Consider the following 72,089-nt stretch of genomic DNA (forward strand, 5'->3'; position numbering starts at 1 on the left):
CGTGAGAGCCGACATACAAAACGCTAGGATAAACCATGGGTTATCATACTCGCTTCATTGAAGCAAGACTTCATCCTTGAAATCTAGTCTGTTTTTACCGTGTCTCACTAAGCCGGATTATTATCACTTTATATTACCATCGTATGAGTTTTTTCATGTATAACACTATTTTCCGGCTCATAAAAAAGTGCTCGGATTATAAAGACATAATACTGTCACGGACAGTCCACAGTCATGGAGAAACCTCACGGGCTGAGTTACAATAACACGCCCCATATTGATTCAAGCAACCAGATATTACGCAAACATCAACCAAAGTCAAAACAGACTGAAAGCTATCTCACGCATATACATATGGATTAAAGGCGAGTTAATAAAGACTTTCAGACATAAATCCCTTGTCATCATGACAAAATCAAGAGTTTGACAAAGTGCACAAAAGCATGGCACACCTGAAATTGCTATTGGCTTAGAAGATATTACAAGGCACTTTAGGCCCGATTTTTTCGTAACCCGACCTTCACGTCTTCTCGGTTAAGCTTTTGTTTTGGTTTTGAGCATGAGATGACCTCGGCTTGTCCTCTGCTCAAGTTCCTGGGTCTACAATCTGGAGGTCGTCCAAGTTCCAGTTATAGTGTGTCAAGGCCTCAAATATGGCTTCTTCATTCAAAATAGGGGACATATCAACATCAGGGGTGAATTATTGCTTACGGTGCTGTGGAGTAAGACTAACCGATTTAAAAAGGGTGGATGAACTCTAGCATTGTTTGAGTCATAGGCTGGATGATAGCTTTGCAATGACATGTCATTCACAAGCTGACTAGCAAATAACGGAGCCGCTTTGACACTAATCCCAACACCTTTAGCGCTGGAAGCCCCCCAGTCATGTCTGTTGGGTCAAGCTTCGCTGAGTAAGACAAAGCTCAACTCAAGGAATACATGGTTCCAGCTCGAGGGGCTGATAACTTGAGTTCCCCAATTTTCCTTGGGGTCGTAGAGAGGAATGTCAACACATCTTTTATGAGATTAACGGGCTCTTTGTTCCGGTGACAGCTTTGATTCTCCATAGGCTTCCTGTGTAAAGCTGCTTTGTCAATGCGTATATTGCCTTGAGCTTTAGTAAGCAATTATCCTAAAGATTGCACGTATGGCAGCCTGCAAAAAATTCAAATGCATGAGTCGCCATGCAATTTGTTTTCATCAATGAGTATTAGGCGTATTGACAAAAAAAGTTTCTCTGGATACTCACTCATGTCTTGAGTGATGTGGTCAATATGCGTTTTTAACCCACATAGCTCTTCACAGACGACCTTTAGTCCATCATCGACATTTTTAGAACACTTGGTTACGCTGGCTTTCTCAGTTTCAAAGGATTTCCTTTCTACCTCAGAGCCTATCTTGATTTTTTTTCTACCTCTTTCAAGGATAGGCGATGTATTTCTTCAAGCTCCAATCGGGCTATTTGTCCCACCTCAACAACTTTTGTGAGATCTCTGACTTTTAACTCGGTGGCCTTCAAAGATTCCTACACAAATTGGATTAATTAAAAGTCGAAGGAAGGACAATATTGTGACTATGACAAGGAAGATTATAAACAAGTCCCAAGCAGATTGCCCGACTTGTGTCAAGAATATGCTATAAGGAAGGAAAAAATTGGCCCTAGTTGATAACAAAGGGTGGCAACTTGGTGGAAGATGATTCTCTTGATGAAGGGGGTGATTCCTAGTAATTTGAATCAGCAGGATTGAGAGGTCGTTTGAAAAGATCAGCATGGGGATAAGACGGAGCTGGACTATGAGCCACCTCATCTTGTAGGTTGCAAGAAGTTGACTTGTTGGGCAAGACGGTTACAAGAGTACCAGAGCTATTCCGAGTCTGGCACCTTGAGGCATGTTGGGTCTTCTTCAAAATAAAATATGGATCCAAATAGGCATCTGGGTCATAAAAACTTACTTTCCAAGTGACTCACCTTATTCTTCTTGAAGACAAGGATTCTGAGCCAGAGGAATTCAAAATTACATCAGGATTGTGGGGCCGACTTGTAGCAGCATCACCCTCGTAGCAAAAACGTTAGAAAATTCAATACAGAAACTGCTAAGGAAATCAAATATTACCTCGATAAAAGCACCAACTAATGGATACTCACCCCTAAATGACGACTCAGCTACTATCGCCTTGTTCTTTTTCTTATTGGGGCGGATTTAGGCTTGCTAGCTGGGACTTTCCTATTGTTCTTCCAAAATGAAGAAGACTCCTCCAAGCTTTGGTTGATATGAGTAATAGCGCAAAGTATTTGAAATTTCAAAAGATTTTACAAAGATGATCAAAAGATGGTTGGCTAGTTTCTTACTGGAGGAGCCGGGTTGAGGGCATTGAAGGGCTTCACGCCAATTTGATCATAAACTGCTTGAGTTTCCCCCAGCAGTTTCTTCACAATCTTATTTATGTCAACTTTTGCCAAAACCATCTTACTATATCTTTGTGGATCATCCATACAGCTGGAATAGTTACACATCAAGTTATTTTGGTGGCTCAATGGGAGGATCATCCAAGATACCCAGCACCGTGTCAAGTCCACTCTAGTTAAACCCCGAGACTGTAGAGGTGCCAATTTTGCAAATACAAAAGCAAACTTATCACGCTCTTCTTGAGAAGCCCGGCCAGGAACTTCAAAGTCCATAGGAAGGCAGTTTGATTTATAACCTGGCAGGGGGTACTCGTTCACGTGGGCAGTGTTCCGACAATAAAACCAAGTTTTAGCTGACCCTTTGGGGTAACTTGGTAGTAGAGCAGAAGGAAAGCCGCCATATCTACGTCTCTGAAGTGAAATTCCACCTAGCTCTTGGCTAGGACCATCTGTGCACTCAGTTTGGCGGTTCAAATAGAAGAACTCTAGGAAAAGTGGCACAGTGGGTTCCATTTGCAAATACAAATCACATAAGACTTGAAATTTGCGCAGGTTTGATATGGAGTTAGGGGCTAATTCTTGCGGATGAAGGTGAAGGAAGTTGAGTGCATCTCGTAAGAACTTTCACCCTGGAGGAGAAAAGCCTTTGAAAAGCTGATCTATGAAAACTACAGCTTCTCCTTTGTTCGGGCTCGGGTGTGCATCTCCTTGAGGAGCCCGCCAGCCAATTGCCTCTTTGGAAGGCAAAAAACCTTGGTCTTCAAAATCATTGAGTACCTCTTCCAAAACTTGTGAAGGCACCCAATTATAGATGGAAGTCTTTGACATAATGAACACCTAGAGACAATCAATGGAGTTACAAGAACACACATGTTATAATCAAGGATAAAACAGTACAAATGTTTATAGCAGAAGATACTCCCCCAAAGATAAGTCGATACCCAACAATTGATAATATCTTCATATGACGGGTTATGGTCATACGGACAAGCCGGTAATTATAAAGGCACCTTACACCAAGTGGAAAGTTTTTGATTTTTCAAAGTGCAGGACAAACACGTTCCCACCAAATTAGTTGTGATCATGGATCTGAAAAAGGTTCAGAAAAAGAAGCTGTTGCTAAACCTAAAGCATGAAGGTGGTAGTTGTCTGTGTCACGTGTTCCTAAAAGGGATCTGAGCATATTACATCTAAAATAGAACCGCTACTTGCAACGCTTCGTTTTTACAAGAAAGGGATATTAGAAACATGCAGGAAGCGAAAGTGGCGATGAACAGGCGGGAACGGTTCGGTTTCTTTGACGAAGTTCAAACAAATCGAGTCAAGATCTAAAGGTAAATAGTGATGACATACCTCACCGGTTGCCAGAGGCACCAAAAGTGCTAGGAGGAATCTCGGAGGAGATGGAGTGTTGCTGCAAGCCAGAGGCGTTCGCCGGAGAAGGCAGGTGAGAAGCAACTGTGGCGCGGCTAGACTTCAGGCCAGAGCAAGAATAAGAAGATAAGGTGACGTGAAAGGTGAAAATAGGGGCCCTCCACAGATATTTACAAAGAAATACCCGAAGTGGCGTCTCCTAGGCATGGGAACAAAGGATCCGTAATAAGTTTTGGAGAAGGTGACGCCTCGATTCTCGGAATAAAGATATGTATAGAGGTTTGTTGTGATATCACCACGTTTGCCCTAAAATACGGCGGATGAAATCATAGGAAGACGCTGCAGGGAAAATCACAAAGTCTGAGAGTGACATAAGTTGGCAATTTAAGAAACTGAGAAGACATAAATACAAGGAAAAAGCTAAGCCTTATGGAAGAAAGGATGATTGACATGAACAAGGTCAAATCGACCTGGGCCTAATGTCGGGGATATGACCCTGTAGTATATCCCGTTGTCTGGGCCGGGTTAGACCATGGGCAGCTTAGGAAGCGTATACTCGCTGGGTCATAGAGATGACATAAAGGCAAGCAAGAAGGCTTATCAAGTGAGCCGCCTAGCGGCCGAGTACCTAAAGATGACGGCTCTAGGCCCATGAGGTGGAAGACGCAATTAGATTTTCTAACATGGGAAACAAGACAAGGTAGAGTTGTAATAGGTCACGTGCGTTTATTGACCCGGACTCTGTTGTAAACTCGAGGCCACCACTTATATATAAAGCAGAGCCCTCGAGTTCAAAACATCAAGCAAGAAACTCTCGAGAGCTAGGTTAGCTATTTCACACCATTGTAATCGAGATCTCCAGCAATATAGACACCAAAGTAGGACTCATGCTTTTACATCCATTGGAGGGGCCAAACCTGGGTAAATATGTCACTCGTTCCGGATCAACCCCTTCGAGTCGCCACATAGCAGCGTTGGCCTCATACCTAAGTTCTACGATGAGAACATCTGCCATGACAAAACCATGACACACTGGGTTTTTGGCATGGTTCCGATTGGTGGTGCTATCGTATGTACACGTTGATGGAGACTTCAACCCATGGGGGGTAACGGCCGCGTGAGTCCATGGAGGGCTCCACCCACAAAGGGTCGACAAAGAATCAACCTTGTCTATGACACCATGGCTGACGTCCATGGAGGACTAGTCTCACTCAGGGTAGATCTTCATGAAGTAGGCGATCTCCTTACCCTTACCACCATCTTGGTTCAGCTCCACATGATTTGGAGGCTCTCCAGCAACACCTAACCAATCTAGGAGGCACCACTCTCCAAACATAATAGATGTTGTGTCGACGATGAACTCCTCGCTCTTCTGCTTCAAAAGATAGTTTCCTCAACACTCAAACACTCTCATATAGAATTTGTCTTGGTAAAATAGAAGGATTGAGTGGAAAGCAACTCGTGGAAGCTAGAAATCAAGGATATTGTGGAAGCAATGGAATCCCTTCATATCAACACATGAGTGTGTGGTTCTCTCCCAGAAAATGAATGGTGGAACTGTGTTTCTATTCCGAGACATCTCTTTAAGAGTATGTCGTGCTGGAGAGGTTGAGGGAGTCCGGGATTAAGGGGTCCACAGACAGTCGGGAAGTTGTTCACAGGCCGACCTAATGGGCCGCATTATTGAAGACCCGATAGCATAACGACCTTATAAACTAGTAGGAAGGCTCCGAAGACTAGCTTGTCATCAAAGTTCAGTAGGCTAGATCGGCACATCTGCCCCCAGCTGACGTCGATTGTATGTAACCCTAGGGACCCGTGGTATCTATATAAACCAGAGGGTTTCCTCCACATAGGCAAGTTGATTCATTAAGGGTTTAGCTCATACGATCTCGAGGTAGATCAACTCTGTAATCCTCATACACCATTAACACAATCAAGTAGGACATAGGGTTTTATCTCCTCGAGAGGGCCCGAACCTTGGTAAATACCGTCTCATTTGTCTCCTGCAACCCGTCGATCCAAGGTCTACAGTTCGAGACTGCCTACTCGAGATCCACCGGTTTTGACACCGACATTGGTGCTTTCAGCAAGAGTACCATTGTGGGATGGCTGGAAGGATTGATGGCCTGCTTAATCGTAAGAGATTGAATCGGCAACAAGTTCTCATGTTTAGCAGCTTCACGCTGCACGCCGACTCAACCAACGGCCTCGGCCAGGTTTGAGGCCTTGTCACTGACCAGGAGATAAGGTTCTAGAACCTCAAGTTCACCGACGACTCTCGGGGCAATCTTCTCCTCACTTAGATCATGGTTTCATCCGATGAGCTCCAAAATCCCAAAGCCCTGACTTCGGTCCTCTTGCCTAACCATGACCTTAGTTCCCTCTTCTAAGAGTTGGCTTCGAGCCCAGATCCGACCTCTGCGACTGGGCAACTGCAGACGGCCATTGGCGAACTCATAGCCCTCGTGGAAGATATGGAGGTCAGCTCCGAAAACCATCAAAAGATCAATCTGGATAGCCTCCCAATGTTAAACGAGACACTCGACCAGATCCAATCGTTGAAAATTGCACATGGCCCAGACCAGACATATACTCGGACTGGTCCAGATGCAGATTATGAGAACTTTTACGGCCCAACCACCGTCGAATAGTTAAGCGATGTGCTGGATTACGCCTCCGAGGAGGTCAAAGACATGGATTATGTGGCCGATGACACCGCCTTGGTAAATATCGGGCGATGGACTGCCACCTCCACCTACAACATCTACATGGTGGAGACACCCAACGACAAAGGCGATCACACCCCCGTACCACAAAATGATGATAACACTGAGGAGAAGCCATCAAAGGGCCAAAAGAAACGCAAACAATCCAAGGTGAACAAGGAAAGGGGACCATACAGGGAACCAGCGAGAATACAACCCAACAGTACACCGGTAACCTCGAAGCTCCTGAGCAACCACCAGAGGACCCAAACAAGCTAGAAGGCCAGTCCGATCTCGACGAGCGACGATTCAGACGATAGCAACTACCTCCCTCCTGACGACGTGGAGGACAGCTTGGCGGCCGAAGACTTCACAGTTTCTGAGGACCCTGAAGGTCAGGAACGATACAGAAAGTAGCTCATAGCTACCACCCACAGCATCCACGCGAAGCAACAACGACTTCAAGCAGAAGAAGACACCATCAACAATAGATGTACAAAAGTATTGGTAGCCGAAGAAGAATATGGCACCTAGTGGCCAGCTCAAAACAAAAGCTACCCACGCTGGCGCGTGCTGCCTGAGTTCGATGATGAGGCCCCAGAGCCCGTGTCCCCCATACGCACACAGTATGAGCATCACGATCGACCACCTCTAGGGCGCGATAGAGCAGCCAGAGAAGCCAATTATAGACCCGAGCCTCCCTGCAGGAAAGGAAATTAACATGTGCAGCCCAGGGCAAACAAGACCTACGTCACGACTTGGACAACAGAATAGGTCGCAATAGATCCATCTATGGATCCAGAAGGTACTCTCCCACTCGATGGGATGGAGACCGACCTAGGCTTACCCACAGCAACAGAGATCGGCAATCGTACCGGGAACAACCCATAGCCAATCTCCGGCAAAGTATAGCCCGGGTCAGACGCGCCTCTCACCGATTGTGATTCACACATGAGGTCATGCAACACCAATTCCTCGAAGGGTTTAAACCTGTAAACATAGAACAATATGATGGGACTACGGACCCCGCCGTGTGGATAGAAGATTTCCTTCCCCACATCCATATTGACAAGGGAGATGACCTCCACGCCATCAAGTGCCTACCCCTAAAGTTAAAAGGGCCAACACTGCACTGGTTAAATAGCTTGCCCAAAGATTCTACCGGAAGTTGGGACGAGCTTGAAGAAGCCTTCCTCTCTCATTTTCAAGGAACCTACGTCCGGCCAACGGACTCCTTCGACTTGCGCAATGTCGTCGAAAAGACGGGCGAGTCGTCTGGAGAATTCTAGAATAGATTCCTAACCAAGAAGAACCAGATAGTGGACTGTCCAGATTCCGAGGCAATAGCTTCATTGAGGCATAATATCCGACACGAGTTGCTCGCTCACCAGCCCGGCCGGGATAGGCCGAGAATAATGTCCGCTGTCACTTCCCTCATGACCCGCGTTTGTTCGGGCAAGGATAATTGGCTAGTTCGGCGTGGCCATAATGCGGACGACCCTGGTACCTCTGAAGTTCGGGATGGGAAAGACATGCCAAGGCGAAACAAGTGCGAACGTTCCCACTATAACGGTGACGCTGATGACACAACCATACATGCCGGCTTCCGCAGTTCAAAATCTGTACAGCGGAAGAAACCCTTCAAAGGTAACAGGGATGGACCGACTCCACTAGTTAAAATCATGGAAAGGCCCTGCGAGATCCATAGTACCCAAAGACAAGCCCGCCACCCACACCAACCGTAAATGTTGGGTGTTTAAACAGGTCGGCAAACTAGTAGTTTACGAACAAGGGCAGAGCAAACGAAGTGAGGATAATAGAGAGCCCCGTAGTCCGAACACTAGGGGCAGAAACAACCCCCCCCCAAAGACGGAAAGGAAGCGAGCCTTTTGGGAGGTATACGTCGTAGAGCCCATAGCCCCGAACTATAACCCATGGTTGGCTTGCCCGATCACCTTCAATTCTAGGGATCACCCTACCAGTATCCGTCACGGAGAATCGTGCGCCCTTGTCCTAGATCCCTTCATAGATGTGTATCACCTCATTAAAGTCCTTATGGATGGAGGAAGTAGCCTTAATCTGATTTACTCAGATACATCGAAAAAGATAGGCATTGTCACACCCTGTGTTTGACTCACCTGACTAAATTAACTTATCTCGAAATTTAGGACCAATTAAAATTTTTGTGAGTGCTTGTGATGCTTGATGTGATTGCTGCTTGTTTGATTGCTGGCTTGTGTTTGAATCCCAATGTTACTGCTACTCTCCAGACTCACCTCCTTGACCCAAAACCTTGCCTAATGATCATGCCATGTGTATAGGACCAGAAACTACTTTTACCAAACAATATGTTGACGAAAAAGCATTTCCTTGATTTAAGCTTTCAATAACCCATTAGTTGGGATTTGTACTACAAGTCCTCAAGTTAGGGAAGATATCTTGTACCAAATATTTTATATAAATCCCATTATCAAAATGGCTTCCCAAAACCACGATATTATTATATTAAAAGGTATTTTACTATTTTATTTAAATACCTTTCTCTCAGGCCAGAAATGGTCCCTTATGAAGGAGAGTTACTTTTATCGCTTTCAATTTTTTTGAGAAAATGTAGGTAAACACAGTGGACATATATATTCCATATATAAGAGTTTCAACACATGGTCATGTTCGAAATATTAGGCAAAACCCTTCAAAACCCTCCCTGCCTATTTCAAGCTTTTGGAGTATTTCTATAAGAATATTCACAATAAATTCTAGTAAAATTCACAAAATAAGCGACCGTCGATCACAAATAATCTTATATTTCCTCCAAGAAAAAGTACCAGATTTATCAATCTGCAGTTCCTTCTTTTTGTTACAAGATTGACCAAGTATCCACCTACATGCATACATATGATATGGAAGAACATCACACAAAACGGATTCACCAAATCCACAAAATCAAAAAGGCACCTCAACTTGATACTTTATTGTCAGAAAGTTTCCCTACCATGCGAGCTTATATGGGTCTGGATGCTCAATCACTACTAGTTTCAATGCATCAACTAAGGTTTGACTAACCAAATTTATTTCTCAATGACAATCAATCATCATGGCGCACATAATATCTCCAACCTTCACTATTGTGTAGATTTGAAACCAAGAAAGGGCACGAGAAGGACCATGCTCACTATGAGACATCTGACCATCAAAGGAATATTCCGTCCTCATAACGGTTGTAGAATATGTACCGACAAATTATAGAGAAAATTTGCATCGTAAGAAGCCACGTAATCTGATACCCACTAATGAGGGAATAACATCGAACATGCCAATTATTTGTCCTCATATGATGCAACAGACTCCTCCAATATCCACCATAAATTCTCCCAATTATGCCAATCTGTCGACCCAATGGAGCCAACGGTACCACGGCCCATTTTCCCTGGCCTGGGGGACAACGCAAGGGCCGACCCAAGAGAGACAACCGTGCCCGAGCTATTCCGGAAAGAGCACACAACATCAGCACTATTTTTTTTCAATTGGTGATGGCGTAGGCTAAATTGGTATGCCAGCTGCAAACGGCAAGAGTTGGTATGGCTTTTTTGGTCATGTCAAAAATCTGTTGGCCCGCCTGAACTTACCGTTCAGATTATATTCGTGGAGTTGAATATCCGTGCACGCCGTAGCTAAATAATTAGAGTGGGCATGCCAAATTAGTTCACGCCAGACATAATATTTCCACTTAAATATGTTTACATCATTATTTCTTTGAGTTATCATTTTGAGTATTTAATTATGTTTAGTCTTTCATTAACCTCAATTAATCTTTTTTTATTTTGGCTGTTATTAGCTATGGCGTTGCAGTTTAGGCCCACGCCAGCAACGACCCACCTTAGTCAACTACCACACCTTAGTAAGAGACCTAGTAGCCACCCTTTCATTTCAACCCCCCTCAACCAGCCGCCACATGTCACCGCCCGTCGTGCCCCTTCACCGACCAGCAAGGTTCAATACTCTCCGTCCTGTGCATCTCCTTCCTTGGCACTCGCACCTCCTATCTCCACGCATAATCCATATGTGGGATTCAACTATAAGATCATTTAGGATTGCTATGAGTAAAAAATTTAGTACATACATACAATGGATTGCTTTATGTGATGTAGAATCGAAATTTGATTCCATGGATTGCTTTGTGAAGAAATGTTAGTCATAATCCGATGGAAAATCTAATTTAGTAGTGTATTTTGAGTAGAAATATAATTTAGTAGTGTAGTCTCGAATGTCGGAGGAATAAATATAAAGAACACCTAGCGTAGCATTTTGAGTACGATTTATTTATTTATGTCTCCCTCCGTGGATTTTGTTTATTTTTGTATACATGTTACTTGTGCTTGTTCACTAGTCTAGAACCCAATTATATACTTAGTTTTCAATATGTTTCGTGCAGAATGGCGCAACCAGCACCATGTCAAGTGTGCTAGTCAAGGTGCGCAACCAACCTTGCAACTGCCACGTTGTTTGGCATTTACTTCTAGTCGTGTTTTGTTCCTTCATCGCTAACAAAATATACGACCCTTCTAATGGTGTGTTCTTTTTATTTTTATGTTATTTCCACTAATGCATTGTGTGTGTGTTTTTGGTTTTTCGTACACAGATCGTTCCTTGCAATGTGATATTGGATTTCAATGAGCTAAATGCTATAGACACCATCATCTTCGACTCTCCTGGGGACCCCTACACTATGGAGGTCAATAAGGGAAGGAACATAACCCAGATTGGAGAACATGAATGGGGTCATTTCATCACCCGCATGCAACTCAGTGGGGTTGAATTAATCAGCTTCTCATTCAGAAGAGAAACTCCAAGGCTAGTTGTTATCTATCTCAACTATGAGGAAGAAGATAATTACCCACTTGATGAAGCACCCTTTGCCCAAAGAATGACCAGGCTAAGCGAGGATGAAAAAGACACGCTCTGGGAAAAGCTTCTGTCATGTGATGCCTATGTCGGGATGTCAGTCATGACCCGATTAACATGGAAGATGGTTAACCACCATGTCATGATATGTTTCTTATTATTGTAGTAATGTGATATGCTTAAAATATACTCCCTCCGTCCCAAAATAAGTGACTCAAAAATGACATAACTTTGCACTAAGTTTAATACAAATTTAAGTCACTTTTGAGTCACTTATTTTGGGTCGGAGGGATTATATAGTACTGTGATCATCGTGTTTTTTTCAGAAATTACCTAAGAATGTATGTGTGAGATATAACATCAAGTTAGATGAAGAAGGCATTGCTGGACTACGCCTTACCACAAGGTAGTGGACACGGACGGGCGCACTATCTTCAGTTCGGCCGGGTGGAGGAACTTCCTCGCTGGCAAGAATCTCCGGGTTGCACACGCTGTCTTAGTCACTATCAGGAACACCTGATACATCTCAAACGTATCTATAATTTTTTATGGTTTCATGCTATTATCTTGTCAAACTTTGGATGTTTTGAATGCCTTTTATATCTTTTTGGGACTAAATTATTAAGTCAGTGCCAAGTGCTAGTTACTGTGTTTCCTTGTTTTTGACCATTTTTAGAGGAGGATTTTAAACAAAGTCCAAACGAAATGAAACTTCCAAAAAGTTTTTTTCCGAAACATAAGACGATCGGGGGACTTGAGAACCAAGGCAGAAGGTCACCAGGGACCCCACAAGCCCCCTAGCCACGGCCAGGGGGGCCTGCGCCTCCCAGGCTAGTGGGCTCCCTGGACCTCCTCTGCCCTAGGTCTTTCGCCTATATATTCCCTAAAATCCCAGAATAAATCAAGAAAGCCTCAAAAATACTTTTCCGCCACCGCAAGCTTCTGTCTCCGCAAGATCCCATCTGGGGCGCGTTCTTGTGCCCTGCCGGAGGGGGGATTCTGATACGGAGGGCTTCTTCATCAGCACCATGACCTCTCCGAAGATGCATGAGTAGTTCACCATAGACCTATGGGTCCATAGCTAGTAGCTAGATGGCTTCTTCTCTCTCTTGGATCTTCAATACAAACTTCTCCATGATCTTCATGGAGATCTATCCGATGTAATCTTCTTTTGCGGTGTGTTTGTCCAGATCCGATGAATTGTGGATTTATGATCAGATTATCTATGAATTTTATTTGAGTTTCTTCCGATCTCTTATATGCATGATTTCATATCCTTGTAATTCTCTTCGAGTTGTGGGTTTTGTTTGGCCAGCTTGATCTATGATTCTTGCAATGGGAGAAGTGCTTGGTTTTGGGTTCATACCGTGTGGTGACCTCACCCAGTAACAGAAGGGGTAGCGAGGCACGCATCGTGTTGTTGCCATCAAGGGTAAAAAGATGGGGTTTACATCAGTGGTTTGAGTTTATCCCTGTACATCATGTCATCTTGCTTAAGGCATTACTCTGTTCGTCATGAACTCAATACACTAGACATGTGTAGTGTCCGATTCGTACTCGTACTAGTATCCGAGTAGGTTGCTCGTACTAGTCCCTGCTTCTTTATATAGCCATGTAAAGCTTCCCTGTAAACTAGAACCGATAGAAGAAATAAAACAAGGCACGTCAAGAGCCTTCGGCAATAGATAGATCTTGTTCAAAGTTCCTCGTTCTGCTACCTCGATTTGATCGGAATCAACTAGAGTAGCTCCGGCAAGATGCGTATTATACGTTGTGGCTACGGTTGATCCATCAACTTTGGTGGCTGCTTGCTTGCTTGTTTGCATAGCCAGTTTTTCACGTACGTGTATTTTCTTTGGGTGATTTGATCCACGGTTCAAAGCCAACAACTGGTACCAAATTTAGTTCTCTTTAGCCTCCTTTTAGTATGTGATCACAACAAATTTAGTGTTGTGCATACTCTGATGACTTGTCCCCCAGCTGCCACATTTGTTCCTTATCGAGTTTGTACTGTGTTTCCCTTTATTTCCCTATTCATCCAAGAGATCAGTTGGGTAGCCAGTCTCTACTACTCCCCCTTCTTTGCCTCTATGACCCAACTCCTAGATTCATGCTACAACTTCCCCCCTTCTTCCTATTTGACCCAACTCCTAGATTCAACTCTGTGGAGTAGCTTTACCTCTGATAATATTACATAGAAATTAAGTTGGATTTGGAACAAAGGTAGAAAAATATCCACATGCGGTGACGTAGGGAGCTAGGGAAGTAGAGAAAGGCTAATGCCGAAGGAAGTTATACTTGTGTGACATCGGGATGGGGCTACCAGGACGGCGGAGGTCAGATCTGCCCAAAGTAAGGCAAGGAGGAGGAAAAGGTCTCAAGCCCTCCCAAGCCATTGCTGTGACGGAGAGAACGACATATACTGCAGATGAGGATGCGCCTCCAGCCGTGGGGCTCATCCCTCAGCATCGACGACCGCATGAAGGTTGCACCTTATCCCATTCCCCGACGGAGGGGATACGTACGGAATTGTGACCAGCGGTGAACACACACACACACACACACACACACACACACAGAGAGAGAGAGAGATAGAGTGAAGAGAGCAACCCTACTAAAGCTCGCGTTGAGGCTCCTACCTATATATATATAGTGGAGTGGTTTTCTTTTACGCTCCACTATAATCATTTAAATTTGTGTATACGTGACAATACAAAAAATAAATTCTCTACTAATGAACGAGTCAAGATACTCCACAGCATCCAGGTCGCACATGATTCGGTCGCACTTTGTAATTCACTTGTGGTCCCCGACACTCCATTCATTGAACAACCACACGATGGTGAATATATACCATATCCTACTAGTAGAGAAAACAAGCTCAAACTCTTTTGACTTTTGTGATATCGATGGTACTGTTTGACTGCACTGCATCAAGGCACTCAGTAGTTTGAATTTGACATAATGCTTGGCTTTTGCAGGTCACATCTAAATGGGGGAACACGATACATTTTGTTTAATAACCACCATATGAACACATGAGTAATGTACATTTCGAATCTCTAGCTTAAACTGTATTTGTTTTGAACATAAGGTAGAAATCAAAATTTTGAATTCATGATCTTAGAATTTGCAAAAAAATATAAAGGGGCATCGAACATTGTTTTGATTTCAAATTTACAACAATATATGCAGCCTTGAGAAAGAGTTGTCATAATTGATCTAAAACCCTAATTAGTATAACAAAAAATCCTATCAGATTACAAGAAGCCCTAAACTCATCGACCAAAGAACACGACATGAATCAACACAATAGCTCCATCGACTACGTCATGACAAGGATCAGAGCTCGAAAGGTAAACACAAAGAAGTGTTGATCGCTTTTGGTCGTTGTGTTACTAGAGCCCTCTTGACCTTTTTTATGACACCCGGTAAGTCTTCATGCACATGCTTGAGTGTTGTATTACAATATCTTCAATTCATTAACGGTAGTTCATATCTGGTTCTTATCCATATTCGAAAAATTGACCTTGCAAGCCAACATGAACAACAGACCAAATAACGGGGTTATGACCAAGAATATGCATTTTCATCTTATGCTTCCAACTAGCAAAGTTTGTACAATCAAAATATGGACCCACACGATGAAAATTTACTTCATTAGATGATATTCTCTCCTAGGTTGTGAAACCAATGCAATAAAGACCAAAGCTCTGATACCACTTGTAGGATCAAAAATATGTCTAGAGGGTGGGTGATTAGACTACTTGACCAATTAAAACTTATCCTTTTTCCAATTTTAGTTGTAGGAAAGTTTTAGCAATTCTATCATGTCAAGGAAGATCCTACACATGCATGTCTAAGAGTCGTGTAGTGGAAAACATAGACATTGCATATCTTTGTAAAGGTGAGATCAGAGAAATCGAACGCAATGACGGCACGGTGTAGGGGATATGACCGTGCGGTATAACCCGCCGTTTCGGCAGGGTTAGACCATTGGCGACTTCGGAAGCATATACTCGATGGGCCGTAGATATGATAAAAAGGCAAGAAAGAAGAGTTATCAAATGAGCCTCCTAGCGGCCCAGTTATTGAAGATGACGGCTCATGGCCCATGAGGTGGAAGACTAAGGAAGCTTTCCTAACTTGGGAAACAAGACAAGGTAGAATTCTAATAGGTTACGAGCGTTTATTGACCCAAACTCTGTTGTAAACTCGAGGCCTCCACCTATATATAAAGGGGAGCCCTCGAGTTGAAAATATCAAGCAAGAAACTCTCAAGAGCTAGGTTAGCTATTGTGCACCCTTTTAATCGAGATCTCCATCAATATAGACATCAAAGCAGGAAATAGGCTTTTACCTCCATTGGAGGGGCAAACTTGGGTAAATTCGTCTCTCATTCCTGATCAACCCCTTCGAGTCGCCACACAGCGGTTATGGCCTCACACCTAAGTTCTCTGATGAGAACATCTGCCGTGACAAAACCACGGCAGTTGGCGGCCACCGTGGGGATCTCGCGCGGTGGAGTTGAATTCCTGGAGGGAGCTCTTCGAGAGTATGGGAGCTACATGGCAGGTTGCATGACCAAGAGTCACCGTGCAAGCTCTACATCAATGATTCATGCTGGGGTCCCAACACCTAATCAATCGAGTACAGGACTGTGTCCCCTTTGGCAAGATCCATGTCTTCATCGGCAAGATCACTGAAACAATGCTCGATTCGGACATCTACACCAACATCATCGAGCCGGCTCGCCGCGTTCAACCCGGATGGCATAGGGCCGGCCAAAAATATGCCTAGGTGGAGAACACCAGATTTGTCCGTCCTCTCAAGGGTGGGAACATTGAAGTCCAAAGCAACAACAAGTGGAAGTTACCCGAAGGTGGGTCAGAATATGCGGTCAGTACCAACGCGAGTTTCAAAAACGAGCGTCGGAGCGATCATCATGGGAAGACTTATAAGGCGAAGAGGACATGCAACCATGAGGATGCGCTCAGAGCGCCTTGTCCCAATCATAGTACTCAGGGAAAGTCGGCCAATCATTCATGGGAAAATTTCTTTGTCATGCAGGATTTCCAAACGTGGGTTCTCGAGAACCGCCAAGGGGGACATCCCGGTCAGTATGTCCCGGGTGTGTCATCTGGGGATCTGAAACTGCCAAGTAGAGGTTAGTACCATTTCTTAACCACCAATACTGACAAACGAGACAACAAAGTCAGAAAGAGAGCTATCACCATGGCTGAGCTGGTGATTCCAGAGTATCTCTGTTGGTCTGAGCAGCCTATCACATGGAGCCGGGAGGATCACCCCCCCCCCAGGTTGACAACCCTGGGGATGTGTCCTTGGTCGTAGCACCCCGGGTGGGTGGTTATACCATCACAAAGGTCCTTATGGATGGATGAAGCAGCATCAACATATTGTATTATGACACCTTTGGGCGGATGAACTTCCTCGACAACAGCTTGGAAACTTCAATCATTTTTTTTCATGGCATCGCCCCTCGAAAGTCGGCATACCCAGTTGGGCAGATTAGGCTTGATGTGTCCTTTGGTGATGAGCATAACTACATAGTAGAGCCTTTAAACTTTGAAGTGGTGAAGATAGAGATGCCTCATCAAGATCCCTTCGGAAGGCTAGCCTATGCACACTTCATGTCTCGCCCTTGTTATGTCTACCTCAAGCTCAAGATGTCGGGTCCTAATGGCACTATAATGGTAAGAGGAGAAAGGAAGACGACTCAAGAGTGTGAGGAAGGGGACGCAGCCTACGCTGAGTCGGCCTGCGCCACCAAGGAGCTAAAGTTTTACACGGCTAATGTTGACCTGGCGAATATGCGTCCTCTCAAGAAGGCAACTATCGAGTCCTAAGAATCTCTCAAGTTCAATATAGTCAAAGATACCAAGCTGGTTGACTTCATTCGAGGCGACTCTTGGAAGCAGTTTACCATTGGGACCAGTCCAGACCGTAAATAGGAAAGCGCGCTCATCGAGTTCATCCGTGAGAATCGGTACTTCTTTGCATGGAAACCTTCTGATATGCCTGCGCTACCGAGGGAACTCGCTGAGCACCATCTTAACGTGGATCCAAAAATGAAATTAGTACAACAGTACCTCAATCGTTTTAATTAGGAGAGATGCAAGGCTATTGGACAAGAGGTTGCACGGCTCCTAGCTGTCGGGTTTATCGCCGAAGTTTTTCACCAAGAATGGCTCGCTAACCTGGTTCTTGTCTTGAACAAAAACGACACCTCGTGCACGTGTGTTTATTACATAGATCTCAACATATCTTGTCCCAAATATCCTTTTGCTCTCCCGCGTATCGACTAGATCATCAACTCTACGGTGGGTTGCTAGCACTAATGCTTCCTCGATGCATACTCAGTCTATAACCAAATCAAAATAGCTAAGGAGGATTAGGATAAGACGGCTTTCATAACTCCCTTTGGTGCCTTTTGGTATGTCCCTATGTCTTTCGGTCTTAAGAGCGCAGGGGCCACCTATGAGCAATGTGTGCGGAATTGCCTTCACTCGCAGATCGGGCGTAATTCTCACACTTATGTTGATGACATCATGGTGAAATCTTAGAACAAGGAGTTACTGTTGGACCACCTCAGGGAGACGGTTGATAACCTTCGAGTGTATCAGATGAAACTTAACACAGTGAAGTGTGTTTTTGGGGTCCCCGCGGGTAAGCTGCAGAGTTTCTTGGTCTCTGAACAAGGCATTGAAGCTAACCCGAACAAGATCAAGGCGGTGACTTTGTTGGGTAAGTCGGCTAATAAAAACCAGGTCCAACATGTGGGAGGCGGCATCGCAACATTAAGCCAGTTTATAAGCCGCCTGGGGAGAAGACAATCCCTCTCTATCAATTGCTGAAGAAGATAGACAGTTTTGTGGGGACTAACACAGTGAACGAAGCTTTTGAAGCCCTCGGAAGCAGTTGGCAGAGCTGTCCGTTTTAGCTGCCCCGACTGACAAAGAGCCCATACTCTTATACATCACCGCCAATTCGAAGGTGGTAAGTGTTGAAGTTGGTGTTGAGCGGAAGGACGCAGGAAAGGAATATATGGTTCAACGATCGGTCTATTTCGTCACCGAAGTCTTGACCTTATCTAAGAAGTAATCCACATTAGCAGAAACTGGTCTTTGGAGTCTTTATGGCAAGCCGAAAGTTAAAACACTACTTTCAGGAGCATTCAATCACTATGGTCTGTTCAGCACACATTCGTGATATCATACAAAATCAAGAGGCCACTAGTCGAATTGCTAAGTGGGCAATAAAGCTCGGCCCACATCAGGTGAAATACATGCCCCGAACAGCCATTAAGTCCCAAGCCTTGGTATATTTCATCAATGACTGGATAGTGCTACAAATTCCATAAGTTGCGAAAGATACCACGTACTGGACCTTGCACTTTGATGGGTCCAGACAATTAGAAGGATCCGGAGTTGGGTTGTCTTTACTTCTTCATGAGGTGACAAGTTGTCCTATGTTTTACAGCTCATGTTTCCCTTTACTAACAATGCAGCTGAGTATGAGGCCCTTTTACACGGACTAAGGATAGCTAAGGAAATGAACCTCAGCCAGGTCAGGTGCTTGGGCGACTCAGATTTGGTGGCACGACAAGTTTCACGGACTGCGATTCTAAAGATCCCTTGATGGCGGCATATCAACGAGCAGTTACTGATATGGCTGGTTACTTTCATGGCTATCAAGTCGATAACATGGATCGCTAGATCAATGAGGCGGAAGATGATTTATTGTGACTTGGTTCTCAGCGGAAGCCGATTCCTCCCAACTTCTTTTTGGATGTCCTTTACAACCCCTCGGTGAAATTACCATCTGAAGATGATATGGCTATTCCTGACTCAGAATCATAGCTGGTTGTGGTTGTTCGTGCTACCCATGAGTGGATGGTAACACATTTGTCTTATCTCACTGGAGGTGAACCCCCGGATGACGAAGTCTAGGCCTGCCAAATACTTCGGCGATCCAAGTCAATGACATTTATCAAGGGCGAGTTACATGAACGGAGCAGCACTGGTGTGTTTCAGCATTGTGTGTCCCGTGAGAAAGGGCAAGATATTATTAGTGAAATCCACGTTGGTGACTGTGGGCATCATGCTGGCTCAAGATCATTGGTGGCAAAGGCCTGGGAAGCCTCGTTTATCATCAGCAAAAACCTCAACAATGGTTCTTATTACCTCATCAATCTGCGACCTAATTGAAATACCTCCGAAGCAAAGACAACCCGGCCGTGGAACATTTGTCACCTGCGGCCTTATTATACTTAGAGCCACCGACTCATTTTTTTTTGTACCTCCCCCAATTTATGTACATAATTCTATAGTTTCGAACATAATAAAGCTAGCATCCCCAAATCTTGGGGCCTCTGTCATTTTTAGCCTACAAGTTAAGCATGAGTCTTTATTTTTCAAAACATGTTACTTGGGGGCTACCGGTCCAAACAAATGATCATCATCAATGGAATAAAGACGGCTTATGTAAACTCCAAATGTTTTTCAGTAGAAGCATTGTCTCCTCTATATCCTATGCTGGGCTTTTCTATTGATAATAGGTCACTTGGCGGCTTCCAACTCATCAAGTTGAGCTTTCCCATCCTCTTGATCTGGCAACGCAAAAAAATGGTTAAACCTGCATGTATGTTTGATGCTACTCTGATCGTGTGACTAGATGTACTCTTGGCTAGTCAATCCACTGTGAACCCTTAACCAGCAAGGTAAAAACATTGGCTGGTCACGTGAGAGTCGGCATACTCAACGCTAGGATAAACCATGGGTTATCATACCCGCTTCATTGAAGCAACACTTGATCCTTGAAATCCAGTCTGTTTTTACCGTGTCTCACTATGCCGGATTATTATTACTTTATATTACCATCATAGAGTTTTTTCATGTACAACACTATTTTCCGGCTTATAAAAAAGTGCTCGGGTTATAAAGACATAATATTGTCATGGACAGTCCGTAGTCATGGAGAAATCTTAGGGACTGAGTTACAATAACACGTCCCATATTGATTCAAGCAACCATATATTACACAAACATCAACCAAAGTCAAAACAGACTAAAAGGACTAAAAGCTATCTGACTCATATACATATGGATTAAAGGCAAGTTAATAAAGACTTTCAGACATAAATCCCTTGCCATCATGACAAAATCAAGAGTTTGACAAAGTGCACAAAAGCATGGCACACCTAAAATTGTTATTGGCATAGAAGATATTACAAGGTACTTTAGGCCCGAACAATGGAATCGAAGTTTTTCGTAGCCCGGCCTTCACGTCTTCTCGGTTAAGCTTTTGTTTTGGTCTTGAGCATGAGATGACTCCGCCTTGTCCTCTGAACAAGTTCCTGGGTCTACAATCTGGAGGTCATCCAAGTTCCACTTATAGTGGGTCAAGCCCTCAAATATGGATTCTTCATTCAAATTAGGGGACATATCAACATTAGGGGCGAATTATTGCTTATGATGCTGTGGACTAATACTAACCGATTTAAACAAGGGCGGATGAACTCTAGCATTGTTTGAGTCTTTGGCTGGATGATAGGTTTTCAATGACATGTCATTCACAAGATGACTAGCAAACAACCGAGCCGCTTTGACACTTATCCCAACACCTTTAGCGCTGGAAGCACCTCAGCCATGTCTGTTGGGTCAAGCTTCGCTGAGTAATACAAAGCTCAACTCAAGGAATACATGGCTCCAGCTCGATCGGCTGATGACTTGAGTTCTCCAATTTTCCTTGGGATCGTAGAGAGGAATGTCAACACATCTTTTATGATATTAACGGGCTCTTTGTTCCGGTGACAGCTTTGATTGTCCATAGGCTTCCTGTGTAAAGCTGCTTTGTCAATTCGTATATAGCCTTGAGCTTTAGTAAGCAATTGTCCTGAAGATTGCACATACGACAGCCTGCAAAAAATTCAAATGCATGAGTCGCCATGCAATTTGTTTTCATAAATGAGTATTAGGCGTATTGACAAAAAAAGTTTCTCAGGATACTCACTGATGTCTTGAGTCATGTGGTCAATATGCATTTTTAACCCACATAGCTCTTCACATACGACCTTTAGTCCATCATCGACATTTTTAGAACACTTGGTTAGGCTGGCTTTCTCAGTTTCGAAGGATTTCCTTTCTACCTCAGAGCCTATCTTGATTTTTTTTCTACCTGTTTCAAGGATAGGCGAACTATTTCTTCAAGCTCCAATCGGGCTATTTGTCCCACCTCAACAACTTTTGTGAGATCTCCGACTTTTAACTTGGTGGCCTTCAAAGATTTCTACACAAATTGGATTAATTATAAGTCGATGGAAGGACAATATTGTGACTATGACAAGGAAGATTATAAACAAGTCCCAAGCAGATTGCCCGACTTGTCTCAAGAATATGCTATAAGGAAGGAAAAAATTGGCCCTAGTTGATAACAAAGGGTGGCAACTTGGTGGAAGATGAGTCTCTTGATGAAGGGGGTGATTCCTAGTAATTTGAATCAGCAGGATTGAGAGGTTGTTTGAAAAGATCAGCGTGGGGATAAGACGGAGCTGGACTATGAGGCACCTCATCTTGTAGGTTGCAATAAGTTGACTTGTTGGGTAAGACCTCGTACCCTTTCTTGTAGTAGTCAGTCTACGATCTAATCCCTTTTGAAAGAGCTAGAGGAAGTAATGGGATATTTTAAGCCCATGCTAAATCCTTTAACCCTTTTGATATTGTGCTCAGTCCCTTTTGCAAACTCTATATCATGTCTCGACAAGCCTATAGCCCTCGTTTGAGCAAGATGCGTTCGGTTCGCGCCATTGACTACATCATATTCATATAGAAGGAGTCGAGAAAGAATCAATCACAAGCGGTCTTTAATGAAGGAAACCCCCAATCTGCGGAATTCGACTCGAATAGTTCGATCGAGCACTGGGCTCCTTGCCCTTAATGCTTATACTTATGGTGGGGCCCATGCTGAACGGCGCGTCAACGAGTCCTTCCAAACTACGCCACGGACCGAGCGTGGGGCTGTGGTGGGGCCCACTCTGAAGGGGGCCAGCCGGCCTACTACTTATGGGGGCCAGCCGGCCTGCTGATACCCTTTGGGGGTTAACGTGCTGTTAGAAGAGCGACTGATTGATACCTTCCCTGCCTTACCTATTTCTTCTTGCCTGCTTCTACCGGGGTTCATAGAACCAAGGTGATGCTACACTCTTGTCTTGAATGGAACTTTCTCTAACAGCATTCCCTCGTGTGATCTACCAAATAGATCCCCTCTTCCTGCCCACGAAACAAATAAAGCAAGCCGTTGCTGGCAAAAGAGTAGGCTTTTCTGAACCGGAGGGTAAGGTTTACTAATCATGCGAGGGCTGCACCCACAGTTGACTTTACTTTTATTGCCATATCGCTTTATGCCACGATCTGTGATGTGGCCATTCTACATATGGATTTCTCCTACCTTTTCCCCTGCATCATAGGGTCTCTCTGACTCTGTTTCTCTATTTCTTCTTTGGAATTGGGGGCTCTGGTCAGGGACGAACTTCGATCTTTTCTGCCTTTTTTTAGGATAAAGCGCTTGTTGCGCCTTTAACAGCTTCTGTTGGGGGAGAGACAGAAGCATCTGCTGGCTATTCATATCAATAGATTCTTTTTGCAAAAGATGAAGGTCCTGGAGTGCCTATATTCACAAGGAAAAGAGGCGAGGAGTATTTGTGGGACTTCAGACGCCCTGTATCTACCTGACCTAGCTTTATTGCTTTAAGCTACTGCAGGGAGGAGGGAACTACTAGTGCTGGTATGTATTATGAGCATTGAACGCTGCACAGAAAGTAAAGGGAAGGAGTTTTCAACATGCAGTTTAGGCAAAAGAAAAGTAGTGGAGGAAATGGATTGGATATGTGATCTATCGGAAATATGTTAATAATAAAAAGAAAAATAAAGAGGATCCTGTCTAAATCCATCCCCGATTCACTAATTTCGGGCGCATAAAAACAGAGTCAGATTCTCTGAGAAAACCACCTGCAAAAGCTCTGCCACGATTCCTTGTCTAATAATAAAGGCATTGGGATGAAGCGGTAAGTGGCACACATGACCTACCATCTGCGGGAATCTACTAACCACAGGGGCGTTAAGAGAACTCTTATTGGACTGGAAAGGGCTAGTGCACGTCGAATTTTTGAAAATGTTACGTGAGAGTGCTTATGGCTCACCTTCCTGCTTCCTATATTTTCCCGGATTCCACTAATAAGAAGCGCCCTCTTGCGGGAGAAAGTCGCCCATCATATCTATAGTATAGAAGAAGACCCCCAATCCCGCGGTGCCATCCATGTCGCGCGCTTGATTCCTTTCTGTTCAAAACCATATCCTTTCTTTGCCTATTAGACTACCAATTATATCTGTGATTTCGCTCTGGTCACTAGTATTTGTATTATCGAATATCTCCTTTTCACTACTAGTGTACGATTCTATGTGAGTTGTATGATCAATGAAGTAATTATTTGTATTGTATTCTGATTGCATTTCTCGGATGAAATATTTCTCAAGGTCAAGAAGTTTCTAATATCATTCATTTTATAGCTATCTTTAGTCCCTATGTAAAAATAAGAAGAATATTGTACTAGTAAAATGAAATTGAGAATCATTATTTCTTTTTTCTGTATCTTTTTTGTTTCGGGATTATGTCGAATGATGTCAATACCAATACCCGTGTTGTGGAGTAAGCCACCTCTAGCGTTGTTGCTGGCTAGATAAAGACACCCCTTTACGTATATAGCCAGTATTTAACCAGACCAATAAATGATGGTCGTTGATCGGTCCCTCTTTTTCAAGCTTATCTTTATAGACGGTTGGGTGTGAGGGGTACCTTTCTTTAGAACAAGTATTCGTGATACCGGTTTCCCTCCCTCGGTCTACAGCCAACTACTGGGCTGCGGATTCAGGGACAAGCAAATTGTGATGACAGTACCTGGAACCCGAAAAGGGTGACCCCCTTAGGGTCAATTAGTTCTCTTGTCTGATAAGATCTATGGGTTTCATAGGATCATTAGATGCGCGAGCGAGTAGGCATCGCATCTTATATCTCCTGTATATTAGATAAGATATAAGAGTTATTGAAACTAACATACTATATAGCGTCTTTCAAGTATACTATCTCCCCACTAACGACTATCTTTTTCAAGCATAGAGCAAAGTCCATGAATGATATACTTCCTGTAGCTGAATCATTGACTCTGATCGGAACCTGGCGACCCCAAAGGGAGAACAAGTTCAAAGAAAGAGATGTCCGAATGGTTAATAGCACGAGCTCTGCCCCATCTATTGAATTATTCAAACTGGAGAGTTAAGTATATTAAACATAGGGTATAAGTATCATAGCCTATACTCTATTAAGAAATATTTCCCATGAAGACATTCAAAGCGGGGAATAATCTTCATTCCTAAGAAAAGGGCCCTCCGCTTTTTGGGGCATGGGGAAAGAGGAATACCAATTAGAAGCCTGTTTCTCGAATAGATTATCCCTTGATTACAAATACATTCTAGATATAAACTTAAAAGTAAAGGCTTCGGGAAAGGTGGATTCGTTTAACGAGGACCTGCCTCCCTTCAGATGAGACCCCGGCGGAGTTCCATTACAGGACTCAAAACCCAAGAAAATGCATTCTAGGTCGATTTTATTTAGAACAATGGCATTGGATTCTCGGTCATCCAGATTTCTTGGTCATCTTGATCGGATCGGTATTCTTGCTCACAGCCATACCTTAAGTAAAAGACTGACTCTTCTAGTTGAGTTGAAACCTGAAAACCAAATTGGAAGTCTATGTTGTCCAAGTTCACAAATGGGTAACGGCCAAAATAAATGGAGAATCACGTACCCGCAAAAATGTCTTAACTGAAATGTATACCACAGGAAGCCTTGCTGATGCCACCTCTTGTGATGTGAGTAATCCTATCAAACACATCAGGATGTCCATAGTGAAAACGTACCCTGCCCAGAAAACCAAGTATGTAAGATATACAACTGTCATGCGGGCTGGCGCAAGAAGGCCACCAAGGAGGGGGGCCACGGCAGCAGCTTAAAGGGATAAGTATTCCTAGTTATCTTTTAGCAAGTTTCAATCTCTTAGAGATATTTCTTCATTCTCAAGTTAGTTTATTTCCTACAGTTTGTTAGTTTGGCTTAGCCCCCAAGTTGTACGCAGGCTATATAATGCCTAGCACTATCAATGAATAAAGCAAGCAAGATGATTTCCTCGGACGTGGCCCGCAATATCGTCGGCAATGTTATCTCCATCGGCCTCTTCCTCTCCCCTGTGTAAGCCGCCGCCTATAGGCGAAGGGACGAAAGCCCATTAGACCTGATGGGAAAAAGTATGCAAAAAGTACGTTAAGGTTACGAAGTCACTTAGCCTCGGCTCGGCTAAGGTTATGAAATTACAGAGTTGGTTTTTTTAAGTAATACTAAGGAAATGGAAAAACAGTTCAGAAAAGGAGAAAAGCTAAGGTTACAGAAAAACTTATCCATCTACAAAGGGAAAGGCGTCGGTATGGAATCACGTCAGCTGTGGATATAGACTAGGCTAAGGAACTTTTTCTTAAAGTATTTACCAAGACTACACTAAGTAAGAAGTCAGCAAAAGTGAGCTCGTAATTAAGAAAGCCGGTATCAGAAACGAAGCCCTTCCAAAATCAAAAGCAAAGAAGTCAAGGAACGAAGCTACTTCTCTAATAGCCCCGTTGAATAGGAGGGCGAAGGATTTTTTGAACTTTTTTATAGAGGGGGGCTTCGACCTTCTTAGGAAGAGCCGTACGAGGCTGCTCACGTACGGTTTGGGAGCCGAGCCACTGCGCAGGGGCTTAAGTCAACACTCATATATTAGCCAGTCATCAATTCGAAGCGGGTAATATGGTGAGAAATTGCGATTGCTCCAGACCTTCTAAAAGCGGCTTCTTGCGACCTGCACAGAATGCTCATACATACCTTCGGTTCCAAGAGCTTGTTCGCACAGCGGTGAATAAAGATTGGGTTGAAGGGGGCAGTCAGCTGGCTGCTTCTTGGCCACGCCCCCCTTGCTTATAGACACGAGATATTGGATCTCAATTCCAAAGTAGGAAATGGCATACCATTAGCTGATATACGTATGGGAACATGGGTACATGATATTGAATGTCATCCAGGTCAAGGCGCAAAGCTGGGTCGGGCCGCTGGAACTTATGCTAAAATAATTAAGTAGCCAGCCCCACAATGTCTTGTGTGGCTACCATCGGGTGTTGAAAAACTCATAGATTCCCGATGCCAAGCTACTATTGGTATAGTTTCCAATCCCAACCATGGTGCACGTAAGCTTAGAAAAGCAGGACAAAGCCGGTGGTTAGGCAGACGCCCCATTGTTCGTGGTGTTGCAATGAATCAAGTGGATCATCCTCATGGAGCAGGTGAGGGGCTCACGAAAGGAGGTAGACCTTCGGTGTCACCTTGGGGGAAGCCCACCAAAGCAGGATTTCGGGCAGTAGTGGGGGTGGGGAAACGCAGAATTTAGTTCATGCCACGACGATCTATATGGAAGGGAAGTTTTGTTAATCCTTTCCAGTTTAGAATAAAGAAGAACAGAGAAAGTCTGATGAGCAGGAAAATTTGGTCACGTAGATCTTCTATTTCGCCGGAATTCGTTGATTGCTCCGTACTCATTTACAATGGAAAAACTCCTGTTCGTTGTAAGATCACTAAAGGAAAGGTTGGTCATAAATTTGGAGAGTTTTCTTTTACACGAAGACGAAGACCCTATCGAACAAATAGAGGAAAGGGGAAAAAGTAAAGTCTAAGCGACATATGGATCAATAAGGAAATCCAATTGAGGTAATCCGAATCCCATATAGGTCTTTTCTTCATACTCGACCAGCCCTAAGTTGGGGATTATGATTTTTTCGAATCTTGTTGGGAGATGCTTCGCTCCGAGTCGGACTGGGACGGAATGGGGGACCTAGGCCCTTCAATGCCTCCCTCCGGATCCACTAACTCGGAAGAGCTATTCAAAGCTTTTCTGGCTGACTGTGAGGATGCCTCTGCATCCCGGGAGCAGACCGCTCCCCCGGAAGCTGTGGTCATTCAAGAGCGGCATCCGAATCCAGCTCCAATGCCTGGAGTGGCAGCGGAAGCAGAAGAGAACCCTCCTTCTTTTGATTGGGAGGGACGACCTCTCTCTCTTTGAGAGGAAAGTTCTCTACAAAAGGACCGCGCCTGTCACGCCCAGATTCTGGACACATTGCGTAATATTACTCTAAAGAATGGAGAGGAGCTCCGTGAAGAAGACTATCGCACCATGCTTGATTTCATGTTGAGCCGACTCCAGTCCGACGTCAATCCCTGGGCGCTGAAGGACCTGCTGAACAGACTCCAAAACGGTCGGGCACGATCTCAAAGTTCTAGGGCGGAAAGGAGATTCCTCGACGAGGACTAGTCAGGCTATAGTGAGACAGGATGTATTCCGATGAAATGCCTTGGATGTGATGTGATCGGCAAGAGAAAGATGGAATTCCTTTGGTATAAGGAAGGAAATCAAATGCGTTGTTCGAGAAGGAAAAAGGGTAACTAGAGAAAAAAGAAAAATATGCTCTCCCTGGACTCTACACAGGACTTCTTTCTAAGCCTCACATAATTAGAATTTATCTGACATTCCATGTTTCCGAAACGGATCCTATAAAATATTTCACTTTTTCTACGATCATCTCTATTTTAGGTATTCGGGGAATCGTCCTTAATAGACAAAATATTCTTATTATGTAAATGCCAATTGAATCAATGTTATTAGCTATCAATTTGAACTTTTTGGTATTTTCCGTTTCTTTGGATGATATGATGGGTCAATCATTTGCTTCATTAGTTCCAACAGTGGCAGCTGCGGAATCTGCTATTGGATTAGCCATTTTTGTTATTACTTTTCGAGTCCGAGGGACTATTGCTGTCGAATCTATAAATTGCTTTCAAGGTTAAACATAACTACAGGAGAGTTACCAAATACAAAGTTATGTTCTCCTTTCGTTCTCTTCTTTCTTTTCTTTTTCCTGAGTTAGACATCAAATAGCTTCGATTTGCATTATCCGTTGGAATGTATCAAAATCAATATCAAAATCAATAATATGAAAGATGTACAATCCAATTTCTCGATTCAATAGAAGCCCAAAGGGGTGCATATGGTAGGATTTATGATTGGGAAAATCAAGTTGGTATCGACCTACTTATCTTACCAAGGCCCAGCCACTTGGCCATCTCATCTAGTGAAGCACTAGTTCCGCTTAAGCTTGAGTTGTTCTTACGATTGGCATATCTCAAGATTTTCTCTGATTTGAATCTTTCATTGATTTTCTTCTCAGGCTACTTCTTGGCATATTCCGTTGCTTGCTACTAGGCTACCTGCATTCCCTTCTTATCTATGGAGGATCCGGATTCTTATCTTTTTATTTAGGCGTGAAAGAATCACTGTTTAGATTCTCTGATAGGACAGAGAAGGAGATGAGATCAACCTGTACCAAAGGCTTCACCCTTGCTTTCCCAACCGTCAACTAGTGGGCTTCGGTGAAGGAAAGGATGGCATTGGATAAGAATTTAGCCCCACCCCCTACAAGCACGTCAAATAACTCTGAGATGACTGAGTTTCGGCATCCATCTTTTCTATAGATTTTGGAAAGCAATCAAGAAAAAGATAAGCTCACACGCAATCATTTGGTGCAAAGTCTATTTCAATAAGCATAGAGTCAAAGATACACTTGCACAAGGATGAAGCATGCATATGACATAAGATAAACAATAAGCAGAAGTCATACTAGATATGAGAAATGAAACACACATGCATCATCCAAAAGTGGTTTACAAAACAGTCCATAAAAAGAGCAAAAGAAGAACCAAGTCATACTACCTTTTTTCTGCCTCTATCCTACCCTTCAAGCATCATGACTAGAACTATCTATCTAGCTATTCGACTCCCACAAGCACAAAAAGCTTCAAGAATCTTGAGGAGCTTCAGCTTAAGAAGGAGGCACATTCAGATCTGGTTGAGGGTCATCCACAACTTCCAAAGCACAATTCTTAAGCACTTTCTCTAACCTTTCTAGCTTTGGAGCATTGCTCTTGGACAGATCAGAGAGCTCTTTCATCTGAGTGAGGATGGTGATCTAAGCTTCTTCATGGGAAAAGCTTTTTGATGAAGCCCTTGAGCAAGGAAGGAGTAGATGCATTTTCTTCATCAGAACTGCTGCTTTCTTCTGACATTTCTTCTTCTATATCATGAGGAGAGGATTGTGGAAGATCACTAGCAGAAGCAGGAACTTGAGCACTAGAGGCCGAAATTTTTTGCTTCCCTTAGCAGGCAGCTCTACACTTTGAGCCATTGAGGAGGCTCTTGGTCTAGCAGATGGGGAAAGCTGACATTGGTCAAGATAAGCTTCATGAGGTGTGGAGCATAGAGATAATTCTTCTTCAAACCTCTCTTGGCGAGTTGGTACTTGAAAGAAAAGAGAAAGGGCATATCCATGGTTTTTATCCATTGCATTTTCCCATTGGTTTGATCGTGAAAAGTGATACCTGTCCTGTTCTGATCCCAGATTCTAAAGGCAACTTCAATTTGATACATATCGTTCAGTCTACTTCAAGAAGGTATTTTGAAGTGAGAAGTGGGTGAACTGGGAGCATGTAGGAAAGCAAGATGAACTCAAAGCAGTGATTCCTCTTTTTGACAGTTGTGACCTTCTCTGAATTCAAGCAAGATTTTTATGCTTCAGCAATCAAGGAGTTCTATGCCACAATGCACATCCCTAAGAATTGCTCCAACATGCAATGAATTACAAGAGGACAAATGTTCAGAGTGTCTGCTCGCAGAGATGTTTCACTTTCCACATGAGCCATCTCTCTCCCTTTTGCATCCTCTACATGACATGACCAAGGAGGAGAAGAATCAATACTTCAAAGAAGCAAGGAGGAGAAGAATCAACACTTCAAAGAAGGATGTAGCTGAGAAAGATATGCATAAAGATGGTGTAGCTGAGAAAGACATGCATCTTCTAGCCCAAAGAAAGTGAACAAGCTCGTAAGAGCATCTGTGCGGTGGAAATCAGGATGCAATCTACAATCTCTCTTGGCATGTCTTGGATTTCCATCGAAGAATCAATGCATTCAATCCGCATCTTCCTTACAAGAATAACTTGCTTAAGATAGGAATCCTAGTTCGTATTCCGAGCTCACCTTTGGGGCATCAGTTTCGCATACCAAACAAGAAGAACATGTTATTTCATTCATTCCGAGCAGGTTGGCCCTATCGGGTTAGGTAATTGATATAGGAATTCCAAGCAGCCGAGATAATGGAATTATGGAAGATACCAACTCGAAGGAACCATGGAAAATAAATAGGGATTCTTCCTATTCTGATGGAAGTATAGCAGTGGAAGAACTCAGCACTCAACTGTATTGTATCTGGCTACTAAAGCAGGTGTGCATTTTCACTCTGGCTACTAAAGCAGGTGTGCATTTTCACTACCTTGACTTTGCAATATTGATACGTCGCGATAGAAATCGGAGAGACAACCCACGAGCTAAAGGTGGATAATCCTACGAGCTAAAGGTGGAGGTTAGCAAACCTTGTGCCGGATAGGAATGAGAGCAGGATGATGTTGATAAAATCACATTTCCTACTTCCTAACTTGTTAATCAAGTCGAGGGTTCTATTTCAAGAGTCTCGGGTGAACAATGAGAAGAAAGATAAAGAAAAGGAAGTTTTCTTGTTGTCCGCTGAACCATTAGCGCTGGCTCTCGGAAAGCACCTGTGTTTCTATTTCCTTAAAGCTCATTCCTCCCATAGGTAGTTTGTGAGAAAGGGTGAGGGGTCAAACCTCCAATCACTTATATTATTGTAGACTATTATTATCATGCTTATATATGTACTTCTCTAAGCGTGTTAAGGGGACTCATTGATGACCCGGCCTACTCGATTGCTGTAAGAATGAGAACAGCCAACACCACGTGAGTTATTAAATGAACTCTTTTCTTTTAACGGACAACCCAATATCTCCGCTAGCAGACTTCGCTGAGAGTTTGCATTCGCCAGTGTGCCACCATTCCTTATTCATAATGTACTTCACTTCTCTATGCTTCAGGCATTCCGCTTTCATCTTGTGATACCCCAGACCTGTTTCTTTGTATCCTTAACTACAAAAGTAAGCACCTCCCCTAACTAATTAGTTAGTATCGAGAGACTAAAAAATCATTAATATTGAGAAACAAAGGTACTCTTGCCGATGGAAGAAATTCCATAAATGTCCCATAGAGTCAAAAAGTTGTCTTCAACTTCAATTCACGATGGCACTCAGGTGAAGGTCAAACACTTTTCCTGACATGGCCTTCCGTACAATCTTTTTGTTCTGTGTGTGAATGCCGATTGGGGAATTCGAATGAAACATCCTCAATGGACGATGATTTCCGTTCTCTTTTGTCTTGTTGGTCTCGAAGATGGTTGTCAGTCTTCAGTGAAACTGACGAGTACGGGAATCCCAATTTCCCTACGAGGCGCCTCATTCTGAAAGCATGGATTGCTTCTGAGAGCTTGGATCCCATACAAAGAAGAAGGAAGGGATTTGACGTCACCAGCAAACGCATAATTCTCAATCGCACTTTCCAAATCATGTGGGCGGAGATTGGATGAGTAGTGTGCACCATCGGATTACTATACTATGACTGAGTCATATATTAATGGAAATTGTTTTCTTTGTAATGATAATGATGGTAGTCAGTCAAGATTGATCTGTTAGACGAATACTCAGCCATCAGCCTCGTGGCCAATCAATCGCTAGTGCATTTTGTTTTACCTACCAGAATATTAGAATAGCAAATGGATTCTTCGTCTCAATGCCATGGTTTTAATAAGCATAAGGAGCCTGGACTTGAACTCCCCTACCATTGGAATTGCATCCATGGGCATTTATATCCATTTAATGATTTTTGGTTAGAATTCCATTTTAATGCGCAATAACTTTTTATTTAGTCCTCCCTTATGCCATGGGCTTTGTTAGTCAAGACTCGAGGCAGCGCATTTCTAGAAACTATAGAAATATATATTTGATTTTGAATTCTATAGAAATTTGCTTCTAAATCAGACTGAGAAAGTCAAATTCTTTGTTTGCATTTCGTTCAGAATAGAGTTTTCTCTTTTTCCATTTTTTCTTTTTTAAGGCGGACTGGACCAACTCGCAGCTCGTAGCAGAAAAATTGTTGATTCGATTCTTGCATAAGCAAGTCCACCAATAGTCATAGGTTTTTGATCCAAAACCTAGGTCGAAGAAGAAGACGAGACTGAATTCTGAACTAAGATTGAGGACCCGAGAATGAATATACATATATCTATATCTATATATCTACATCATTATTTAAATGGGAGTTTCAAAGTGGTCCCATCCGATAGGGCTTGAATAGTGATTTCCCAAAATAAGGCATATTTGGTCCCCATGCCTTCAACTATCTCTGCTGATATTTTTTTTAATCAACAACTAGTAACCCGCCGATATCAGAAATCAAATACAAATGAGCCCTCTTATTAAGTAAAATCAAAATGATAGCCTTCCGAGCCATTCTCATTTCAAAAGCAAAATATCACCATCGCACAGACATCCTTACACACTATGCGGTTGGTTGAAGTGCATCTCTCTCCATAGAGGACGGACAACCATAATCAATTTCTCTCTTTTTCGGCATGGATGCCACCCGGAAAGTTTATTAATAAGATTTGAGAGACGCTCCTGGGGCTTCCAAATACATTAGCCAAGATGAGACGTAAACATGTTAGTCAGCCAGGTCTAAAATCCACTTTTCAGTCTTATTGCTTTCTTTTTGAGTCCTAAAAAAGAATTTGCAATTATGGAATCCTATCTTAAAGGCCAGCCCTATATTTTATTAATCAAAATGGAATATAAATTTCATGAGATGGGAATTAGTATCAGAGAGAGAAAGAAATGACTTCTCTGCTTGATAGTTTTGTTTTTTGAGGCTCTTTGAAGATCCAGGTAGACAAAGGATTCGTCATGGGGAGGCAGGCAAGGGGAAAACGGATGTATGCTTTGGTACCTGTCAATCATTTTGAATCCCGCTTTCGTTGACCTTGAAGTCTGAGAGAAGGCTTTTTCTTTCAATTAAAAGATCACAAATCAGAGGGGTGATCAGTCCTCTTTCAATCCTTCATCTTCTTATGAGTAGCCGCCACAGGGGGTCCTCAATCTGAATCCTCCACTAGCTTTGGACCAAAAGTCAGTCTAGCTCTCGCTGTTATCCAATTTCCTTATCCTTTCAGGGCAAGGTCGGAGTAGTAGGCAAATACAATTTCTTTTGTTGCATGCGGACCCGCTTGTGAGACTAAGAAATTGAAGCTAAATGACAATCTTAACCTACTTGCTTACATGATCCTTAAGAAACTGTGGAGTTTTGCACCTTTCTGTCTAGCTTGAGTTATCTTTTAGTTCTCTCCCCTCGACAAAGTGGATAGCAAAGAGTCTTGCTTCCATTCCACTAGCCAAGAATAAGGAGAGTGACTTTCTCTTTTGAACCTCTTAAGCTGACTTGAAAAAAAAGTGGTACACCCCTCAGAGATATAGGGACCGCCATGCTCGTCCACTTTCTTGATAAACGACTCGATGCATTTTATCTTCCTTGCCGCTGAGACTGAGACATATCAAAAAAATCTATTACTAAGAGGAGATTGGGATCATCCTGTGGTTATCGGATGATGGGAATAACTAAGCAGAAATTTGTTAATGAGCACAAAATGTCTATAAATGAATTTTCTCATTATTCGTTATTTTGCGGGTCTTTTCTTTGCATTCACTTACAACAAGAAACAACCACCAGCATTTGGTGCAGCACTTGCATTTTGGTGCATTCTTCTTCCTTTCCTTGGTCTTTCGTTCCGTCATATTCCAAATAACTTATCTAATTACAACGTATTAACCGCTAATGAACCTTTTTTTATCAAATCTCAGGGACATGGTCTAATCATGAAGGTAGTATTTTATCATGGTGTTGGATCCCAAGTTTTTATGGATTCCTTTTTTGTTACTGGGGTCGACCCCAAAGCCATAATGTCTCAAAACGAAGAGGTTATAGAGAAACTTTGATTTTTTTCCTTTGTCCCGAACTTCGTGAAGAACTCCATTCTATCTCTCCAACAAAAAAGTGGGGATGCGCCCCAGTTGTACACTCCCTTTGTTCGGAGAACCCTTGTTCATTATGAACTTCGTTCGCAAAGTAAGCGTCCTTTTAACGGGCCAACCCTTTTTAATGCGCCGCTTGACCCTGTTTTGAAAATGAGCTTTGCTCTTCTGGGCGCTGGGCGCTCCCGTGGTTCGCGAAAAGGAAAAAGGACTAACCTTTTGTTACATCTCGCACGAGATGAAAAAGAGAGAGCTTCGTCTATTGATGAACAGCAGATTGACGGAGCTCTTGGCATTGCTTTGTTTTTCTCTCCTTTCCTATCAGCGAGTTCCAATCCTTTTGTTCAAAATTTCTTCGTTCGTACCGACCCGCTTGCAGAATCAAATCCAGTTCCACAAGATCCTATATCAGCTATACATCCTCCTTGCATTTATGCCGGAGATGTCGCCAGTGCTATGGGTTTGGGTTATGTAGATCAAAAATGATGAATGGGATTGTGGCACTCCACTCGCCGCCAATGCGGAAGGATGCCGCCGAAAAGAATGGAACGCTGCTTCGCTCTGCTGGATGCGTCGGATCCCATATAAGAAGCTCGCTCTTTACCCGATCATTCAAACATTTTGTGGGCGGCGCGCCTGCTCTATTGTTGTGTAGAAATAGAAGCCTGCTCATGCTGCTTCGGCGGTGCTTTTTCGCCTTCTCTTCGCTCTGGACAGGAGCGCTAATGGACACGGTGAGGGAGCAGGCGAAGCGTGTCGTTTGTAATGGAAAGAAAGACACCACTACTTCGCCTCTTTGTTGGACCGCCGGCGCGAACACAGTGGTCTCTGGCCAGGACCAGGTACCAATTCGAATTTGGATCTTGACATGTCGGTTGTTTTTAACCGTAGGCATCTCGCCAGGAAGTTGGTGGGCTCATCATGAATTAGGTCGGGGTGGCTGGTGGTTTCGGGATACCGTAGAAAATGCGTCTTTTATGCCTCGGGTATTAGACACAGCTCGTATTCATTCAGTAATTCTACCCCTTCTTCATTCTTGGACCTCGCTTCTGAATATTTTGACTCTTCCATGCTGTGTCTTAGGAATCTTTTCAATACGGTCCAGATTGCTAGCTCTCGTTCATAGTTCTGCTACAGACGATACACGAGGAAGATTTTTATGGTGGTTCTTTCTTCTAATTACAGGTATATCTATGCCTATTTTTTACCAGATGAAGAAGGAGGCATCGGTCCGTAGAACCTATAAAAAAGAGATGGTTGTGGCGCGAAGTACTCTTGTGCACCTACATCACTCGGCTCACGAGCAACCCCGCCCCGTTATGTTATGTTATGGAAGAATTTAGCTTCTTGCTGGGATGGTTATTCAGCGCCAGCAACTGGCTGCCGGATTTCGTCCCGTCCGTAGCGCTTGGGAAGTCACTCTGGCGTGGCGCTGCTGGATACTTCTGATCAATAGGAATAGGAGGAAAAAAATCTTATGATGAGCATCTATTGGAGTCGATCATTTCCAAGATCTAATTCTAGTTTCTTATTATGTAGTGGAAACGCCTCACAATCTTCAGTTTTATGCTTACGGTTAAGGGACGAAATGTTCTTGGTGGATGCAGGCCCTGGAACCCCAAAACTTTGTATGCAAGATAAGCTTACAGGACTGCCAATCAAGCGAGCCACCAGGTTTGAGAATAAGGTGGGATCCAAGAATGTAGTGGCTGGTGAATCACTGATCAAAAACCCGATTTTTGAGAGATTCTTCATCGATCTAGTGGCCGGTGAATCACTGATCAAAGAGCGAGCAGCCGCTAGGTTTAATGATTTTGTGGGATCCCTGGATGTAGCGGCTGGCGAACCGCTTCTTCTTCGACAAAGATTCAGACAAAACTGAGCTTGGATAGAACTGAAGAAGATTTGGCGAACGAAGAAAAAGGTCAAAGGGTTTATTATAAAAAAAATCAAAGGAGGTTATTCAGTAGCCATCGCGGGTTTCATTACTTTTCTTCCATTCAAAAAAGCTCTTCTAAAAAAGGATAGTGAATGATCGATTCACCATTGATAGCATTAACCCTAAAAGGAGGGATATTGTGATAATAGCGGCAGATCAAACAAGAACTTGATGAAAAGATAGAAAAAATTATGAAAAATTCGAAGCCCACCTTAATCCATTTTGTTGAGGATCTTGCACTTATTCCGGCCCTATATTTACATAGCCAAGAAAGGCTCTGGCGATCATGCGTGACTGGCGGAGCGCCTATCACCCTGGCACGACACTCTAAAATGCATGTTGGGTTGGGCCGGCAAGAAGACTTCGACTTGGGAGACGAAGAATGGAATTGAAGAAGGCAGCATAGTCTAAGATAACAGAATGGAACACCAACCAACAAGTAAGTGGTGGATTTGGATGGAGTCTCGCAGAAGAAGAGTACGCGCGCTAGCGCGCCCCAAGACATTAGTCCTTTTTCTCCATGCTGGCCAAGGTCAGTTTACTGAATCCCCCTTCCAAACACCAACCCAATCTCCATTCCTTGATGAGAAATGAGCAAGACCTTATGTTTATAAAAAATATAGCCCCTATATAAACCTAGCCCTTACTACCCGAACTTCTTACCTTCAAATAGGACTAACTGCCCGAACCCGCTTGCTTATCTTCTACAATCTAATTAAGTTAAGCAGTGGTTATTTATTTTTTAAGTGACTAGAACTTCTATCAACTACTATTCTAGCACCCAGCTGTGCCATGTGTTTATTCTATTCTATTCTATTCTTCAGGTATTCCTTTGAATAACTCATCTTTTCACGTAAGAGAATTTGAAGATCTTCTTAGTCAGCCTATCTGTATTCTTATCCTCTAGTGCGGATCCAATCAGATTTTATAAAGCCAAGGACTGACATCCATTGTGGGGATCATCTTTTATCGGGAGACATGGCCTGGTGGTTTCTGATCGAGATTCCTAATCAATAGGGCGAAGAGCTCTTTGCATGATCTGGTCCTACCTTTTGTCTACGCTATTTTTTTCTCTTCTCAGCTACTGTCCTTACTCCGGATAAATTGGAACACATTGATTCTGTTCGTTCCTGCCCTTCGCTTCAGGCCATAGTGCTTCTGAATTATTTCTATACCCCTTTGATGATGCAGCCTCTAACTCTCGTGGGTAAACTCCTACTTGATTAGTTAGAACTTCTCTGTCTCAACTCGTGGACCTATCTATCTTTTTCTTTTTAAGAGATAGGGGTTTGCTATTCTCACGGATTGCTCATATTTATTTACCCCATTGAATAGTTTTTGCCTTGTTTCAGCCCTTCCTTCATCTGAACCTTCCAAGTACTAATCTATCTTTATGGGGAAGACCCTTCATCTGACCTCCGGGCTACCCTGTCAATTGTAAAAAGTAGTTGAGTCGTGTCTCGCAGGAGCAAAAAGAGTGAAATGAGGATGTAAGCCCCCTAGGTCTTCCTCTTCCTTCTAAACTAATTGCTTTCACTTGACTCTTCCAGTAAAAAAGTATACTGAGTGGTTGAAGGAAAGCAAAAAAGGAATGGCTTTTTCATGTACCAGATCTTGTGAGCCAGACATCAAGCAAAAATGGACATACAATCAAAGAGTAAGGAGCAGTTATTTGCAATGACAGGTGGATTGGTCAGAGCTGCAAGGAGAGACTCGGTTATGGTGCGATAAAGAGCTTGCTTAAATGCTCGAATTCAGGTAGAAAGTAAGAGGAGTAGCATATTCATAGGAGAGCTTTGTACTTGAAATTAGTAGTCCCGGTAGTTGGAAAAAATCTCTGAATACAGATTCAAAGCATCAAGATAGGTAGTCCAATCATTAGTTGGCTAGTCATAGCAATTTAAGTAGAAAGCTTGCTTCGGGATCAGATCATTCAACTAAAGCTGTCAGGCCGGGTAAACTTTGAGGAACATTGGGGGTTCCTTATGTTGTGACTGAGCAGATATGTCTATTGTGCCCGGCAAAAACAGATTTGCAAGGAGTTTGCTAAAGGCTTTCTCATTCGGAAAAAAACAATTTCAAGTATATTTCCCTTCTCCATGCTCTGCTCGGATGATTGCCGCTTGTGTGAATTTCATTGTTGTGGGTCCCGTGTGTGCTCGAATAAGATTGTTTTAGGATTCTATTTAGTTGAATTTCTTGACTCCGCGGTGCTGGTTATCGAGTTTATGGCACCGCCAACCATCCAAAAAGTTAAAGATGGCGCCAGCATTTACTTATTATGCTCTCTTCTAATAGTGGTCCCTTAGTATTCAGGTTGTAAAATCCTGATAGGAAAGTCGACTGTTATACCTTGTTTTTGTAATGGCCTATCTTCTTTAAAAAGCCGAAAGATAAGGATTTGAAAGGTCAGAGTCAGTCTCCTCTTTTTCTTTTAGGTCGTTTAGCAGTTCCCCAACCAGCTTTCTCCCCAAGAAAGCCTTCCTGAGATTCAAAGAAAAAGTTTTGAAGGTTGATCTCTGGGATCAGTGATAGTTTGGAACCAGCAAAGGGTGGCTGAAAAGATGTAGTTCTAACGCACGCCCTGTAGTTTTGAAGCTAAAAATACAGCAGCGAGCTCCGCGTCGAAAAGCGAAGCGAGCCATGCTAGCACGCTACTCTTCCTTTATGAGCGAGACTCTATCCAGATCTACTGATCTAAGTACTCCGCGAGCGAACTGAGCGAGCCATGAGGCGCCTATCGGCAAGGCTTGGAAAAGACTTAAGTTTAGGGTCCCTTCCTTCACTGAACTGATTCACCCGGGTCCAAACCTGCTGAGCTAGCTAATTTTTCCTTTACGAGATCTCGGCTCTTCGGAATGATTGGAGAGAGCCCCGCCTCCTCTTGGTTGGTGCCGGGCCCGAGAGTGATGGGACTACTTCCTTAACGAGCCTTTCCTTCGGGCCGGCAGGAGGGGCCCTGATCTATCAATTGAGGGAGCAAAAAAAGGCTTTGCTCCCCCTTTTTAAATGAAGAAAGAAAGAAGGGTCGAAGTTTAGACCGCTCACAGTAGTTCTACCCATAGAAAAGATCATGAAAGAGGCGATCAGAATGGTACCCGAATCTATTTACGATCCCGAGTTTCCAGACACATCGCACTCCTGCTCGGGTCGAGGCTGCCACTCAGCCCTCAGACGGATCAAAGAAGAGTGGGGAACCTCTCGCTGGTTTCTGGAATTCCACACCAGGAAGTGTTTTCACACCATCGACCGACATTGATTCATCTCAATCTTGAAGGAATAGATCGACGATTCCAAGTTCTTTTACCCCACTCAGAAAAAGTTTTCCGCCGGACGACTCATAGGGGGTGAGAAGGGCCCTGACTCCATCCCAAACAGTGTACTACTATCGGCCCTACCAGGCAATATCTACCTACACAAGCTCGATCAGGAGATAGGGAGGATCCGGCAGAAGCACGAAATTGCTCTTGTAGTGAAAATAAGATCGGTTCTATTAAGAATAGGTCGTCGTATTGATGACCAAGAAAAGTATGGAAAAGAAGCAAGCTTCAACGCTCCCCAAGACAACAGAGCCCTCATAGTGGGGATGGTAAAGAGCATCCAACGCAAAGCGACCTTTCGTTCCCTTGTTTCGTCGTGGCACACCCCCCCCACACACACACACAAGCTCCCCCAGGCGAAGGGGAGACCAGAAAACGCCTTTCGTTTTCCCCCCTTCAGCGGCCCTAGCCGCCTTCCTTACCAAGCCCTCGAGCCTCCTTTGCGCCGCCTTCCTCATAGAAGCCGCTGGGTTGACCCCGAAGGCCGAATTCAATGGTAGAGAAGGCTTTAATAAGAATTTGGCCATGAGAGACCTTCTTAAGTATTGCAAAAGAAGGGGCCTGCTGATAGAGCTGGGCGGGGAGGCGATACTAGTTATCAGGTCAGAGAGAGGCCTGGCCCGTAAGCTTGCCCCCTTTAAAAGCCATTCCTTATTAATAAGGATTTGTTACGCGCTATATGCCGACGACTTACTACTGGGAATCGTGGGTGCCGTATTTCTTCTCATAGAAATACAAAAACGTATCACCCACTTCCTACAATCCGGCCTGAACCTTTGGGTAGGCTCCGCAGGATCAACAACCATAGCTGCACGGAGTACGGTAGAATTCCCCGGTACGGTCATTCGGGAAGTCCCCCCGAGGACGACTCCCATACAATTCTTGAGAGAGCTGGAGAAGCGTCTACGGGTAAAGCTCTGTATCCATATAACTGTGTGCCACCTACGCTCCGCCATCCATTCCAAGTTTAGTGACCTAGGTTATAGTATCCCTATCAAAGAGCTGACGAAGGGGATGAGCGGAAGAGGCCGTCTACTGGATGCAGTTCAACTAGCGGAGACTCTTGGAAAAGATGGACTAAAAAGTCCCCAAGTTAGCGTATTATGGGGGACCGTCAAGCACATCCGGCAAAGATCGAGGGGGATCTCGTTGTTGCATAGCTCAGGTGAGAGCAAGGTGCCATCAGGCGTTCAACAGGCAGTCTCACGATCGGGCATGAGTGTCCTCAAGAAGAAATTGTATACTCCCTTTGGTCGGAACGCGGCGGGGGAAGGAAGGGGACACTAGGCGGGATCTTTCAACAGCGAATTCCCCATACAGATAGAGGCGCCTATCAAAAAGATACTCCGAAGGCTTAGGGATCGAGGTCTCATTAGCAGAAGAAGACCCAGGCCAATCCACGTGGCCTCTTTGACCAACGTCAGCGACAGAGACATAGTAAATTGGTCTGCGGGCATCGCGATAAGTCCTCTGTCCTACTACAGGTGCTGCGACAACCTTTACCAAGTCCGAACGATTGTAAACTACTAGATCCGTTGGTCCGCTATATTCACCCTAGCCCACAAGCACAAATCTTCGGCACGGAATATAATCCTAAAGTACCCCAAAGACTCAAATATAGTCAATCAAGAAGGTGGTAAGACCCTTGCTGAGTTCCCAAATAGCATAGAGCTTGGGAAGCTCGGACTCGGTCAAGATCCGAACAACGACGGAGCACTCAACTACATGTTTAATAAGTAGTTGTCTTTTTCTATTTGTATTTTAGCGAACAGGCATTTACATGAGATTAGTTGAGTAGGCTGGCCTTATCTGTTATAAGATAGCTAGTTGTGGGGCTTTCGAGAAAAAAAGGCTGAAGGCTTCGCTATCGCTCATGGCTTGTATTGTAGTCGTAGTCTTGTAGTCGGCCCTCCATGCCTCTTTAGTCTTTCTAATCCTGAGGCCTTTTTCCTTCATTCATTTTGCGGTAGCTTACGCGTCATAAAAATAGAACCTTTCCGGCCCGGAAGATCGTTGCTTCGCTTCTGGCGACTAGCTTCTACCCACAATGGCTAAAGCTACCTTGAATCAATCAATCAATGAATGATTCGTAACCCCCATGGGTTCGAGGACCCGTTGGTCAAAGGAAAAGGGGGGTTCCAGATTCTAGGAGGGTGCCGTATGAGGCAAGAGTCTCACGTACGGTTCCTTTGAGAAGGGTGTGATACCACCACCTATCAGGCCCGACGAGCGGTCCACGGAGCTGCATACCTACTCACCCGTTCTATGCACATCGCTCTTTCCAGGAGGTTGGCTGCCTATCCTAGATCTTCCCATTTCCAAGAAGATCCCTTGTTCGATCTGGTTTAGTCTCAAGGTTCTTTTTTTTCTGTTTCTATATATATGGGTCCGTGTAGCAATTCCACGATATCGTTATGATCAATTAATGGGACTTGGCCGGAAAGTGTTCTTGCCTCTATCATTAGCTCGGGTAGTCCCCGTTTCAGGTGTTTCAGTCACCTTTCGATGGCTACCTTAATGTATGTGCCAGGAAGTTTCTTCTGAAGGGGGCTACTCCCGGAAAATGCCCCGCCCCTTGTTCGTTTGTCGTTGGGGATTCATTGCTCGTTCTGCGGTTATAAGTAATGTAGCCAGCCTAATTTCTAGAATAGGGCTGCGGGCAGGAGGGCTTTGTTTTTGCAATCTTGCTCGCAACACCCTCTCCTCCGGCGAACCTGCGATCGCCGCCTCTAACTGAATGCTCAACTGAGGTCGTGTACAACAACCTTAACCGCACAAGCCTGGGCTGGGCCTACCCCCATCCCTAGAGGAGCCGTATGAGGCGGAAGCTCCACGTACGGTTTTGAAGCCGATCCTTTCCAGCAATGGGACCTAGGGACCGATATGATGATTGGTTTAGGTAGGGCGGCCGCCCTACTATGGGCACCTGTAGGGATTAGTGCGTGAGACCGCGATCCACAAACTGACGCATGGGACTCACCCTTGACTTGAGAATGGAAAAAGGGAAAGATAGCATGTCACAAGAGCGAGGCGAGGGGGCTCCGCCCTACAGCGAGAGGGACGCCTCGCGAGCCGGGCTTTGCAGATGAGGCCTTTTTGCGAAGCCAAGTCAATTTCGGGCCACCAAACCCTGCAATTGAGGAAAAGGCCCTATGGAGTAAAGGGAAGTGTGTACGTTGCCACACTCCCCGCCCTCCAAAGGTGCCTAGAGGACAGGCCAGACGCAGCAGAGCGACGCCCCAGGAGTGGATTCCCCACGAGCAGGGGGACAGGAGACGGCCATCTCGAGGCACATCACGACCTACAGGCAACACCGGCGAGACCCAGGAAGGTAACCCGATTGGGAGTCAGAGGATCCATAGTACCCACAGCCTCCGAGACTTCATATTCATCATTTTGTAAAGAAAGTGTAAGGGATCTCTTTTCTGCAACGGAAAAAAAGAAGCTCCGCTGATTTGACACAGCACAACCTAACGATACATCCAATACCAATGATCTGTGCCTACCGATACGATACTCCTCCAAAAAATTGACTATATAAAGAGCTAGTGTCAATAAAAAGGCTAATGACAGAGAAGTGTCAATCTCCTTTACTCCTCCCGACACCTCAAGATGAGAAAATCCCTTCATCTAGGGGGCCGCCCATGCCTACTCAGGGAGCGACTTCTACCACGGCTGACACATTATCTCCCACAAAGACCAACGACCCATCCCGAAGAGAAGTTGACTGACGGGGATGTCTCGAGAAGAAATTCCAGAATTGGTAGCCTCCCAAATCAAACATACATTGACAGGGGTTGCCAACAAAAAGAGAGGAAAGAGGCCCTAGTGAATTTGATATGGTACCATACCCCAAGGAAGGGGTATACTATACTGCGCCAAAATGCAAAATGTTGAATGGGGTAGGGAACTCTGAACAACACCTCGCCCTTTTCAAAGCTACATGCGGGAATACTGGGGGCAATGAAGCCCTTCTTCTCCTATTCTATACTAAATAAACAATCTAATTCTAGGAAGAGTTTCGAATACTTAAACTTAAAGGAAGGGCGGTTAGAACAAAGCAAGGGATGACACTTTCAATGCGCGAAATCCGTTTCGAGTTAGAGTGAAAAACTTCTTGTTGCAGCCGTTTTATTCGCTGCTTGCTACTTTCAAAAATGGAAGATAAGATGAATGAATGAATAGATTGCATTTTTTTTCTAGTTCAATCTATAGTCTAGATTCCATTCCCTCGATCCACTCTCATTTAAATGATGGGATTGGGCCATACCAACCTTCACTTAGTCTTAATAAAATATTGCTTCATATCTTCATGGATTGGGAGGAGGTGGCATAAAAAGGAAGGAAAAAGGAATTCGAAATCCGTCCCTTCCCACAGAATCATCGGGCTTAACTTTCCTTACTTTCCCAACCCCGCTACTGTAAAAAGAACTCTTTTGTTTTGAGACTAGCTAGTCGCTATAGTTTGCGGGAAAACTCTTCTGTCTCTAGTCTCACTTCGAGTCCTTCTAGAAGTAAATAAAGGAAATGCTTATTCAACTACAGCACTGTCGGACAACCGACCGGATTCAAGCCCTAGCCCCTCAACTCGGACGGACTGGTGGAAATCCTCGAAAACAAGTATTGCTCGACTCACCTATCTATAACATAGAAATGTTGCATCCAACCCTGGAACGAGAGGTAAAGAATAGGCTACCATACGAGATGAGATGACTTCATTCTTGGCTTTCATCCCTACGCTTAAGAAAGATAAGGGATTGGATTTCATACCTTTTATTTAGAGCTCCGTCGTTCCGACTGGAAAATGTAACCTTCCACCATACGTAAACCAAACCTCTTTGCTTTCTGGCTTTTCCTTCCTAACAAGGAGGCGGGATTTTGAAGTTCCTTTTTTCCTTTTTGCTCTTTTTCTTTGAAAGCTTTTTCCCAATTCTATGGCAGCAAGATTATTTGCTTTTTCTAGAAAAAAAGCACATTTCTTCCTAGTACTTTGATTTTCTTTTTCACCTTGGGTCTTGCCCATAGGAAAGATAGGTAGCTCGGTCAGGGTATATCCTAAAGCCATTGCCTTCATCCAGTAGTAGTGGTAGGTAAGCATCTTAAGTTAGGGGTGAAATTGCTTTTCTGACAAGGAAAGGGATTGTAGACAAGCCCGTAGAATTTCCTCTTACCTCTTCTCTTCTTTTATTACAGCAGTGGTAGTCTCAATAGTTCCATTTCCAGTGCTTTATAAGCCCATGCAGTTATTAAAAGTGTTAAGTATAGCATCTTTCTTAGGATGTACTTTTTGATCTTCCCTTGCAGTCTATGCTTATTAGTTAGCTAGTGTCATTGGCCTTTGGCTTCTTCCCCTTCTGGTTAGGTTAAAAACTATATCTCTTGTTTTTATAATTCTCCTATAAAGTCAATAAAGCGAGAAAGAAGATCTCTCAAGGACTACGCAAGCTCGTCTATTTGCATCAAGAGCTTCGAATTTGATTGCATTGCCAGCAGCGGATGCTTTCACAGCAAATGAAATACCAATTGCCATTCTTTTAAGAAGTTCCTTGCCTTACTAATGTAATAGTTACAGAAAGCTCTTCCTTCCCCATCCGCCATTTTCGGTTTAATTGAATAAGACCGGCCCGAGCCATACTTCTAATTATTGAGGATACACAGATGGCTGCTGCTTTTATTTTCACCCGCGGTTCTTCTTCTTATTTAAGGGATCAAAAGTATCTTCCTCAAAAAGGTCCTTAACCCCTTGACCTAGAATAGAACCAAATTTAGCTATCACCTACGAATCCATCTCATATATTCCATATTATGCCTTCCTCAAAGTAAAAAAGCAAAAGTTTCTAGCCTCCATCAAGGGAAAACCTTTCATATCTGGGCACAAAAGGATTCCGGTTGTTTGATCAAGAGAGCAAGTCAAGATGCCAAGTAACCAATTCATCCCCTTATTCCCAAGTTCTTATTAGATTGTTTGCCAACTTCAATTGAAGTCCAGGAAAATTCCCTTAGATAAGGGATAGGTGTGTTTGTTTTAATTAACGAATTGAGCCCCTTGAGTCCCTAGCAGCCTTAAGCCCATAAGCTACTTCCTTTATTTTCTGATTGGAATTCAAGTTGGACTAGATCGTTATTATTGTCCGCACGGGATGGGAAATAGGACCTTTAAATCAACAATGCAAGTAAGGGCTAATTAACCTACTTAGCTTTCCAAAATCGTAAGGGTTGGGGAAACGATTTCTTTTGGGAAGATAGTTATTGGAATTATGATGATAGGAATTTCTTAGATTCTTTTCTGATAGAAAAAAACACTTTCATGAAGGAAGATACCTATAAAAGTGCTCAGTTCAGTCAGAAACCTATTCTTCGACTACCGTGCTCTGTTCAGTTCAAGATTTGTTTTCTCTCAGGTCCGGTTCAGTTCCTGACCCCTATTGTTTGGTCAATCACTCCAATCAATCTTCCCTTTTTTGCTTCCGCTGAGGAGAAATTGAGAAGAGAAGGGTTGTGGCATTCTTCCCCTAAAAGGTGCACATCCATCGATTCCCTCATCTAGTGTAGTGCTCTGTTCAGAGACCAAGGAAGCTATTAGTTTGAGTTCCTGATTTCCCTGTTGCCGACTAGATTGCTTACCGACTTTCATGATGGAAGAAGATATCGACTTGAGGGAAGGAAGTACAGAGCAGCAGCCTAGGGATAAGCAGGAATTCAGGTTAGCTTTTTAGTTTTCCGAATCTTACCCACCTGAGAGTCCAAGAAAGAAGGCAAAACAGCTATATAGAGTCCCTCCCTCGAGTCGAGCAATGAAGAAGTAAGTATAGACAAGGAAGAGGGGAAATGTAGTATCGTTATGTTATAGCAAGATCATCAGATCATGGTTGAAGCAATCGATCATCAAAAAGTTCTTTATCAGGCGGCGGAAAGCGTGGTAATTCATTCATTTCATCGGAAAAGGATCGAACAGGAGTCATCGCATCATTTCTAGATCTTCGATACCTCTATATTCTGAAGAATAGGTCCTAAAATGGTTAATCGATTGTTTTCTCAACGGGAATCGAGGAAATGGCAAGGGTTTGAGTATAGCGAGCAGAGGAATAGTTTCCTTTATCAAAAGAAGCCTCTCGACTTGGAAACAGAAGATGTTGTAACTTAACTGCACCCTTCCTCTTTCTAGTGACCTCCTTGTCTGATCCTGAATTCCCTTTCAAACTACTTTCTTGCCTTCCTTGACCAATGTTATGGATGGTGCACTGGTTGAGAAAATAATTGGCCCTTCCTTCTTACGCTACACATCTACACATCTACTGTCAAACTTACTCCGAGTCTGGCGCCTTTAGGCATGTTGGGTCTTCTTCAAAATAAAATCAGGATCCAAATAGGCATCTGGGTCAGAAAAACTTACTTTCCAAGTGACTCACCTTATTCTTCCTGAAGACAAGGATTCTGAGCCGGAGGAAATCGAAATTACATTAGGATTGTGGGCCCGACTTGTAGCACCATCACCCTCGTAGAAAAAAGTTAGAAAATTCAATAAAGAAAATTCTAAGGAAATCAAATATTACCTCGATAAAAGCACCAACTAATGTAGTCGTGCCCCTAAATGACGATTCAGCTACTGTGCCTTGTTCTTTTTCTTATTGGGGGCGGATTTAGGCTTGCTAACTGGACTTTCCTATTCTTCTTCCAAAATGAAGAAGACTCCTGCAAGGTTTGGTTGATATGAGTAATAGCGCGAAGTATTTGAAATTTCGAAAGATTTTACAAAGATGATCAAAAGATTGTTGGATAGTTTCTTACTGGAGGAGCCGGGTTGAGGGCATTGAAGGGCTTCATGCCATTTGATCATAAATTGCTTGAGTTTCCCCCAACAGTTTCTTCACAATCTTATTTATGTCAACTTTTTCCAAAACCATCTTACTATATCTTTGTGGATCATCCACACAGCTGGAATCGTTGCACATCAAGTTGTTTTGGTGGCTCAATGGGAGGATCATCCAAGACACCCAACACCGTGTCAAGTCCACTCCAGTTAAACCCCGAGACTGTAGAGGTGCCAATTTCGCAAATACAAAGGCAAACTTATCGCGCTCTTCTTGATAAACCCAGTCAGGAAGTTAAAACTCCATAGGAAGGCAGTGTGACTTATTTTTGTTCCGACAATAAAACCAAGTTTTAGCCGACCCTTTGTTGTAACTTGGTAGTACAGCAGAAGGAAAGCAGACATATCTACATCTCTGAAGTGAAATCCGACCTAGCTCTTGGCTAGGACCATCTATGCACTTAGTTTGGCGGTTCAAAAAGAAGAACTACAGGAAAAGTGGGACAGTGGGTTCCATTTGCAAATACAAATCACATAAGACTTGAAATTTGCACAGTTTCGATATGGAGTTAGGGCCCAAATCTTGCGGATGAAGGTGAAGGAAGTTGAGTGCATCTCGTAAGAACTTTCACCCTGGAGGAGAAAAACCTTTGAAAAGCTGATCTATGAAAACTACAGCTTCTCCTTCGTTCGGACTCGGGTGTGGATCTCCTTGAGGAGCCCGCCAGCCAATTGCCTCTTTGGAAGGCAACAAACCTTGGTCTTCAAAATCATTGAGTACCTCTTCCAAAACTTGTGAAGGCACCCAATTATAGATGGAAATCTTTGACATAATGAACACCTAGAGACAATCAATGGAGTTACAAGAACACACATGTTATAATCAAGGATAAGACAGTACAATTGTTTATAGCAGAAGATACGCCCCAAAGATAAGTCGATACCCAACAATTGACAATATGACGGGTTATGGTCATACGGACAAGCCGGTAATTATAAAGGCACCTTAAACTAAGTGGAAAGTTTCTGATTTTTCAAAGTGCAGGACAAACACGTTCCCACCAAATTGGTTGTGATCATGGATCAGAAAAAGGTTCAGAAAAAAGAAGCAGTTGCTAAACCTAAAGCATGAAGGTGGTAGTGGTCTGTGTCACATGTTCCTAGAAGGGATCTGAGCATACTACATCTAAAATAGAACCGCTACTTCCAATGCTTCGTTTTTACAAGAAAGGGAGATTAGAAACATGCAGGAAGCGACAGTGGCAATGAACTGGCGGGAACTCTACGGTTTCTTTGATGAAGTTCAAACAAATCAAGTCAAGATCTAAAGGTAAATAGCGATGACATACCTCACCGGTTGCCGGAGGCACCAAAAGTGCTTGGAGGAATCTCGGAGGAGATGGTGTGCTGTTGCAAGCCAGAGGCGTTCGCCAGAGAAGGCAGGTGAGCAGCAACTGTGGCGCGGCTAGACTTCAGGCCAGAGAAAGAAGAAGAAGAGAAGGTGAGGTGAAAGGTGAAAATAGGGGCCCTCCACAAATATTTACAAAGAAATACCCGAAGTGGCATCTCCTAGGCATGGGAACACAGGATCCGCAGTAAATTTTGGAGAATGTGACTCCTCGATTTTCGGGATAAAGATATGTATAGAGGTTTGTTGTGATATCACCATGTTTGCCCTAAAATACGGCGGATGACGTCATAGGAAGACGCTGCAGGGAAAATCACAAAGTATGACAGTGACATAAGTTGGCAATTGAAGAAACTGAGAAGACACAAATACAAGGAAAAAGCTAAGCCTTATGGAAGAAAGGATTATTGACATGAACAAGTTCAAATCAACCTGGGGCCTAATGTCGGGGATATGACCCTGTAGTATAACCCGTTATTTGGTTCGGGTTAGACCATGGGCAGCTTAGGAAGCGTATACTCGATGGGTCATAGAGATGACCTAAAGGCAAGCAAGAAGACTTATCAAGTGAGCCGCCTAGCGGCCGAGTACCTGAAGATGACGGCTCCAGGCCCATGATGTGGAAGACGCAAGAAGCTTTTCTAACATGGGAAACAAGACAAGGTAGAATTGTAATAGGTCACATGCGTTTATTGAACCGGACTCTGTTGTAAACTCGAGGCCACCACATATATATAAAGCGGAGCCCTCGAGTTCAAAACATCAAGCAAGAAACTCTCGAGAGCTGGGTTAGCTATTTCACACCCTTGTAATCAAGATATCAATCAATATAGACACCAAAGTAGGACGCAAGATTTTACGTCCATTGGAGGGGCCAAACCCGGGTAAATCTGTCACTCGTTCCCGATGAACCCCTTCGAGTCGCCACATAGCGGTGTTGGCCTCATACCTAAGTTCTCTGATGAGAACAACTGCCATGACAAAACCACGACACATCGTGTTTTTAGCATGGTTCCGATTGGTGGTGCTATCGTATATACACTATGATGGAGACTTCAACCCATGGGGGGTAACGGCTGCATGAGTACATGGAGGGCTCCATCCACGAAGGGTCGACAAAGAAGCAACCTTGTCTATGCCATCATGGCTGACGTCCATGGAGGACTAGTCTCACTCAGGGTAGATCTTCACGAAGTAGGCGATCACCTTGCCCTTACCACCATCTTGGTTCAGCTCCACATGATTTGGAGGCTCCCCAGCAACACCTAACCAATCTAGGAGGCACCACTCTCCAAAAGGTAATAGATGTTGTGTCGACGATGAACTCCTCGCTCTTATGCTTCAAAAGATAGTTTCCTCAACACTCAAACACTCTCATATAGAATTTGTCTTGGTAAAATAGAATGATTGAGTGGAAAACAACTCGTGGAAGCTAGAAATCAAGGATATTATGGAAGGAATGGAATCCCTTGATATCAACACATGAGTGTGTGATTCTCTCCCAGAAAATGAATGGTGGAACTGTGTTCCTCTTCTGAGAGATCTCTTTAAGAGTATGTCGTGGTGGAGGGGTTGAGGGAGTCCGGGATTAAGGGGTCCACGGGCAGTCGGGCCGTTGTTCACAGGCCGACCTAATGGGCCGCATTATTGAAGACCGGATTGCATGACGGCCTTATAAACAAGTAGGAAGGCTCCGAAGACTAGCTTGTCGTCAAAGTTCAGTAGGCTAGATTGGCACATCTGCCCCCGGTTGAGGTCGGTTGTATGTAACCCTAGGGACCCCTGGTATCTATATAAACCAGAGGGTTTCCTCCACATAGGCAAGTTGATTCGTCAAGGGTTTAGCTCATACGATCTCGAGGTAGATCAACTCTGTAATCCTCATACACCATGAATACAATCAAGTAGGACGTAGGGTTTTATCTCCTCAAGAGGGCCCGAACCATGGTAAATACCATCCCATTCGTCTCCTGCAACCATCGATCCAAGGTCTGCAGTTCGAGACCGGCTGCTCGAGATCCACCGGTTTTGACACCGACATTGGTGCTTTCATCAAGAGTACCATTGTGGGATCGCTCGAAGGATTGATGGCCCGCTTAATCGTAAGAGACTGAATCGGCAATGAGGACATCTTCGTCCCCGGGCAAGTTCTCATGTTTAGCACCTTCACGATGCGCGCCGACTCGACCAACCACCTCGGCCAGATTTGAGGCCTTGTCCCTGACCAGGAGATAAGGTTCTAGAACCACAAGTTCTTCGACGACTCTCGGGGCAATCTTCTCCTCACTAAGATCATGGTTTCATCCGATGAGCTCCAAAATCCCAAAGCCTTCACTTCGGTCCTCTTGTCTAACCATGACCTTAGTTCCCACTTCTAAGAACCACCCAAATTCGTGCTAGACATGAATGGCTTAAAAGGGCGTGTTCTCATGATAAGAACCACGAATATCTTAAAGTGCTTGGTGTGACTCCCATAGAATATTTGTTTTCTTGTGTCAAGCCTAATGATGATGGGGCTGGATATGAATCCACCTTGGTTGAAAAACGCCCCAATGATTCGGAGTCCATCTATCTTGATGCTAAAAGCATTGAAAGTGGAGTAGAATATATTAAAACCTTGAGTAGTAATGAAACTACTACTTTGGATTTCAAGGCATTCAATTATGATAGTTTCTCCTTGATTGAATGCATTTCCTTGATGCAATGCATGCTAAACTCTCCACACGCTTATAGCTAAAACAAGGCCTTTACCGATCATATCGTCAAAGCTATGATAAAATCTCTTGAAGAGAAACTTGAATTGGAAGTTCCTATCCCTAGAAAGCTTCATGATGAGTGGGAACCTACTATCAAAATCAAAATCAAAAACTATGAATGCAATGCTTTGTGTGATTTGGGTGCTAGTGTTTCCGCGATTCCAAAGTCTTTATGTGATGTTCTGCGTTTTAATGAGATTGAGGGGTGTTCTCTTAATTTCCATCTTGCGGATTCTACTGTCAAAAAACTCATGGGAAGGATCAATGATGTTCTTATTATTGCAAATAGGAACTATGTACCCATGGATTTCATTGTGCTTGACATTGATTGCAATCCTACATGCCCTATCATTCTTGGTAGACCTTTCCTAAGGACTATCGATGCTATCATCGATATGAAGGAAGGGAATATTAGATTTCAATTTCCTTTAAAGAAGGGCATGGAACACTTTCCTAAAAAAGAAAACAAGATTGCATTATGAATCCATGATGAGGGCTACTTATGGTTTGAGCACCAAAGACGACGATACGTGATTCTATCGCTTTATGCCTAGCTAAGGGCGTTAAAGAATAGCGCTTGTTGGGAGGCAACCAATGGATTTATATTTTTTCTTTCTATTTTGTTGCTTCCACACCATCATAATTCTGTTATGATTGTGTTTTTTGTGTTTCTTTTTGTGTTTGATCCAAGCAAAACCTTTATGACTAGTCTTGGTGATGGTTGTTTGATCCTGCTGGAAAAAGACAGAAACTTGTCGCTCACGGGATTATTTTTCATTTTTATTTAGTAATAGCTTTTGAGGTGATTCTTTTTGCTGCTGGTTGATATGCCTTTTTCCCAGGCAGTCATAAGTTTTCAGAATTTCTGAGGTAAAAGAAGTATACGAAGTATATAGATTGCTATAGATTCGTCTGTTTTTGACAGATTTTGTTTTTGTTGAGTTGGTTGCTTGTTTTGATGAAACTATGGATAGTATCGGGGGGGGTACTAGCCATGGAAAAGTGAGAATACAGTAACCTAACACCAATATAAATAGAACTCAAGATTTCTACAGTACCTAAAGAGGTGGTAGTTTGTTTTCTTGTGCTAATGCTATCATGAGTTTCTGTTTAAATTTTGTGTTGTGAAGTTTTCAAGTTTTGGGTCATGTTCTCATGGACAAAGGGATAAATAGTGGAAAGAGCTCAAGCTTGGGGATTCCCAAGGCACCCCAAGCCATTCAAGTACACCAAAAAGCCTAAGCTTGGGGATGCCCCGGGAAGGCATCCCCTCTTTCGTCTTCAATCCATCGGTAACATTACTTGGAGCTATATTTTTATTCACCACATGATATGTGTTTTGCTTGGAGCATCTTGTATCGTAGGAGACTTTTATTTTTTTGTGTCACAATCATCCTTGTTGCACACCTTTTGAGAGAGACATGCACTCATCGTGATTTTGCTAGAATGCTCATTGTGCTTCACTTATATCTTTTGAGCTAGATAATTTTGCTCTATGTGCTTCACTTAGATCTTTTAGAGCACGGCGGTGCGTGACTTGGTAGTTGGCTTGGGCTATGTAAGTACTCCCAAAGGTGATAGGTACCCAAAGAGGATACAAAAACCTCCATCTTCATGTGCGTTGAGTAGAAAGAGAAGTTTTGATTCCTCTCAATTAGTTTTGAGACGTGGATTTGGTAATATTAAGAGTTATGTTAGTAGGGTGTTGTTAATCTAGAAATACTTGTGTTGAAGTTAGTGATGCCCGTAACATGCAGGTATGGTGAACCGCTATGTTAGGAAGTCGGAGCATAATTGATCTATTGATTGTCATCCTTTGCGTTGAGGTCGGGATCGCGCGATGGTTTACACCGACCAACCCTTCCCTAGGAGTATGCGTTTAGCACTTTGTTTCGATTACTAATAAAAACTTTCGCAACAAGTATGTGAGTTCTTCATGACTAATGTGAGTCCATGGTATAGATGCACTTTCAACTTTCACCATTGCTTGCCTCTCGAGTGCCGCACAATTTTCGCCGGTGCACAAACCCACCATATGCCTTCCTCAAAACAGCCACCATACCTACCTACTATGGCATTTTCATAGCCATTCCGAGATATATTGCCATGCAGCTCCCACCGTTCCGTCTCATGACTTGTGCCGTCACTATAATATTGTCATTGCATGATCATAAGATAGCTAGCGAGATGTTTCAACGTCATATGCCAAGCTAGATCGTTGCACATCCTGGTACACTGCCGGAGGCATTTCCTATAGAGTCATCATCGTTCTGAGCTTTTGAGCTATGAGTAAATAAAAGTGTGATGATCATCATTATTAGAGCATTGTCCCATGTGAGGAAATAAAAAAAAAGAGGCCCAAGTTGCCCACACAAAAAAAGAGGCCAAAGAGCCCAAAGAAAAAAAAAGAGAAGGGACAATGCTACTATCTTTTTCTACACTTGTGCTTCATAATAGCACCATGTTCTTCATGATTGAGAGCCTCTCGTTTCGTCACGAGCATATGATAGTGGGAATCTTTATTATATTACTTGGCTTGTATATTCCAATGATGGGCTTCCTCAAATTGCCCTAGGTCTTCGTGAGCAAGCAAGTTGGATGCACACCCACTAGTTCTCCTTTTGAGCTTTCACATACTTATAGCTCTAGTGCATCCTTTGTTTGGAAATCCCTACTCATTCACATTGATATCTATTAATGGGCATCTCCATAACCCTTTGATATGCCGAATCAATGTGACCATCTCCTCCTTTTTGTCTCATAACCACCACCACACTCTATTCCACCTATAGTGTTATATCCATGGCTCACGCTCATGTATTGCGTGATAGTTGAAAAAGGTTTGTGAAAGTAAGAGTGCGAAAACAATTACTTGGCCAATACCGGGGTTGTGCATGATTTAAATTAGTCGTGTGAGGATGATGGAGCATAGCCAGACTATATGATTTTGTAGGGATAACTTTCTTTGGCCTTGTTATTTCGAAAGTTTATTATTACCTTGCTAGTTTGCTTGAATTATTATTGTTTTCATGTCAATAGCAAACTAGTTTGCTTGAATTATCTTACGGATTTGAACATTCATGTCACATGAAAGAAGTTACAAAGCACAATTATGCTAGGTATCATTCCACATCAAAAATTCAGTCTTTATCAGTTCCCTACTGGAGGACGGGCAGGAGTTAAGCTTGGGGATGCTTGATACGTCTCCAACGTATCTATAATTTTTGATGGTTTCATGCTATTAGCTTGTCAAACTTTGGATGTTTTGTATGCCTTTTATATCTTTTTTGGGACTAACTTATTAACTCAGTGCCAAGTGTCAGTTCCTGTTTTTTCCGTGTTTTTGACCCTTTTTAGAGGAGGATTTTAAACGGAGTCCAAACGGAACGAAACTTCCAGTAAGATTTTTTTCCAAAACTGAAGACGATAGGGAGACTTGAGAACCAAGGCAGAGGGTCACCAGGGACACCACAATCCCCCTAGCCGCGGATAGGGGGGCCCGCGCCTCCCAGGCTTGTGGGCTCTCTGGACCTCCTCTGCCCTAGGTCTTTCGCCTATATATTCCCTAAAATCCCAGAAAAAATCAAGAGAGCCTCGAAAATACTTTTCCGCCGCCGCAAGCTTCTGTCTCCGCAAGATCCCATCTGGGGCACGTTCTGGTGCCCTGCCGGAGAGGGATTCTGATACGGAGGGCTTCTTCATCAACACCATGACCTCTCCGATGATGCGTGAGTAGTTCAGCATAGACCTACGGGTCCATAGCTAGTAGCTAGATGGCTTCTTCTCTCTCTTGGATCTTCAATACAAAGTTCTCCATGATCTTCGTGGAGATCTATCCGATGTAATCTTCTTTTGCGGTGTGTTTGTCGAGATCCAATGAATTGTGGATTTGTGATCAAATTATCTATGAATCTTATTTGAGTTTTTTCTGAACTCGTATATGCATGATTCCACATCCTTGTAATTCTCTTTGAGTTGTGGGTTTTTGTTTGGCCAGCTTGATCTATGATTCATGCAATGGGATAAGTGCTTGGTTTTGGGTTCATACCGTGCGGTGACCTCACGCAGTGACAGAAGGGGTAGCGAGGCACGCATCGTGTTGTTTCCATCAAGGGTAAAAAGATGGGGTTTACATCATTGGTTTGAGTTTATCCCTCTACATCATGTCATCTTACTTAAGGCGTTACTCTGTTCGTCATGAACTCAATACACTAGATTCATGCTCGATAGCGATCGATGTGTGGAGTAATAGTAGTAGATGCAGAAAGTATCGGTCTATTTGTCTCGGACGTGATGCCTATATGTATGATCATTGCCTTAGATATCGTCATGACTTTGCGCGTTCTATCAATTGCTCGACAGTAATTTGTTCACCCACCGTAATATTTGCTATTTTGGGAGAAGCCTCTAGTGAACATTATGGCCCCCGGGTCTACTTCACATAATATTTTCAGCCTTACACTTTTACTTCGTTGTACTTTCCGCCTTCAGATCTCACTTTGCAATCAATCTTGAAGGGATTGACAACCCCTTTATAGCGTTGGGTGCAAGCTCTTTTGTGTTTGCGCAGGTACTCTGGACTTGACGAGATTCTCCTACTGGATTGATACCTTGTTTCTCAAACTGAGGGAAATACTTACTGCTCCTGTACTGCATCACCCTTTCCTCTTCAAGGGAAAAACCAACGCAAGCAAGTCTCCGTCAACGAGTCAATTTTTGGCGCTGTTGTTTGAGAAGAAGCAACACCCCACGCCATGACTTGAGGATGATCATCATTTTCGACATCCTTTAACTATGTTAGTTTGCTCGTGCGAAATGAACTCATTAACTATGATATAGCTACTTTGCTCCTGTTTGTGAGGATTGTCATTATAATAGCTACTTATTAGCTCTTGCTAGTATTGCTTATGAGATTGGCACTTATTATTAACTGGAATGCATTGTTCTATTGGGCTAATTCCTCGTGTACAATGCTAAATGCTAAATGTTACGTGATGTGAAGTTTTTTTGGCTGCGCGAAACGTTCCTGCCATGCAATGTACATTGCACGCGGCTAGGTGAGCGATTATAGTGGTGGTGTTGCTGACATGGCACGCCATCAGCATGTAGAATACCGCTGACGTGGGACCCAACGACACCATTATTTTTTAATTGTGGCACCATATTGATGGCGTTGGATGTCCACAGTAGCACAACCTTCTTTGCGACGCCATAGTTAGGTTTTTCTGCACTAGTGCCTCGTGAGTCCTGGCGTGCGACGCTCACCATAGGACCCTGTGTCAATCCCATTGGTGACAGCCCATGTGGAGAAGGACAAAAGGAACCACGCGAGCTGGTGCGGACAGGGCAGATGTCCCTTCTCATGATAGGGTGGCAACATGAGGTGCCCCTCCAAAAGCAGGCGCAAAGCTTACCATTTAAGTGATAGAGGATCATGATGGATTGGTGTTGCAGGACAAAGCTCATGGCCGAGCCCATAATCGCATCACGAAAGCTACTTTATCAGTCGAATAAAATATTTATTCAGGATAGGACTGGATACCTGTCCCCTTTGAATTGTCGCTCTGTGGCTACCCTTCCCCGCTCATGTTTTCTGGGAAGAGGACCAAGGCACTACAAGAGGGGCAGGAAGGTATCTATGTAAGGGATCAAACCATTCTCTTCCCCAACCTACGTGTACCACAACCTCAATATCTCCCCTTTCCCAAGAAATTTATACACAAGCTGGAGTAGGGTTTTCGGCCGTAGGTGGCCCTGGGTAGCTCGTGTGTTCCTAGTTTCTCCGGCAAGGAGGAGGAGTGACTTCACCGTACATTTTTGTTGTGTTTGTTATTGTCCTGCAGGTCGCAAGCCTAGTCCCTAGTAACCGAACCTCCTTCGTGGAGAATCTTATGGGTGTGGATCCAAGACTTTGACATTTGGTGCATCAGGTAGGTGGACTTGTTGTCTTTGTGTCATTGGGCACGACACCAACCTCGGCATGGACGCATCCACCCCAAGCGCACCGGCCCGGCGCCCGTGTGCGCCGCTCAAGTCCATGCAGATGCTGGCACCGAGGTATCCTGTTGCCCCTCTTCACTGGCAGGTTGCGCCTTCCCTACTCTCCATGCCGTGCAGCTCATGGATCGGGGGTTGTCGCATTGTCGGCTCGCCATGCACATGTGCGGCATTAGGCCTGGGCACGCCCCCAAGTTTGCCAACACCGCGAGTGATGACTGAACGCTCCCTTTCTCCATGCCAGTCTTGGGACGCGTCGGTCGATCAAGGCGTGCCACTTCCCCTCACCCTCTTTACTGCTATGTAGGCACCCTCACGGCCCCGGGCGAGGACGTCGCTATTGGTGGGAGCTCTCGGGCGCTCCACGGGGTAGCCTGCATCCTCGGCAGGGCACAAACCCCTCCGTCCTGCCGCCACATCAAGTACTCATCGCGAGAGGCGAACACGGCCCTGGCAGCAAATAGGTCCGTGGGCTATCCCCGGTGGTCAAAGGTTCCCATCGCTTTCGAGCAAGTGACCATCCCCAGTCTATCAATGCAGTAGGTGCGGTCCCCCTGCTGTGCACTCCGACCATCGGACGGAGTGGCGCTCTCCAGGACGCTCATCGATGGTCGTGCGGGCCTCAACTTGCTTTCGGTGGACGTTTTCCACGCACTGCACGTGCCATACGAGCGCCTCGCTCCTACGAGGCCCTTCGTGGGCGTCACCAGCAGAACCACCCTGCCCTTCGAGCAGGTGTGCCTTCCCGTCACCCTCGACAACTGCGAGTATTACTAGACGGAATTCATCATCTTTGACGTTGCCCCCATTGGCTTGCCCTACGGTGCTATATTAGGCTACCCTTGTTCATGGCAACGGTTCATCACGCCTACAGGATCGTCAAGATGCCTCGGTGCAGCGCATACTCACTTTCTGTAGCGACGAAAAGGACGTGATGCATACCGTCGCGTAGTCCTATAAATCTGTGCCCACATATCTCCGGGCGTGGAGGATGTTAGATAAAACGAGATCAACGAGACACAAGAGACACGGATTTTTACGTGGAAACCCTTGCGGGAGAAAACCACGGACGCACGAAGGCACAATCACTATGAGGGTGGAGTATTACAAGCACGAGACGACAGGCCGTCTTTAGGTGCGACTACATGGAGTATATAGGAGGGGCAATACATAAGAGTCCTTGGAGGACAAGTAAACGAGTTGTACTCGTATGCGTCGGTACCAACGCAAAGGCCCACACCGATTGTACTACGTCTAGTCCAATACGGTAGAATTTGGATCAGAATTTAACAATCTCCACTTTGAGCCAAATTCCCTCCAGTAGTCGAAGAAAGTGAATAACTCCATCCAAATCAGCTTAAACACCTCGTGCGTCAAAGTCCATAGGACTAGTGAGAAATACCAACTAAGCCTGAGCAAAGCTCAAACTTATTGATAGGAACTGGCTTTGTCATCATATCGGCTGGATTATCATGAGTACTTATCTTGCATACCTTCAAATCACCTTTAGCAACAACATCTCGAACATAGTGAAATCTGACATCAATGTGTTTTGTTCTCTCGTGATACATTGGATTCTTTGTAAGATATATAGCACTTTGACTATCAGAAAATATGGTAGGGCAAGATGAATCTCCACAAAGCTCAGTGTACAAACCTCTCAACCAGATAGCTTCTTTGCATGCCTCAGAAATAGCCATATACTCGGCATGAGTAGTGGAACAAGCCACAATAGACTGCAAAGTTGCTCTCCAACTCACAGCACAACCACCAATGGTGAAAACATAACCTGTGAGTGATCTTCTCTTATCCAAATCACCAGCAAAATCAGAATCAACAAAACCAACAAGTCCATCTCCAGTTTTCCCAAACTGTAAATAAGCATTAGAAGTACCTCGTAGGTATCTGAAAATCCACTGAACTGCATTCCAATGCTCTTTTCCAGGATTAGCCATGTATCTACTAACAACACTCAGTGCATAAGATAAATCCGGACGAGAACAAACCATGGCATACATAAGTGAACCAACTGCACTCGAATAGGGAACTCTAGACATGTACTCAATATCTACATCTGACTCAGGACATAATGCTGATGATAATTTGAAGTGTGCAGCTAATGGAGTACTTACAGGCTTGGCATTATGCATATTAAAACGATGAAGAACTTTATCAATATATCCCTTCTAACTGAGATATAATTTTCCAGATGGTCTATCTCTGGATATTTCCATGCCAAGTATTTTCTTTGCTGCACCCAAATCCTTCATCTCAAATTCATTACTCAATTGCTTCTTTAGTTCATCAATCTCTGACATGCTCTTTGCAGCAATTAACATATCATCAACATAAAGGAGCAAATAAATAGCTGAACCATTGACTGCTTTCAAATAAACACAGCTAACATAATTAGACCGATTGAAACCTTGAGAGAGCATAAAGGTGTCAAATCTCTTGTACCACTGTCGAGGGGATTGCTTCAATCCATAAAGAGATTTCTTTAACTTACAGACAAGCTTTTCTTTTCCAGGAATAACAAAACCTTCAGGTTGTTCCATATAAATATCCTCTTCCAATTCTCCATGTAAGAATGCAGTTTTAACATCCAATTGTTCAAGCTCAAAATCATTCATGGCAACAATACTAAGTAAAGTGCGAATAGAGCTATGCTTCACAACAGGAGAAAAGACTTCGTTATAGTCAATACCTGGAATTTGTCTATAACCTTTAGCAACTAACCTTGCTTTATATCTTGTCTCATCATTGGGAGAAACACCTTCTTTTATCTTGAAAACCCACTTACAACGAATAGGTTTCTTCTCTCTAGGTAATCTTACCAAATCCCAAGTGCCATTCTTTTCAAGTGATTCCATCTCATCATGCATAGCAGTCATCCACTTCTTACTATCACCAGAAATAATAGCCTCAGAATATGAAGAAGGCTCAGCATTACCTTCAATTTCTTCTGCAACAGATAAAGCTAAAGAAACAATATTGCACTCCTCAATTAACCTTTCAGTTGCATTAATACCCCGCCTAACTCTGTCACGTGTGAGATTCCAACTGGGTGGAACAATAGGCTGATTTGGAGTGACATGTTCATCATCAAAGACGGGTTCATCATGTGCATCAGCATTTTCCTTATCAGAAGTATCACCTGAATCAATAACATGCTCCACCTGAACAGTAGGCTGCTGAACAGTAGACTGCTGTTCACTCTCAATTGGAACATTAGTAGATGCAACATCATGTAACATAGCAGATTCATTAAAGATAACGCTCCTGCTAATAACAATCTTTTGTGTTTCAGGATTCCACAATTTAAAACCTTTAACAGCAGATTTGTAACCAAGAAAGATGCACTTAACAGCCCTAGGCTCCAAGTTCCCATTATCAACATGAGCATAAGCAGTGCAACAAAAAACTCTCAATTGTGAATAATCAGCAGGTGAACCAGACCATACCTCAATTGGAGTTTTATTATTAAGAGGAATAGATGGTGAACGGTTGATGAGATAACAAGCAGTGGAAGCGGCCTCAGCCCAAAAACGCCTATCCAAACCTGCATTGGACAACATGCAACGGGCTCTGGAAATAATGGTCCTGTTCATACGCTCAGCAACACTGTTTTGTTGAGGAGTATATGGAACGGTGTGGTGTCTGACAATGCCTTCAGACTTGCAATAATTCCCAAATTGCTTAGAACAGAATTCCATACCATTATCAGTGCGAAGTATTTTTACCTTCTTTTCAGTTTGTCTCTCAATCATAATCTTCCACTCATTAAAAGCTAAGAAAGCTTGCCATTTATGCTTCAAGAAATAAGGCCAAACCTTTCTCGAATAATCATCAATAATAGTCAACATGTAACGAGCACCACCTAATGACCTTTTGCGAGATGGTCCCCATAAATCAGAATGCACATAATCAAGAATACCTTCAGTTGTATGAGTCGAAGTGTTGAACTTCACCCTCTTGTGCTTGCCGAAGATACAATGCTCACAAAATTTCAATTTACCAGTTTGGTATCCTTTAAGAAGACCTCTCTTATTTAACTCTGCCAAACCAAGTTCACTCATATGTCCAAGACGCATATGCCAAAGGTTAGAAGCATCACAACCAGAATTCTTTGAAATAACTGGAGTAGCGTTACCTGAAACGGTAGAACCTCGAAGGTAATAAAGACCATTAGTCGAACTTAAGTCACCTTTCATCACAATGAGAGAACCTTTGGTGACCTTCAAAATGCTATCTCCACCTGAATACTTGTACCCCTTTGCATCAAGGGCACTCACAGAGATAAGATTTCTCTTCATCTTCGGAATATACCGAACATCTGTCAAAGTTCTGATTGTGCCATCAAACATCTTGATTCGAATGGAACCAATGCCTTCAATCTTGCATGGTGAATTATCAAAACCCAAAACGGAACCAGCAGCGGTAGTAGAATCGAAAGTAGTAAACCAATCTCTATGCGGGCACATATGAAAAGTACACGCAGTGTCAAGTACCCACTCATCATTGGTCTCAGCACATCCAGCAATAACAACAAGAGCATCATCGGAACTTTCATCACGAGCAACATTAGCAGAATTTTCACCTTGTTTGTTACCTTTCGGTTTGTATGTGCCATTCCTCTTTTCCTTGTTCTGCAACTTGAAACATTCTGAGATGTCATGCCCGTCTCTCTTGCAATACCTGCAAGACTGCTTCTTGTCTTTAGATTGCGACCGGCCCCTCTGGCCGTTCTTACTTTTGCCACGGTTTCCATTATGTGAGCTCTTCTCCTTTGTCCTGCCACGAACAGATAATCCCTCGGCTTGGGATGAACTCGAACCATCATGAGCCACCATTAATTTCATCTTCTCCTTAGAGTTCAAAGCTTCATAAACTTCATTAAGCGTGAGAGTATCACGACTGTATAATATGGTGTCTCGAAAATTGGTATAAGAACTTGGCAGCGAACAAAGTAACATTAAAGCAGTATCTTCTTCATCATACGTAACCTCCATTGCATCTAGATCGGATATGATCTCTTTAAATTCTGAAATATGATTCAAAACGTTACCTCCCTCGGGTAACCAGTGCATGAATAATTTTTGCTTCAGATGCATCTTGCTGGTGAGATCTTTAGTCATGCAAATCCCTTCCAGCTTTAACCATAGAGCGGCGGCAGTTTTCTCGCTCAAAACTTCCTGCAAAATATTATTATGCAAATGGAGTTGAATTTGTGACAAAGCCTTACGATCCCTTCTTTTCTCCTCAGCAGTCCAATCCTCAATTCTATTCTTCCCAAAACTATCCAGTGCATCATCGTAGTCGGCCTGCGCCAACAACGCCCGCATCTTGAGTTGCCATAGAGTAAACCTTGTGTCACAATCCAGCAGCGGAAGATCGTGCTTCATGGATGCCATGAGTAGATAAATCTGTGTACACAAAGTAGTACAAGCCGGTAGAAAACTTCTTGACAGAATTAGTTAAGCGGGACAAAAAATCTGATTCAAATAGATAGCACCTGGTAGCTGTTTCAACATTGGACGTAGCAATTAGCGATGAGAGAGAAAAGTACTAGTTGAGTTGACTGGTAATGATTCACTTGAGATCCACTTGGATCAATTAAGCCGAAGCATATAGCCGCAGCGTAGCAGATCGCTGTTGCCACAGGATTCGGTTGGTATCAGCCTCAGGTTGCGCGCACATGCAGAGTGGAAGCAGAACTCGTTGGATTGATGTGTTTGCTTCGGAACTTCAACTTGTACGCAGCAAGAACGGAATTCACGACTTGTGATTTGACGTGACGAAGCGATGAAAATTTATAGGGCGACGCAGCAGCAGGAAAGATCCTGTCGAAACCCGGCTTACGGAAATAGAATTGGCTTCGGATCGCCCGATCCTCAAGTCACGTCGATGGCGGCACACAGGATGCCGAACCCTAGCTTCTCGCGGCAGGCAGCGGCTCGGTTTATGACGGAGCGTCAGACACGCGTGCGGCAGCGCACACGTCGAACCCTATCTCTCGTCTCAAATCTCGTATGTGTAGAACCTCAGCTCTGTATACCACTTGTTAGATAAAACGAGATCAACGAGACACAAGAGACACGGATTTTTACGTGGAAACCCTTGGGGGAGAAAACCACGGACGCACGAAGGCGCAATCACTATGAGGGTGGAGTATTACAAGCACGAGACGACATGCCGTCTTTAGGTGCGACTACATGGAGTATATAGGAGGGGCAATACATAAGAGTCCTTGGAGGACAAGTAAACGAGTTGTACTCGTACGCGTCGGTACCAACGCAAAGGCCGACACCGATTGTACTACGTCTAGTCCAATACGGTAGAATTTGGATCACAATTTAACAGAGGATGCTCTCGACCCTGATGAGTCGGCGCCTGCAAAGAAGAAGTTATTATTCTTCCAGGAGCTAGCCAAGACCAAGAAGGTATCCTTGGATGGAAGCAAGGAGGGGCCCTTCCTCACCATTGGAAGCAGCCTCACCCCAAGCAAGAGAGTGCTCTCGTCGCCTTCCTACGAGCTAACGCCGACATGTTTGCATGGACAGCCTCGGACTTGCCAGCGTGTCGCAAGAGGTCAATGAGCATCACCTAGCGGTGTGTCCTAACAAGTGCTCCGTCAAGAAGAAAGTACATGCGAGGAGGTTGAGAAGCAGAATTTTGTGGTTCCGGAGGTCGAGAAGCTCCAAAACGCGAGCCTCATCTATGAAGTAATCCATCTAGAGTGGGTCGGTAACCCCGTGGTTGTCGCGAAGCCGCACGACGGCAAGTGTATGTACATTCACTGCACCATCCTCTACAAGGCCTGCTCGATGAACAATTTTCTGCTGCCACGGATTGACTAGATCATGGACTCTACCGCGGGGTGCTACCTGCTTTGCTTCCGAGAGGCCTTCTCGGGCTACCACCAAATCAAGATGGCGAAGATGGACGAGGAGAAAACCGTATTCATCACCCTTATGGATTGTTCTGCTACGTGTACATGCCCTTCGACTTGAAGAGTGTGTGGGGGGGGGCACTTTCCAGAGCCTGATGCGCATCAGCCTGGGATCTAGATGGGGAGAAATGTGGAGGCGTACGTCGACGACATTGTAATAAAAACGTGCGAGGAGTGCACCCTGATCATAGACCTGGAGGAGACATTTGCTAACCTTCGCAAGGTCAACCTCAAGCTCAACCCTGCCAAGTGTGTCTTTGAAGTTCCCTTCGGCAAGCTCTTCGGGTTACTGGTCTCCCAACACAAGATCGAGGCTAAACCGGAGAATATTAAGGCCATCAAGCAGATGCAGCCGCCCCGCAACCAAAAGGAGATGCAACGCCTGGCAGGATGCACGGCCTCCTCGGACGTTTCATTCCCAAGTATGGCGAACAAATCCTACCATTTTTTAAGCTCATGAAGAGGTTTGTTCCTTTCTAGCGGACCCGTGAGGCCGACACCTCTTTTGAGGACCTCAGGAGGTACCACACGAGCCCTCCTGTCATGGCCGCCTCTCGTCCGCGCTAGCACTTGCTGTTCTACTTGGCGGCAACACCCAGACGCCAATGTGGTCCTTGTGGTGGAGCGGGAGCAGCAATCCTACTTTAAGGAGAAGCCCCTTGATCCCGCACCTACCAATGTCACACCCGCGGAGGAACCGTGCAGCCCCCCCCCCCCGCGGCCGTACCCACACCCACCGACGGGCTCCCTCCCAAGGTCCCGGTCCATCAACAGGAGGCCACCCGAATCCCGCCTCCGAAGGACACCGCAGAACCACAAACACAACCCGTCGACGAGCATGATTCGGACACCACGGTCATGTACCTAGTCGAGCACCTCTTCTACTTCGTCGGTATGATGCTGCGAGACGCGTGCGAGAGGTACCTGAAGCAGCAGAAACTCATCCTGGCGCTCCTCATGGCCTTGAAGAATCTGGTCCACTACTTCCAGGGGCACCTGATCAGGGTGATCTCCTCTTACCCATTGGAGAAAGTTATGTGGATCCCAAATGGCACCGGGCGCGTGGCTGAGTGGAACATCAAGCTGCATTCCTTCGAGCTGGAATTCCTCACCATTAGGACCATCAAGGTTGCGGCCTTGGCCGACTTCATGGCGGATTGGACGGACCCTCATTAGGAAGAGCCCCATGAGGATTCTTCGGAGTAGGATGCCTCCGGGGGATGGAGCATGCACTTTGATGGAGCCTTCGCGTACTAGGGCACGCGGGCTGGAGCTTAATTATGTAGTGAAGCTCTGTTTCAGGTGCACCGACAAAGTCTCCAACAACATTGCCAAATACAAGGGACTAATCGCAGGGTCTCAAGGCTGCCATCACTCTTGGGGTTAGGCGCATTTTATCAAGGGGGACTCGCACCTCCTCATCAACTTCTCCTACAAGAAGTACAAGACAAAGGACAAGCACATTAAGGCATACCTGGGTGAGGTGCGCAAGTTGGAGTAGCGCTTCATGGGCATGGAGCTCCATCACGTCCCCCGCAACCACAACAACAAGGCAGACGAGATCACCTAACATGCCTCCCGCCGCGATCCCTAGAGCCCCGGTGTCTTTGAGGAGCGACTTCTGAAGCCCTTGTCTGCACCCATGGTAGCCGGCTCCCTGGTGCCTCACCAGAAGCACCCTCCAGCGCCACCCATGGGTGCCCCAAACTGTGGTCCATCCTTAGGCACCCCTGCAGCTAGCTCTAGAGGCGTAGTCTGAGAGCTGGACTACACAAATCAAGGCCTACCTCGAAGGAGGGGCCCTCCCAGAGGTCAACGTGTAGGCAGAGCATGTGGTCTGACAGGCCACCCTCTATCACTTGAAGGAGGGAAACCTATACCGCCACCACCCAAATAGGGTTGCGATATAGTTCATTTCCACGGGAGCAAGGGTGTGAGATGCTCGCCGACATCAACGGAGGTGATTGTGGCCACCAATCATCCTCGTGCACCCTCGTAGGTAAATCATTCCGCTGCGGCTTCTACTGGCTGCTAGCGCTCAAGGATGTTACTCAGCTAGTACAGGCGTACGAGGCTTTGCAGTTCCATGCCAAGAAAATCCAACAGCCGGCACAAGGTCTAAAGACCATTCCCATCTTGTCGCCCTTTGGAGTTCGGCGGCTAGATATCCTCGGGCCCTTCCCATGCACGGGCGATGGCTATCATTTCCTCTATGTCGCCATCGACAAGTTCACCAAGTGCGTTGAGGTACATCCGATTCGGACCATACCGGCAGGCTTAACGGTCAAGTTCATCAGGATATTGGTGTATCATTTCGGCGTCCCCAACCGCATCATCACGGACAATGGCTCGCAGGTCACCAATAGCCTCTTCAAGACCTACGAGGCCTCACCAAGACCCTTGAATCAATGGACAGGCGGAGTGGGCCAACGATGAGGTCCTCAAGGGCCTCAATACCAGGAGCTTCAAGAAACAGCTCACTACATGCAGCAAGGGCAGGCCGGACAAGCTTCTGTTGGTACCGTGGTCCAACCTCACCATGGCGACCAAGCCTACTGGCGAGACACCCGTCCTCATCATCTACGTGGCGGAAGCGGTCCTCCCAGCCGAGATCAAGCATGGGTCCCCGTAGGTTTTGGCCTTCGACGAGTCCCGCCAAGATAGCCTACGGGAAGTCGATTTTATGTTCCTCGAGGAGGCCTACTGCAAGGCTTCTCTACATGCCGCAAGGTACGAGCAGGCGTTGCATCGCTACCACAGTCGCAACATACGCCCCCACACCCTAGAGGTAGGCGGCCTGGTGCTTCGTTGAATCCTCTCCATAAAGGGACTCCACAAGCTCTCACCCATGTGGGAGGGTCCCTTCAAGGTCACGCACATCTCCAGGCATGGCGCGACATGTCTCAAAATGATGGAGGGTGTTCCAGTGCAAAACGCTTGGAAAATCCAACATCTCCGTAAGTTCTATCCATGACTCCACGGATTCGAGCGAGATGGAGTTGTAAACGCTCCGGGGCTCTCTCTACCCATGCTGCCCTCGGCACATGAGAGTCCCTTCCCACTTTCGTTGAAGCCCCATGCTTCGTGCTAGTGGAAATCTCCTACCCACTTTCGTGGAAGCCCCATGCTCCATGCTACGGCAGCCCCATGCTCCCCAATGGTGGAAATCTCCTACCCACTTTTATGGAAGCCACGTGCTTGGCACTGGCACAAACCCCATGCTCAAACATGGGAAAACTTTTGATAATGAAGGGGGATTTTCAGCTGCATTAACCTCAGGCTGACTCGTATCGGGCATGGCTGCGTATTTGTCAAACCTTGAGGGGTGCCTCTCGGCCACAGCCTCAAGGTGACGCATGTCGAGCATGACAACATGTACTTTTCTATTGTGTAAAGAACCTACTTCATGAATCAGTAAACATCAATTCTCCTAAGAATTCCAGTGCTCGCGTACTTCCCCATCTCTGTCACAGGAGCGGGGGCTGGGCATGGTGTCTCTGCTCCGGTCAGTCCCTACAACACTTCAAAACCCAAGCGGCTGAGCTCTGGCTCGCGGCCCTGCTCCCGTGTACGTCACGTCAATATGTCCTTGGTGCTCTTGTCTCCTCGCATGACCCCGCGGGCAGCCTAGCGAGTGCGCTCTGTTGAGCTCCTTGTAAAACTTCGGAGTTATCCTTGGTGCAGGGTAGCGAAGGATTCAAGAACCCCGCATGGGAGGCTAGGTAGTGTCATCCTATGGACGGAGGGCCTCGCGAGGGCTTGTGTCCCACGAGCCAGCCCTCGAGGAGGGACCAATCCAAGCTACTTAAAGCACATATGCTCCCTTGGTGGTTTCGATAATTCATGACAACATACATTATCTCTTGGATTAACACTTTTACCTAGTATATTTCAGGTATAGTTCACAAAGAGGATTGGCTAAGGATTATGAGGAGAAACCAAAAGGAAGGAAAGGAATGGGATTGGCCAAGATTCAAGCTACAAGACTCTGCATTTTATATTTGTGAGAAATCAAATTTGAGTCCATAGGAAAGCCAATACTATTAAAAGGGGTTGAGGTATCTATGATGAATTGGTTGCTCATGTGCTTAGAGATTGCCACCTGAAATACTCATCCATTCTCCCACAAAAGTTCTCTCTCCAAAGCCTAAACATCAAAATTGGTGCCACCAAGAATTTCCATTCGGCAATACCGATTTTTCACCAGACAGAAACCTTGACAAACCCTAGAGTCTCTGTACCACCAACATTCCTTTCGGTGCCACCGAAATTAGTGACCAAGTCTCTCGTATGTCGTTTTCAAGAATTGGAAATTCCGAGTTTTGTAATTGGTCTCACCGAGATTTGGAAACTACCCTAGGTCATCCATAGCGGTACCACCGAGGTTCCTATATTGGTCTCACCGAGAATACAAAAGTTGTCACATTTCATGCAAGTCGATGCCACCGAGTTAGGTAATAATGTTGTAACGGTTGGATTTTGGGAGATGCCTATATATACCCATCCATGACCTCTCATTTGCAGGGGAAGCACATAGAACACACATACACTTGCCATATCCATTTTCTGAGAGAGAGCCATCTACTCATGTGTTGAGATCATGTTATCAGAGTCCTACAACTTCAATCTTGATTGCTAGCCTCCCCAGATTGCTTTCCACCCCACTAATCTCTTCTACACAAGATAAATCTGTGAGAGAGTGATTGAGTGTTGAGGAGACTCTCTTATGAAGCACAAGAGCAAGGAGTTCATCGTACTACTACATCTATTACCTTTTGGAGAGTGGTGTCTCCTAGATGTGTTAGGTGTCGCTTGGGAGCCTCCTACTTCCTGTTGTGGAGTTCAACCAAGAAGTTTGTACACGCAAGGAGATCACCTACTTTGTAAAGATCTACCCAGAGTGAGGGTAGTCCTTTGTGTATGTAAGCCGTGATGGAATGGACAATGTTGCTTCTCCGTGGACCCTTCGTGGGTTGAGCCCTCCGTGGACTCACGTGGCTGTTACCCTCCTTGGGTTGAAGTCTCAAAGAACGTGGACGTATGATAGCACCACCTATCGGAACGACACCAAAAATCACCATGTCCATCTTTGCATTTGATCTTCCTAAACTCTACTCCTTACTTTACATGTGCATGTCTTTACGTTTCGCTGCTATAGTCGTAGACTTGCATGCCTAGGGTGTGTATGACTTGTTCTAAACGTTAAAATCTACCAACAATTAATATTAGGAAAATCTAGGTTTTAATCAATACAAGCAGTATATTCACCCCACCCCCTCTAGACATCCCATCTAGTGATCCTTCAGCTACACACCTCGACGCAGCTAAGTCTAGAGCACCCTCTCGTGTTGTCCAATCCCCTTTTTTGCTTCTCCCTCTCCCCCTCGGGGGCTCCTACCGGCCTCGAGATCCCTACGCCCCTGGCCCTGGCCGGCGTACGTCCCGGGTATGCCACTGGCAGACACGGTTTTCCTCGGGGGCAGACCATGCCAACACACGGTAGAGGGGGGACTCAAAGGCGAGTAAACCTCAAAGCGTAAAGGAGGGGTGCCCACTAGCAACGGTCATGCAGGTGCCTGACACCACCATACATAATGTTTTCTTTTTACGGCCCATAGTGCTACGTCACCTGCGTAGAAGAAGAAGAAAAGAAGAGAAAAAACAAGGATTCCCATCCACCGGGCTTCCGCCCCCGCCATGAGCGATGCCTAATCGGAGTCCTATTCTTCACTCTTGACACTCCGGGGGCTTCCGTCGCTATCACTCCCGCAAACAAGCCGGAGTCACTCCCGCTTTCGCTATCTATGTAGCACTCCACGGGGCCTCTGATGACCCCGAATAACTTCACGAATAGGGTGGCATCCCCATCGAACCTAAAGTGTAGGACCTGCCCGTGCTTCGGTTGTGGTAGCGGATGAACGGTTTCCAGCACAAGTCCATGAACATGAACCCCGGGGGACAAAATTTGACCGTGACCCAGGAGAGGCCATTCCGTCAGTCGTCTACCTCCATATATAGGCCTAAGGGCCCATGATCCACCATCGCCCTCGCAAAGGAGTCAGAGAGCCGGAGCGAGTTGCACGGTCGGCCGTGTGGCCTCATGATGAACTCGTATGCTTCCCCCGCTACGTGGGCGGCCGCCATGGGAGCATCTTCTAGGGAAGAAGGATGACGCGCCTCACTTCACCTCCCAAGGCCACGAGCACTGCACCGTCGACGATCGTGCTCTGCGGGTTCTCCCCACGTACTGATTTGACCTCCGTCACGGTTTCCAAGGTCAATGCACGACCTCCAAGGGAAGTCCTCATTGGCGATGTTTGAGCGTGGCCTCGGCCCATGCGCCTCGCTGACGCGAGCTTGGGAGGCTCCGCCTCCTCCGACGCCCCTTACCTTCATGCACGCGCGAGTGTTGCTGCATCGAAGCCATGCCTACGTGTGTCGGTGTTGGGTATCGCGGGGGTGAGCGCCGTGTGTCCGAGGATGCGGTTCCGAGCTGGGAAGGTAATGGAGGCCATGTACCTCATGCGGCCCGATTTTTATGCCCGGGGAAACGGTTACCGATGCGTCGCGAGGAGTGGAGGCGTTGTGTCTACAAAAGCTGCCACGCGTCATTCCTGGGCTTGGCGGCTCGATTGGCCCCATGCTTCTTCATCTCGAACAGATGGAACATGCGCACAGAGGGCCCGAGGCTACTATCGGCCCAGTCGGACCAGGTGTACCACGCCCGTCTTCCGCTAGCCTGAGGGACGATGCACTAGCCGGGCCAAGAGAGACAACCATTCCTCGGTTGTTCCGGAAGGAACCACCACGGGAGGGGAGTTCTCGCCAGGCCCCCTGATTGCTAGTTCAGGACCTCCCAGGGCCTTCAAACGCCATAGTTCCTCACGAAGCCCCCTCCCTCGAGGAAGCCTCATGAGGCTTGGCGTGCAGTGCCCACCGCAGGGCCTCGCGTCCATGGCGTTGGTGACACGTCCTTCGCCGGGCGTGGATAGGGGGGAATTCCTTCTGGTGATAGGGTGGAAGCGCAACTGGCCCTCCAAAAGCAGGCGGCAAAGCTTACCATTTTAGTATTAGAGGATTAGGACGGATTAGTTCTGCAAGATGGAGGTCATCGCTGAGCCCACAACCGCGTCACGAAGGCTATTTTATGAGGTAAAGACCACCTTTAGTCAGAATAGGATTGGATTCGTGTCCCCCTTTGAATTGCTGCTCTGTGACTACCCTTTCCCACTCAAGTTTATCGGGAAGAGGACCAAGGCACTACAAGAGGGGTAGGAAAGCATCTGTGTAAGGTATCAAACCATTCTCTCCCACAACCTATGTGTACCAG

The 72,089-nt window shown here is 44.7% G+C and overlaps 3 pseudogenes; 2 read left to right on the forward strand and 1 right to left on the reverse strand.

Annotated features, from left to right (window-relative positions):
* Positions 1-6,798: 6,798 nt before the first annotated feature.
* LOC123450513 lies at positions 6,799-35,008 on the reverse strand (annotated as a pseudogene).
* A 334-nt stretch (positions 35,009-35,342) lies between these two features.
* LOC123450514 lies at positions 35,343-35,920 on the forward strand (annotated as a pseudogene).
* Positions 35,921-39,525: 3,605 nt separating this feature from the next.
* On the forward strand, positions 39,526-41,817 carry LOC123446464 (annotated as a pseudogene).
* The last annotated feature ends 30,272 nt before the right edge of the window (positions 41,818-72,089 follow it).

This window comes from Hordeum vulgare, chromosome 4H (genome assembly GCF_904849725.1).
Source record: "Hordeum vulgare subsp. vulgare chromosome 4H, MorexV3_pseudomolecules_assembly, whole genome shotgun sequence".
NCBI lineage: Eukaryota > Viridiplantae > Streptophyta > Magnoliopsida > Poales > Poaceae > Hordeum > Hordeum vulgare.